Here is a 72,089-nt window from a genome sequence, read left to right on the forward strand (position 1 = left end):
AAGCTTCAGTACACTCTGTTATACAGGGATGATGGGTTTTCAGGTCTTTTTTTAATTTAATTAGCTGAAAATGGAAAAGTTAATTACATATAATTATAACTTTGCTTGAGTATAGGACTTCCATAATACTGACAGTAGATAAAAAGCGGTTCTTTTACTAATAGGTATGCTGATTTAGTCTATGACATTCCAGGAGGGGCTTTGTGGGTGATGTTTTAGATGGCATTAACCTGTCTCTATAGACTTGTCAACCAAAACATGCAAAGAGTCATAAAATATTTTTAACTTAAAATAAACAAATACATTTTCTTTCTGATTTGAGTCTCATTCTGTGAATATATCTTGATAACCCAGAGTTCCTTATATTTCATAGCTTCTATCCTTTACAAGCAAGAATTTCATAGAAACCTTCAAGAGACAATGGGATTATAGAGGAACTTTCTTACTACTGCCCATGTGATCAAGAACAAATAAGAAGCATCAAAATGAGATCAGTATTGGGCACATAGAAAGCTTGTTCCCTAAATATACAGGGTATTTCCAAAAGTTGCCCCAAAGAATTCATTAGTAAAGACAAATATGTGAAGTACAAAAGGTATTTTCCAAACTCAAACAACACAATAAATCAGGAAAGCCAATGGCTCTTTTTATCCTCACACTTCCTAAACTTTATTACATTTGACTTGATTATTACCTACTACTCTGTTTTGTTTTGTTTTGTTTTTCAATTCCCACATCACAGATACTCAAATACAGTGTCCTTTTGGATTCTCTTACTTTCTGCTTCCCTCTTTCCTTCACTGGCTCCTCTTCCCTTAACGGTGGACCATTCCCAGAGCAGTTGCCCTGTCTGCACTCTCTCACATGATTTCTCTTAGACACTTGGCCAAACTCTGTCTTGGCGTTACCTGTATGTTAGCTATTTCCACATTTTTCTTTCTTTGATCAGGCCCCTATCACATAATTCAGTCCTTTACCACCTGGCTACTCAAGTATTACCTAAAATTTTAGCCAGCCTCAAGTGACATGAGTCCAGATCTGAGCAAATCGGGAGAGAGACTTCTCGAGAGAGTAAACAAAACTGGTGTTCTGGAAGAAGAGCAAACAGTTCAGTTTGTCTGAAGTGTGGTGAGAGAGGAGAATGGACGGGTATAAGATTGGAACAGCAATACAGGGCTGCATGTGTTATTGGGCGTCTGATGGGGTATGGATTTTAGGAAGCCTTTATTCTAAATATGGTACTTTAAGAGGTTTGAGTGGCAAGTTCTGTTGACACTTTTAATAATCACTCTGATTGCTGGGTGAAAAATAGCAAGAAAGGCAAAACCAGAAGTAGGGAGGACAACTAAGTTGGACGCTATTGTACACTTCCAGGTAAAAGAAGAGCAATGAATGCATAGTAAGAGTCAAGGCTAGCAGACTAATACCTATTTAAACCATACTATGACCAGAGTTGTTGAGCTTACTGAAAAAGAAAGAACTGCTCTTTCTGTAATAGTAATGAAATAAGACAGAAAACAGTATCACTCAATAGGATTCCTTATTAAAAGCTGGCTTTATTAAAAGATTTGGAATTTAGGTAGAGATTTATAGACTGGCTATTCGGAACTTCTAAATACTTTCAAGAGCTTTCGAAGGCAAAGGGAAAAGTTCTTTGTTACAGCTATTCCTACTTTAAAACCCATGATTCTCCACTTGTAAGAGTGTGGGGTATATCCTCCATGATGAACATTACAAAGAGATTACAAAGAGAAGGGGAGAATATCAGAGAGAGAGAGAGAAAGAGAGAAAGAGGTTTTTCCTGAGGTAAAAGAGAAAGAGTTGTAATAAAGCTGAGGGGGGGATGGAATTAAAGAGGATGTTGTGTACATAACAAACACCAGCTAAAGTGGAATTCACTGAGCTAGGAAAGGTAGGAGACGGGAAAGTGGAAGACCACAACTTGGGCATGACCCATCGCAGTGGAAAGAAGGAATCAGGAATCAGCGTAAAACAAAACCAAACAAAATAAAACAAAACTTTTTAAATGCTTGGATGATGAGCACCTTGCAGTTTTAGAAATGAAAGGCAGAGACTCATGCAATGAAATATGTAAATGGTAAGTTTAGAACACAGGGTTATTCATTTAGGCAAACCTTACACTGCAAATTAATTAATTGATTATCAGGAGATTGCTCTGTTTTAGAGCTAATAAAGAGTAAAAGATCCTTTCTGAAAGTTTAGGGAACAAAAATTATAAATGTGTTCACTTAAACTTATTTCACTGGTGTCAAGGAATCTACCACTCAAGAATATATTGAGATATTAACTATATATATTCTACAAGGGATGGTTTTCTGAGATCTATTGGCAAAACACTGTCATGCTTTAATTCGTAAGCAGCATTTACTCATATGAAATAGGATGTTAGAGGGTATATAATTCTCAGTTATGTGTTCTTATAGAAGCAGGCCCCTTTATTATTTGAGAATATATTCTAAAGTTTACACCTGCCTGTACGTGTGAGTGAACGTGTGTGTATAAGCAGAAGGGTCATGCCATGTTCTTTCTGGACAATGATATCATAATTTAAACAAGCTCCTATTAATGATTTCACAGAAAATGTACTTCAGGACTCTACATATAAAACTGGGCATAAAACTTGAGCTCAAACACATTAATATAAGGCTATATGCTCTATGAAAACATCATATATATTTTAAATGTCAATTCATACTCCAGTCTACTTGATTATAAAACAGACAAAAAGGAGAAGTACATGCTAAAAGAAAAAATAGACAGATTAGCATTTGTAACAGTAAGAATATCAATCCTTTTTTTAAGAAAATACCAAAAAAATTCTCTTATATTTTTATCTTCCCTGGCCAGAGAAATTGTGTTAACAGCATGCTAGCAAGAATCATCCTAATTTTTGCAAACACGATTTTTGCTGCAGTGTAGGCAGGGCCTTAAATACATTTCTCACTACTGCATCTATTTTTAATTTCTAATTCAACATGGAATTCTTAATTCACTGCCTCTAAATTGCAGGCTATTTACAAAGGCTTAGGTGAAACACTAAGCTTTTACTGGGTATTTTATTTTTAACTTTTCTCTTCCCTAGGAATAACACAAAATGGACCTCTTTTGGAAATGTGATAAGGATATATCTGGTGCATTTTTCTTCTGCAATATTCAAAATAGATTTCCTGCCTCAGCAATGACAGAGTTCTCTCAACCAGGCAAGTATCAACCAAAGTGCGTTCTGAACATGACGTGCACAGGGTTAATCAACCTCAACATATGAAGGTTAAGCTAAGTGAAGTGGTTTCAAAACAACAACAAAGGATTCTTAACAGTGTTTAGATTTAAAAAAAAAAAAATATATATATATATATATCTTGGTGTCTGTCTGTCTGGAAAGTCGGCATGTCCGGATTTTGGATTTCTCGTTGTTAAAAAGAAATGCATGAGTACATGGTACTGTGCAGTGTACTTCTATTTTTACGCATCATGACTTTGAACAACATGATTCTATCTACTTACAAGGCTTGAGTATCATCCATGTGATAGGGTAAACTTTCTTTTGCACCATAAAAATGCGCATTTTCGTTCCTCCCTATAGACAAGTATGGACTCTTAATAGTCTCCATCGCTCTCCTTGCATCCTCAGGGATGCGAGCAGCAAAGGAAGCAGCATCCTACGAGGAGATTTCCAGGTAAACGCTCCCTCTTAAGCTTTATACTGATCACGTCCAATTCATATAAGCCATGAAACAACAAATACATTATTTACAAAGTCCTCATATTTATTTTATCTTAAAAAGTGGCCATGTAAACCTAATCGTTGGTGATAACAGCAAGAATAGTTATTACCTGGGGGCGAAGGAGGCTAGTTGTTGGCCAGAAAGGAGCCACGGGAGCTGCTTCTTGTCCTGTTCAGGGTGGTGGCTGCTTGGTGGAATCCAGATATACACTGAGGGCTAGTGCCATAAAGATACAAATATATATATATATATATATATATATATATACACTTTGTACATTTACTTGCCTGGTTGAGAGAACTCGGTCATTGCTGAGGCAGGAAATCTATTTTAAATATTGCAGAAGAAAAATGCACCAGATACATCCTTAGCACATTTCCAAAAGAGGTCCACTTTGTGTTATTCCTAGGGAAGAAAAAAGTTAAAAATAAAGTAACAGACTAGCGTTTTGCTTAAGCCTGTGTGTGTGTCTGTGTGCATGTATGCACACGCGAGCATGTGTACACGTGTGTGTGTCTGTGTGTGTGTGTGTAAACCATGATGTGTCATGGTCAAATTTAACCAAAAAACATTCAGGCTTTGGTGAGAATCAGACACAATTGTGTTACAGGGACATAATATTCTGAGTCAATCATCAATTCTTATTTAACACCAATAAATAATATTTGACAGAGAGTCTATGTCGTGTTTGGATAGAAATTTATAGTAAAGTAATGTCTGTTACAGTGAAATCAATTTTCTTTTATTTTTGTTGTTGTTGTTGTTCAACTCTCATTTGGGGAAAAATTAGGCATGAATTCTGTGCAATATCACAGCTTACATTTCTTAGCCTCTTCAACACTCATATTGTCCACACTCACTCTTAAGCAACAGAAAAGCTATTCTCTTCTCTCAGTAAAGGCACCCATTGGCCCATTCCTTTAAAAGGACAAAGCTAGAGCTGAACCACAGTGCAAAACCTCTAGGACTCTAACTCCGTACTAGGAGTACTAGGACAGTCTAGGTTGTACGTATTTTAAGTTTAGTAAATTAGTAAATCAAAAGGTTTAGGGCTTAGAAAGAACCCAGTGAGTTGTTTGTTTTATTTTTGCTTTTCTTTTTTTTTTTTTTTTCTTAAGGCAAAAGAAAGTAAACTAGGCATCAACTTGGAAAAAAATTATCACCTATGGGAAATTTTTGGAAATGTCTGGGAAAAAAATCATCATAAATCTTCTTTAAGTATTTCTGGTTGTTTAAAAAAATTCTCATAACCTTCTGTTTTGATTCATAGACCTTGTTCTTTTTTTTTTTCCACATGGATTTGGGGAATTTACAGTTTCTGAAATGTGTTGAGCATATTTTATGGATTCGATGATCTCTTACCACAAAACAAGATGAATCTTGCCATGCCAATGTCAACAATCTTCCCCGAAAGATTCTAGAACCTTGATCACAGAGACAATAAAGCCTTTTTAAAAGGTATAACAAAAAAAAAAAAAAAAAAGAGAGAGAGAGAGAGAGAGAGATTTTTTTTTTTAAATTTGTGATTCTAAGGAGAGGATAATGCTCCAAAATTTTATAAATTAGAGTATAGGAGAGAGGCAAGCACTGAGGAAAAAGCTCATGCTACTTTTTAATTAATGGCTATGCCATAGCACATTTAATTTTGCCTCTAAATGTTCTGAAGAAAGGATAGCGTTCCTTTAATCATTTCCATCAAAAATAGTAAAAAGAGTAATTTTTGCTCAGAAGTCCCTGAATGAATATGGTTACAGAAATTACTTTTAATCTCATCACTAGTATGTTCCTATTTGTCACAATTACCATGGGTGAGTTTTGAGTAAGCAGGTAACTGTCATCCTCAAGGCCACCTCAGGAAAAATTGGTGGGGCAAAAAGTAAAGGCAAACCTAAGGACATCTAGGTCCCTAGTGATTTATAGTAGTTCACACACACACACACAAACTACATTTGAAATGAATACGCCAACCTGCCATTTTAACTTCCTCAGTCCTAAAATTAATATCTGAAATATAATCTCTAAGATCAGGTAAATGGTTGAGGTAAGCATGTTTCAGTATTCTGCTGTTTCCCTGTAACAAATACCTCCAAAACTCAGCTGCTTAAAACAACAGTGAAAAACATCATTATCTCATACAGAGTCAGGAATTCAGGAATGGCTTAACTGGATGGTTCTGGCTCAGAGTCTCTCATAAGGTTGCAGCGAGCTGTTGGCTGAGGCTGTGATCATCTGAAGGTTTGCCTGGGCCTGGAGTATCTTTTTCAAAGATGGCTCAATGGCAAATTGGCAGTTGACTGTTGGTGGGAAGCCTCAGTTCGTCCCCATACGGACCTCCACATGCATAGGATGATTAAGTGTCCTCCTGACATGGCTGCTGGCTTCCTTCCAAGCAAGTAATCCAATAGAAAGCAAAGTGAAAACAACAATGACTTTCATGATCTAGTCTCGAAAACTACAGTCAACCATTTGCACAATAAGCTATTGATTTAGAGGTCAGTGTTATTCATTGTAGAAGTGAACTACAGAAGGACATGAATAACAGGAAGTGAGAATCCCTGACACAATCAACATAGAGACTGGCTACCACAGGTCTCCTTGGTCCCCAATGATTCATATTCCTCAAATAAGCAAAATACATTTTCTCCTTCCTAAAGCCCCCCAAAAATCTCATCCTAGTACCGTATTAGCTCAAAGTCCAGACTGTCATCTTCTAAGTCAAGTCCAGGTGCTGATGTAGCCTCACAGGTGAAGAGCCACTGAGTACACTTCCTCCATGATTTGAAAGCGTAGAGTCAAGCCATCTGCAGCCTCCCCCACACCTAGCAAACGATGGTGGAACAAGACAACACTCCCTTTGGAAAAGGGGGAGAGAACGAGGCACCAAAAGGGGTCACTGGTCCATCACAGTACTGAAAAGAGGCTAACACTGGAACCAGAAATGTCCATATACGTTGAATTTGAAATGTCCATATACATTGAATACTCCATAATTTCTACAATATCCTATTGGCTACAGAGGTTAGGCCTATTTGGTGTGAGATGCTGGCTACTACCTCTGCAAATGCCAAGGCGTAGGAAACTCTTGATGTTACGAGACCTTCCCATTTTCAATCCAGTGTTTTTTATTGAGGGGCTCATAGATTGTAAATAAGTAAACTAGTGTTGCTTGTGCACTACTGCATCTGTTCATGATACCTAGGCAGTAGTTTTAGAACACTAAAGGGAAGGATATCCAATGCTTAAGAAATAGAATACATCCTTTGTCCTGTATGAGTAATATACCATACATGGACTTCCTGTTCTGCTAGCTTTCTATCGACTGGCTGAGTAGTCTCTTGAGAGAAGTTCCTTTCCAATGCTTATTAGCCGCTCTGGAAGAAAAAGTTCACAAGTATAAAACAACATGGCAAGTTGGGTAAGGGCATTGGCTTTGGCATCAGAAACTTGGAATCAAGGCCCTACCAGTTACTAATAACGTGACCTTGAGGAGGTGCGTTGTTACCTGAGCCTCACACCTAACTAATGGGGACACTGAAAAAATTAAATGAGATAATGGATATAAGGCATTTAGCACATTGTCTGGTCCAGAACAAGCCCTCTAATTATTATTTGTATTACATAAAATTATGGAAATTATCTGTGTATTTCACTACTCTTTGGGTCAAGGTTTTTCCGTTTGCAAAATTAGGGGGCTAGACTCGATGTCTCGGTTTCCTTGCACCTTTACCAGCCTACAGTTTTTCCAGCTGAGTTGCCTACAGCAGCCTTTTTTTTTTTCTTTTTCATAATAATCACTTGCATTTACACAGCACTTTTAACTTCAAGATCTTTTCATATCTATTATCTCTCTTGATTTTCATCATCACCCTGTGAGGCAAGTGGGCAGGGTAGGCAATATTATCCTCATTTGACTGATGAAGGAAATGAGATACTGAGAGGTTGTAACTTGCCCAAGTTGGTCGGTTGCAAAGTCAAGACTACAGGAATCTGGCTCCTAAAGTTATCACCCCCAGGCTCTTTTCTCCAGGCAACATGGCCTATTTTAGTGTTTAATTGACTTTACTTCAGCCCAGGAAACACGCAAAGCAGTTGAAGAAGTGCCCAGAAAAGATGGTAGACATTGAGCACAAATAATATGGGTAGTTCTGATCAAACCCAATGGGAGCTAGGATGTGCCCAAAAAGGTCACCTTACTATGCACCTTGACGCTCTCAAGACACACACTGTGATGCTGCAATATGTATTGATACGGTGCTGTCATTTCCACTAGCTGTGTGTAACTCTCTAACCACAGGATATGAGTAATTACTCAGTTCATCTGCTTTCTTCCTTTTCTGTTGATTGTTTCCAGTTTCAGCCAGGGCTTTTACATTCAAGAGATTAGCTTCTTTACCATTTTAATCAGTAGTCGTATTTGAAAATCAATGACAAAAACATGTCCAGAGGAAGTAAGGGCATGTAGCTGGTAAGCCCAAATTGATAATTAAGGAGTGGAACAGAGGGAAGCCTGAAGTAGATAAAGGAAAGGAGCTGGAGGGAATGTTTTCAGCAGCCTCTCTTCTGTCACGCTCCTTTCCTGAAGTGGGACTCGTGCTAACATACTGAGGCGTTGAGCCAAAACGTTGGTCAGATGTTGACTTTTCATTGGCAAGACTATCTGGCCACACCCTGGTTCAGAGTAACAAACCACCACGGAGCACAGTACGTGAAGCCCCATTGCTCTGGGTTTAATCAATGAATGTATTATTATTATTATTATTATTTTTTATTTCCTGAACCAGAACACCATACCTGAATTTCCACAGTATTTATTTGGTATGGTCTTCAATTCCTATGAACCGACTCCTATCAGACAGATAGCTTTCTGTCTCATCTTAGAAATATGGCAAAGAAGATTCCAGCTGAAATATCCTGCTAGCTAGGAGATAGTGAGCTCAATTCCAAAGGAGAACCTAAGAAACTTTCATCAAAAGGCTTTACCAAGTCGCTTCAACCTTCTGAGTTTTCAGCTCCAGTCTCTGTGGAACGCTGGAGGCATAAGTTTTTTAAAATCACAGCTATGCCATGTATATTATATATGTTGACATGATGTATAAAGATATTTTATGTAAATATCATGCAAATGTAGTGTTTATTATGTAAATGCAACATATAAGTCATCCATAAATATAAATACGAATGTTTGTAGGAGAACAATGAGAACTTGCCAGCAACACAGCATTCTTTCAAGGATCCTGTGTCGAGAAATGAAATGTTGTTGAAAGATGGAAAGTTCTTTAACAAGTTATTGAAGCGTCTTGACTAAGAATTTGTTTGGAGGTAGTCAACTTCCTTTACAACATTTGTGTAGAGTGAAATGCCTGTTTATAAGAAGCTGTTGACTCCGTTTCATTATCCCACTGGGAAGTCTGGGGTGGAACAACTCAACCACACTCGCCTGTCCTTGAAGTCTTAAAATCAGTACCCCCAACTGAAATACGGTAGATTCACTCTGCATACCTCTAGATTCCCCCCCACCCCACCCCCGGCCTGGACTGTTTGGACACATGCAAAAATGTTGTTGTTCTGTTTAAAAAAAAAAAAAAAAAAAAAAAGAGCACTGGGAATAGCAAGGTTGGCTCTCCTCTTGTTATTTCCATGAGTGTTAGTCCCATGATTTCACAACCTTCTTTCGACACAGTTCTGTTAGTAACTTCAGTGGGAGTGTGCTGCTAAGAGGTGCACGGTGTCTTCCTCCTCTTTGTTAGGGAACAGCCTATGCACCTCAAAGTGAGTGCCCACCAGATATTTCGGAGGCTTCCCCCAAACCTCAATTACAAGGAGGTTACAAGAGGCAGGTTTCTAACTCTGCACCTGGGCTCTTTGCCTTATCTGTAAGCTTCTTATGCTTGTGGCTCAAACTGTTTTGACTTCCTTTCTAGGAGTTCCCATTCCATGGTCCTGGGGTCCTCAAAACCCCAGCCTGGTAAACGCTTGCAAAATACAGTCAGTTCCCTAAACTGATGAGAAGGGGAAGCCAGAAGAGACCCCTCACCCCAAATCACAGTCCAGAAATAAGAGAAAGCCTCTGCGCCAGACCAGCCTGTGTTTGCCCTGTGATGTCATTGGTGAATTTTAGGAGACCTAAAGCGGCCACATAGTTAAAAAGGAGCAGATCCTTTTATTTCGGTTTTACCCGAGCTCTGGTTTTTCTGTCATTAAAGACAGCACTGAAGGGTTCTCTTCCCATTTTTTCGGTCTCATATGTAATTCCTTTGCATGATCGCAAAGCTCTCTGCATTATTACACTTTAGCTGAGTTATTGATATGTACTGGAAAGAGTGTTTTATGATAACTTTTGTTTCCTCTTTACATTTGAGACGCAAGTTATAAAATATTAATGATTTTCTTTTGGCCCAGTTGTTATTAGCTTCTCATATACTTTTTCAAGAATTGTTTTTTTTTTTTTTCCCCAAAAAGAATAGCAAAGAAGACAGTTTAAATGACAAGTATCTGTTTTTCACGATTGTGGCATATGGCCTTCTCGAGAGGCCATGAAATCTGAGAGAATTATACCCTCAAATCTCTATCACCTCCTTACACATAAATGACTGCCTAGACCACGTATGGCTGAGTGTTTTCCATTTCCTGGGCATGTCAGCATATCATTCAGAAATGAATTTCCCTTTCAGCCAGTCAGCAAATGTGGAAGGGGTATCTATATATAAACTATTTCCTAGGAAGTAAATGACTAGAACACTTTTGACATTTTCTTAAAAATGCTACAGGTCAGTACTGGCCGACAGAATGAATGAAATGGGGGCCATTTTATGAGACAGAGATGGAAGAGATCTAAAATATTGTCACTGCTAATAAAAAGCATGTCTGGCAATAAAGAAAACATGTCAGCAGGAGAGAATGCAATTTTGCATTGATCTTACCACACTGAATAGATTACGATACAGGGATGTTTCAGCAGAAGGATCTTGGGCACTCTCAGCTCTCTTTCTCTCTTCTCTGTAGGTCTGATTCTGCTGGGATTTGGAATAAATGTAGATCCTTACTTTAAATCATTTCCTGAGACCTCCTATTGGAGGCTTCTTATTTTATTTTATTTTATTTTATTTTATTTTATTTTATTTTATTTTTTGCTTTGTTTTGTTGTAGGAAGTCTTGCATTATTTTTGGCACTGTATTTGTGCTCAAAATGTAATTTCTCCATTAATTCCATAAACGAAATAATTACAGAAAATTGGTCAGAAGAAATTTTAGAAAAGAAAATATTGACTGAACTCACAGTCACGTTAAAGACGCTATTTTCAAAATTCCCTTAAAACTGACATCTGGTAACCATTGCATTTTAAACACGTCGAAATGAAGTCCATCTTTACATGTTTCCAGATGCTTTTCTTTATATTCCTTTTAATGGGCAACACCAACCTACCAACTGTTGTACAGTAAGTGTTTGGAAATATGTTTAGTGTCTTTAGCAATATTGCTTTACAAAGGAAAAAGGTGAATTCAGAGAGTTGCATTTTTTAACGCCAGTTTAATTAGTTTTGTCTTTTTCTGCCCCTTGTAAGGTTAAGAGACATGACATTCCATATCATCGGCTTCCCCTCTCGATTCTTCCCAAATCCTCAGCTGGAGGATTTCTACCTGAAGCATTTAAGGTAGGAAGACTAGTAGGACAACGGAACCCTCAGGTTGGTGGGGCCCTTGGGGTTCAGGAAATATAAGTATCCCAGTTAAGCTGAATCTTTGAAGTGTGCTTCATGAAGTGAGAAACAGACTCAGAAAAAATCTGTGCATAGAGCCATTCAGACCCAAAAGAGACATATCTACTAGGAAAGTAATTTATTAAAAAAAAAAAAAAAAGAAAGAAAGAAAGTAACTTATTAGTTTAGAATAAAGGGCTAAGGGCCCCTGGGTGGCTCAGTCAGTTAAGTGACTGCCTTCGGCTCAGGTCATAATCCCAGAGTCTAGGAATCAAGCCCGGCTGGGCAGGGAGTCTGCTTCTCCCTCTGTCTCTCACCCTCTCTTGCTCTCTCTCTTCTTCTTTCTCTTATGTGTGCCCACGCCCCTGAGCATACACTCTCTCTCAAATAAATAAATAAAATCTTTAAAAAAAAGAAACAATAAAGAGGTAAAATGTTGAATGTACAATTAAAAAAAAAAGTTCTCTGAACAGAGCTCGGAGACTGCCTCTCTTTTTTCTACTTCTGGTTATCAGGGTCCCTCAGAGACCATCAATCCATCTTAGAAATTGCCTGGGACATGCTCTACAACATTATGGACCTCGGAGTGTTTTTCCAAGGTTGTAGGGCATACATTTCTCAGTTACTGGTGTCATTACTATACCAATAATTGCTCTTTCAAAAGGCTGTCACAATTGGTTAGGATTCTGTTTCAAAGCTCATTTTACATCAATTATATTCCACAATTATTTTTTTTTATTTTGATAGAGCTTTTTTATGGCAAAGCACCTGGTTTCCTATGTATAGCTTGGTGGATTTTACATATGTATATGCCCATATAACCATCATCCAGATGAAGACAAAGGACACATCCAGCCCTCAGAAAATTTCAAGCCTCTCCCAAGCAACCCCACCCCCAGAAGTGAATTTCTATCCTGAACTCTATTTCCATAACTGAGATGATCATGTTTTAGTTGGTTTGTCTTGATCTCATCTAGAAAAGTGCTTTAATCTCATTTGAATTCCAATATTATTGCAGAAAAAAATTAATTTAGGGAAATTTTCCTATAAACAAGAGCCCTGACCAGACTTTGTTGGTTCTACCAAAGTAGAAAAAAAAAAAATGAGCCTGTTTAAAAATTATCCTTCTACCTTTTTCATGGTGTATCTCTCCCTATTTTTTTTTTTTTTTTTTTTTTTTTTGCCCATTTACCTGCCTCCCCACCCCCTTACCTTATAGTTATAATAAAAATCTCAGGAGGTAAGAATTGGGCCTGGTGGGCAAATCTAGAGAGGGATGAAAATAAGAAGAGGTTAGAGAAATGGTAGGGGGGAAGCCTGCTTAGGAAAAATAAGAAGAGGTTAGAGAAATGGTAGGAGGGAAGCCAGGTTAGGAAAGTAACTGGTGATAACATGGATTAGGGAGACAGAGGAGTTGAAGATCTATTGGAGAGACAGATTAGTAAAAAGGGAACTATTGTGGGCAGAATTTAATGATTCAAGGATCCACAGGGCTCACTAGTCTCAATGAGCCAATTCATGCATTGGTCAACACTTGCTTCATAAATTTTTATTGAGTGCATCATAGGATTGGCTGAGTGGTGTAGTATTATATTAGCGTGAGGAACCATTTACCATCTTGTCTTCTCAGAACTGTCTTCCATGTTTGTTATCTAAGTAAGCTTTGCCTTTCCATCTGGAACATACTATTTGGAAGTACTACTAGAAACTGTTCTCTGGCTCACCTGCTAGCTGAAGCAGGATTGCTTAATGCCAATTGGTCTACTATGGACAAAGATATTCTAATAAGGAAAGTTTAGGGCACCGTGCTTATAAGCTAATAGGAAAATACAATGACTAGCATTTCGAAATAATGGCTTCAGTGATTTTCAAACTGAATATGCATGGGTTAGAGTATTGCAGCAGATTATAGCATCTTTGTATAAGTAGTCAAGGTAAAATAGTTTGCAAATAAAAGCACAAAGTTTTTTGTGCTTTCTGGATCAGGTTTTCCTTTGTACTGCTGCTCCTTTACAGTATTAACATTTCTCCCAAATTCGACTTTTTCAATAAAAACTTGCCCCTAAATTAAAACCAAATTAAAGCAGACTTGATTCTTTGTAATTGCTTCACATGGTAAAACTCTCTAACTTCCGAATTTATCCTTAGGATGATCTAGAAATACTACAGGTCAAACTGATGCCATAAAGTAGATGGAATATCTACATGGAGACTGTTTTAATAAGCCGTGCGTATCCCAAGCTAGTCTTAATGCAGTAAGGGTTTTCAAGTAAATCAATCTGATAATTTCCTCTTTTTAAATTAAAGCCAGGTTCAATGAGCATTTTAAATAACTAGGTTGAACTTGGTTGAACAACTAGGTTAAATTAACATCTTCAAGAACAATCCGGAAGTGAAGAAAATATCACAAAGGCTTAACATGATCATCCAGAGCCTGTACCCGTGTAAAAGGGTAAGAAATTCTTCTATTTCTTTGACTTGGTGATTAGTGTTGACAGGCTCTGCTGAACTTGTAATTCTCTTCCAGTGGTCACCTCTATATTACTGTCCGGCCTGTAAATACCTGAAGCTTATGACAAGCACCCCCTCCCCATTTGCTGTGGGATGAATCTGACCGTAGCAGTCCAACTTCCATCAATATTGTGTAAGGGATTCTCTTTTATAATCACAGAACTAACAGAAGAGTGGTGAGATCCGATACATCCTAGGTGACAAGGGAATGGAGGTCAAAGTCACAGGCGAAAGAAGAAGCACAGAAGGTGCGAAAGGGGAGAGAGAGAAAATGTAACTAAAGCTAACTCTTCTTAAAGGAAAAAAATAATCTTTTAGGGACAGATCCTAGTACAAACAGGAAGTGATTGAAGAAAGTCAGCGTTAGACACCTTTTGGAAAGAACCTCTGAGGCTCTGAAATCCAACCCCAAAAGCCAGTGGGTATGGGCATGTGAGCAGACCAGGTGATAACCAATTAAGAGCAGCCGTTGAGGGCCCTCCTCCCTTCCCTGAGCCCGGGCACCCCTAGGGCTCTCTTGAGATCCCAGAGGCAGCTTTTCCCTCGTAAGTCCTACCCTACTTTGGGGCCAAAATATTTCCCCTCCTTCCTGTGCTGATGGAGGGGCAAGTGAGGGGAGGGATGCCTACGACGTGATGTAACCTTTGGATACCAAGTCATAACTTGTGAGACTGTCGCCCCAAGGTACGGTGTATGAAGCTCATTAAAGGAAATGCCTGCAGAGAGCTCAGGTGAAACTGCCCTGCCCACTCCCTGTGACACCCGGGGTGGTGTGGGACAGAAACCCAGGACGGCCCGGGAAAGCATGAGCAAGCATTACCACAGCGGAAGCTGGCGGGGAGGAAGGCCCTCAACGTGTTCTGTCAGGGTCAGCAGTCAGTTTGCCCATAAACAAGGCCGATTCCAATGTTGTGAGGTAATCCTGGTTTGACTCAGTCCTCTATCAGAGACTCACAGGTCGTTTTCATGAATCTTCCGCCGAGCAAATAAAACAAGTTTCACCATGATGCCATAGTTCAGCGTTAGGTCTCTGCTCACCTAATCCCCTACTTCTCCTCTCTTTTATTTAGTTCTCTTGAGAGGGATCCAGCAATAATACAAGGTAACAGAAAAGAAAACAAGCAAGGGGACCGTGCAGTCCCCTCTGTTCCTGTCCCACTCATCCCTCTACCCGAGACCCCTTTCTACAGGAGCAGCCATGTCGGGACATCAGATAAGAGAGAGGAGATAAAGCATCTGAAAGCAGAAGCAACCTTCAAAATCGCTGCATTTAATCCCCTCAGTCTCTAGGCGAGAAGCTTGCAGGCCCAGCGAGGAAGGGTGACTGGCCTAAATGACGCAGGAAGTTAGGGGGAGACCCTGAACTGCAATTCCAGTCTTTTGATTTCCAGGCCCAGTCTAAACGTGTTTCAAGCTGAAAGGGGCCTCGAAAATTAGGGGGCACAAGGGTTCTCAAATTCTACTAGTGTCTTTGTTCCAAGAAAGTCTTCTCGTAGAGTGTAAGCTTGCTAATGTGGCATTGTTGCTTTCGAACTGGAGAGGAAGAAGCTGACGTCCATCCTCAATCCCAAAGCTTCTCCCTTGGCAGGAGGCCATTGGGACGCGCCTCCAAAATGATGTGAAAACCACTCATGTTTCCTGATGCTGTCATTTTGCTGAAGGATAAAGCTGAGGCCCAGTAAGGCAGAGTGATGGGCTCGGCTCACTCTACGGGATATTCAAGCGGAAAAGTCAGAGCCCAGAGAGACGGCCTCTCAAGTTTTAAACAAATTTAACAAAAAATAAATAAATAAATAAAAATAAAAATAAACAAATTTAACAATTCAGCGTTAAAGTGGAGTTTTGAATTTATCTCCTCTAGGCCAAAGAAAAAGGGGAAACATGATTCACACTGTCCACAAGGAGGAAAGGTACCGACTGCTCAAGGGGAAGTTACAGTGTACAGGGTTGCCAACCCTCTGTCCCTCCCCAAAATCAAACCCAGACTTCTCAGTACTGTACACCTCAAAAGTGTACATTTAGCTGAAGATTGAACATCTGAAGTAACGGTACTGAAGTCATTCTATCCCTGAGTACACATTCATGTCTTTCTTACGGGTTTTAGGTCATAAAATTCTAAGGCTATGGAATATATATAAACAAATCAAAGATTTTTTTTTTTTTTCTCAGTGACCCATCATTCTAAGATGACTGGCCAGATTTTCTTTTATGAAACTGGGAGAATATATTTGGGATGGTCTGGTTTCTATTATATGCATACATGAAATTCACTTTAGGGGTCCTAAGAATTATTCAAATTTATAGCCGGTCACCTTCTTGGAGAGGCCGTCCGTGAGCCTTCCTGGACTGCTTCCCCACTGAACACTAGAGATAAACATGCTCTTTGCATTAAAATGCTGCTATGCACGGACAAAACAATGCATGGTTCTATGAATATGCAGCGAAGCTCGGTAGGGGCCATAGGCGTACATTTTATTAAACCATAGACAATGAGTCACCTAACAGCACCAGGTAGGCCAGCTAATATTCCATAATTTTAAGTGAATATAAATAAATTACTTAGGTATATTAGGCTCTAGCCTTCCTTTAGCATGACCTGCTCCCCAACACAGCTCCAAACCAGAGTCCAACCAGATCTCACAGGAGCAGGATCAATTCCATATTCATGCCATTATTTAAGTGAGAGTATAACTTTTTCTCTTCATGGAATTACTTCCCGAAATAGTGAGTCCCGACTGTGATGCTGACACTATTTTATGATTCCTGAATAGCAAGGTTTCTTTGGCATCAAGGTTACTCTACTCTCTAGACTCTCCAGCTTAATAAAGGACAGGTAGTGTGCAGCTTGAGTGTGCAAAGGCATCTGAGCACACTCTCATTAGCATGTGGGACAGTCTAACCCTCACTTAAAGTTGGGAAAAAAGGGCTCTGGGAACTTAGATCTATGCTGGAAATCTCCTGAATCTTAATCCAAGTTAAAAGGCACATACCTGTACTACTGATTGCAGCTACTTTCTAAGGTTAAATTGCTAATGCTTAAGAACTCACGACCTCTGACATTGCTAGGAAACAGATGAGCTCCAAATAACAGAGAAGGTGTGGGAGTCAGGCCTCCAAGTGAGCAAAAGGGTGTATCCAGTGAAAGGTACTGGTGGTGGGAAAGGATCTTGGACACGGAAGCTGGGAGGATCTCTGCTCTTCTCCGGGAGCTCACATCTGATCCACAAGTGAAACCACAGTAGAATCACCCAAGTTCTATATGGGCCTAGTATGGGCCTAGCATGTATCATGCTCTGGAAAGCCGTCCAGAAATTAGGGAACTCAAGGTAAACCTTAATGACCATAAATAGTGCTGTTCTCGTTCTATGAGCATGCCTTTGTGTTGGTTTAAAAATATTATAAATGGCAGCTCTCCATTATAGTAAGAAATGGGTCCTGCCCTTCTGCTTCAGCTGGATAGAGCAATACGGAAAATAAGGCAAGGTGCTTCATCCTAGAGGCTGTAGTCCCCTGTATTTTTATGTCATTCAACAAATATTTATTACACTTCTCTTAGCATATCTACTTGCTTACTGAACTGGGCATAATGGAGACAGACCTTTGTCCTCATTAGGCTTATTGGTAAATGAGCACATTAATAAATAAAACATAATTACGGATTGACTAAGTACAGTGAAACAAGCTGGGTGCTGAACTAGCCTACCTCGGTAGGTGACAAACTTTTCCTGGGAAGAGCCACATAGACTGTGGGTGGGCTATAGGGTTTCTGTGGCATCTATTCTACTCCGTTCTTGCAGCCTAAACATAGCCATATACCTTATATATATGAACAACTTGGCTGTGTTCCAATAAAACTTTATTTATAGACCCCAAAATGTGGATTTCTTATAACTTTCATATATCATGAAGTAGAATTTATTTAACTATAAGGAAAAAAGGTCAGTTTGGGGAGCTATACAAAATCAAGGGGAGGGTCAGATTTGGCCTGTAGACATGCCTTGCTATGGTCTGAATGTTTGTTTCCACCCAGAAATCATGTGTTGAAATCCTAATGTCCAATGGGATGGTATTGGGAAGTAAGACCTTTAGGAGGTGCTTAGGTCATGAAGGTGGAGCCCTCATGAATGAGATTAGTCATTTTTAAAGAGACTCCCCCCACCAAGCTCCCTAGCTGATGCTGCCATATGAGGATACAGAGGGAAATCAGAAGTCTAAAGCTGGCAACCCTGATGGATTTCTAGCCTCCAGACTAGGAGAGATAAATTTCTGTTGTTTAGAAACCACTCAGTCTGTAGTACTTTGTTATAGCAGCTTAAATGGACTGACATGCCCTTTGGATTATTAACTCCTGGCTACGTGATTCGGGGAGAAGGGAACACAGTTAACTTAGGTAGAGCTTGATATGGCTTCTCTGAAAAGGTGACATCTCAGTGAATGAGAGGAAATCAATTGTGGGTAAACCTGGAAGGACAGCACCCGGGCCAGAAGAAATAGCAAATGAAAAACCCCAAGCAGTGAAAGCCCAGAAACCCCATGTTGTATATCGGGGTTTATTAAGGAATGACACATTTAAGCAAAAAAAAACCTTTAAAAATAGATGTATTATTGCATTTGTGGGTATTGATCTCCAGTCATTAGTTGATAAATGCCGTAAAAGGGATGGCATAAACATGGCATAAATAATCCTTTAATGAAATTCCACAATCTCTGTTATCATCTCTCGATTGACTAAATGACACATTGATTTTTTTTTTCTTTCTTGTGTGCTTACTTGGCAGAGTGAAAAAAGGGATCATTTAAAAATCTCTATGTCAATTAAAGTGAATTATCCTGCAGAAATGGTAGACACTTTTCATTGAATGTTTTTACAGTATGTCTATGTCGTTGAGTCCGTAACCATACGCTTGCCAGCCAAATGTTATAATCCACTTGGGTTAAGCTTTGTGCAATGAGATTATGTGCAAAGATGAATAAAATATACTTAGTTGTATATACATTTAGAAGTCTATTCATCAGTGTTTTACTTCTATATAAAAGGCTTTTATGTTACCACAGACTTGTAACCTGGCCATCTGGATAGAACATCCATAAAAGTGAATGATGAAAAGAAATGTCCAAATACCATTTTATATAGTGGTTTTTTTTTTTTTTCTGAACCCATACTTCATTTGTGATTTCAAAGCTGACATAGAAAAAAAGAAAGAAAGAAAGAATAGGAAAAATTACTTGCAGAGACACCTTATGTGGAAGAGAGATGATTATTTCTGTCTACATTTTAAATCTGTCACAGAACGCCAAATCTTACCCAGATGCTGGTAAAGGGGAACATTTTCTTCATTTTAGAAATAATACCCAGAGAACACACCCATCTGTCTGTTGTAAGAAAATGTCCAAATCACATGTTTATCAAGAGAACCCGAAGTGTTAGTGAGAGCTAAAATATGCCAGGAACAACGACAGCAACAAATATCAAAGAAAATAATGGGCAGCGGTGTTTTAAAATGTGTTTCTGGTGAAAATGATATCTAGGATGTCTGTATTATTTAAGGTACCTCACGATATTGAATTTATGAGGTTAAAACAGTATTTAAAAAAAAGATGGCTAGGAGATTCATCTCAGATGTGAAATAGAAGAATGTTCGATGATAACCATTAAACACTTGGCACCTATTTCAAATTTTCACCGGGTGAAGGAACATATCTTACTTTTCAGAAAAACCTTCACCTTTGTTAACCTGAATCACTGCAGAGTTTAAGGGTGTGGCGTTGTGGAGAAATTCAAGTGTTTTAGGTTTCCTAATGGGTTATGACAATCTTTGGATGGAATTTTAATTAAATTCAACAATCACTTACCTTATTCCTTGTAGGGTCCTAAATATGAAGGTGAGTAAGATTGAAACATTTCCCCAAGATTTCACATCCATCAGAAAAAAAAAAAAAATCTCAAAGAAGTCAAACTTGTGGCAGGGAAGTTAAATGCTATAATAGAGGGAGAAAGTGTGAAGGGAACAGAGGGAAGGAAATGGTTAATTTTGAAGGAAGAAATTGAGGATGTTTCATAGATGAGCTGGCCTGTGAGCTGGGCCTGCAACAATGAGGATACAGGGGAAAGCATCCGGCCACAGGCATTCTCATCCACGGAAAACCATCCTATAGGTTTTGGAGCAGGAAGTGCTCTGATCAGTTCCCATTTGTTTTTGTTTTTCACGGTTTTTAAAAGTTGTAAAATGGCATGAACTTACGGAGAGGTACATACTTTATAAATGTTTGTTATCTGGCTTTTTCCTCAACAAACTCCTGCAGGAGTGACTCTCCTCCTACCAAGGGAAAAACAAAATAAAGCATTAGGGCAGATCCCCAGCAGTTCCTGAGCCAGGGCTGGCGACACGGGGGTACAACAGGACTGAGCAGAGGCACTGGGCCTGGTGCCGAGCTGGGCCCCCAGCTTGTATCTAGTGCCTCTCCTGCTGCATCTTGAAATTCCTGCGAATTTTGAGCAAGGGACCCCACTTTGCATTGGGTCCCACAGATGACATAGCCTTTCCTGCCCCCAACCTTCATGCTCAAACACATTCAACCGTGCTATTTCCTCCATTAGTCTTAACCAGTATTTTTTTTTAATTTTCTTTATATAGCTTATCCCCTAATTACACAAGAACGAACAAAATAGTGTTTTGTTTTGTTTTGTTTTTATAAACATGGTGTAAATAGAATCATACAGTATGTACTCGGTCGTGTCTGGCTTTTTTCACTCAACATGTCGAGGTGAAGAATCATCATGATTCATTCATTTCCTCAGTGACATTGGTGATGGGCTCTATCTACCAGATTATACAGGATGGATTGGTACGAAGGGAAGAGCAAGACTGGGAGCAAGGAGACCAGCAAATGAGAGGCTGGGCTTGTTGATAATTACAATGTGAGAGCCTGGGACCTATAAATACTATCACAGGAAAAGCTCTGCTCTTTAGAAACCAGTATTTCTGAGCCCTCAGACTTTCAGAACTACTGCAGGGCGGAGCAAAGCTACTCCGAGACAACGGCAACGACAACACAACCCTGCTTTGGGGGCAAAGAAGCAGGCCCTGAGCAACTAGCAACAGATGACAGTCAAGTTAGTTCAACAAACCAAAATTTATCCCCAGTGTGCCATATGGGCCAAGAGGAAAAAGCAGGCTAATTGTAGACACACACACACACTTATAGGTATGTGCACGTGTGTGTGATGTATACATTTTTACATTGCTCACAGACACGTCTTATGGTGCAAATGAACGAACGTATCGAAGTAGCAGAGACAAGAAACAAGAATATCATTTTTTCAAAGGGAAAGGAAAAACAGTGGAGGTGACCTGAAGCCGTGCAGCACAGTCCTGTGCGGCAGGTGCACTAAGATCCTGGCACCTGGGATTCGAAATGGATGGGGCCGCACAACGGGGCTGGACTGGAGACAAAGCGAGGAAGGGCTGGACGACTCTGATGAGTGTGTGTGTGTATAGGAGGGGCAGTCGCCTTCACCACATCCTCCTTTTACCCATGATTGGGGTGCATTTCCTGCGAGGGATATTAAAGCCACCAGCAGCGGGCAGTGCCTGGGTGGCTCAGTCTGTTAAGCGACACCCCCCTTGATGTCAGCTCAGGCCTTGATCTCACAGTGGTCGGATCCAGGTTGTGAGGCCTTGTGTTGGGCTCCGCGCTCGGCCAGGCGTCTGCTTGGGAGTCTCTCCCTCTCTGTCCGCTCCCTCCATCCCCGCTCGCACACACGCACCTGTGCCTTCTCAATAAATAAATAAATAGATAAATAGATAAATAGATAAAAAGATAAATAAATAAATAAAATCTTGAAAAAAATAAAATCCAATCACCGGAAGTCTTCCAGGAGAAGACAGTATCCATTTACAGCAGTAGCCCACCGAGGATACTCAATGTTAGCATTCTGGGAGGCATATTCATTATTAAGCACACGTGACTTTTTTTGTTTTTTTAACACAAGCGACCCCAACTAACAAAACCATCGCCAGTGCAGTGGAGCGCTAAGGCCACGCCACCCAGCCAGCTGTGTTCCGCAACATGTTCCACGCCAGCACTAGGGAAAAGCAAAAAGCGGAAGCATTCCTTCGAGCTGCGCTCATCTAAAATAGAAAGGAGCCCTGAAAACGGCAAACATGTGAAAACGATCACAACCAAATAATATCTGTTCAATTGATTTTTTTTTCTCTACGTCCTTATTATGTTGCAGGAACCTCATGGGGCAGTTTCACGCATGGTTATCGTACTATCCTCGTAACAATCATTTACATTCCCAGTTTACAGATGATGACGCTGCCCTCTAAAGAAGTTATATTAGTTACCTTTCGCTGTACAACAGATTACCCCCCCCCCCCCCCAGGTATGGACACTTAAAAGAAGGGACTTTTATTATCTTCCAGTTTCTGAAGGTCAGGAGTCTGGGAGCAGCTTTAGCGGAATGGTTTGGGCTCAGGGTTCCTTCATGAGGCTGCAGCCAAGCTGTTGCTGGGGAAGCAGCCATCTCAACGCCGGACGGTGTTGACTTCCAAGTGCACTTTCTGGGCTACTGGCAGGCCTCAGTTACTCATCGCAGTTGAAGTAAGGACCCCAGGTCCTAGCCACATGGGCCTCGCCACACGGTTGCCTGGACGTCCTGAACATGTGGCAGCTGACTTCTTCTAGATTGAGAAATTCAGAAGACAGAGCCCAAGGCAGAGAAGCTACAATCTTTTATAATTTACTCTTAGAAGCGATACACCCCACTTCTATCATGGTCCATTGGTCATACAGGTCAACACTGAAACACCGTGTGATGGGACTATGTAGGGTATGAATGCCAGGAGGTGGACGCCGTGGGAGCCAGCCGGGAGACTGGCTGCCCCAGAGATGAAATAAGTCATCCGGTTTTACATCTAGGAAGTGACTGAGCCAAAATTGGAAAGTACGTCTGTCAGACTGAAGTTCCAATGGGGGTTTCTGGACATCAAGAATCTGAATTTGTTTTTCAAAAAGTTATTTATTTATTTTTTTTTTTTTGCAGGTTTCTGTGTAAACCAAAGTTGGGTTGACCAAGATGTTGTATCGCATGCACAACCCGACTTGAAAACAAATAGGGATTTTTAAATGTGGTTTTTCGATGAAAAGATAAGAGATGGTACTTTATCTTTCATCCAATGTTTAATGAACAGGCCTGAAAAAAAAAAAATGATGTGCAAATCGAATTGCCCGAAAAAATCCCGAGTTCTGGAAGAGTGGTTTGATGTTTGGGGTAAACACCGTGGGCTCACTTACCCAACACCATTCTTTAGGTATTTCTCTCTTGTCTTCCTTCACTGTACAAGGTGGAAAAGTTAAATGGGAATGTTCCCAGGCTCCCTCACAGATAGAAGAGCATTCAGCACTGGCCAAGGAAATTTAACTGCAAGCCTCTTGGTGCTTTTGTTTCTTTTTTCTTTTTCTTTTTTTTTTTAGATTCTATTTATTTATTCATGAGAGAGGCAGAGAGAGAGGCAGAGGGAGAAGCAGGCTCCATGCAGGGAGTCCAGCATGGGACTCGATCCCGGGACTCCAGGATCATGTCCTGGGCCAAAGGCAGACACTCAACTGCTGAGCCACCCGGGTGCTTCTGTTTCTTGATAAAACAGAAGGTCCTCTTGGTGCATCCCCCGCCCCCCCCCCCCCCCCCCCCAACCTTCTCCCTGCTGCAAAGGCAGACTCTGATCTCTGGGTCTCATGTCTCTTCACTGTTGAACCACATCCAGAAGAACTCCAATTCCAGACTTCTTGTTATGTGAGAAATAAACTTTTATTTGTTTAGCCCCCCCATCCCTTAGTTGGGTTTCCAGTTAAGTGCAGCCATGAGTATTTCTAATTCTTTCAGTGTGAGGCAACTTTAGAAGATGTTAAAAATAAGATCAGCAAATCCTAAGGGAAGGAGGGGGTGTTAGAAAAGTTTTGTGGCTTGTTAAGAAAACTTATTTCTAAACAATTTGCCATGTAACCTAAATTCCTACATTATGCCGGCCGAGGGGTAAGACAACCACAGTGATGTATCTCATAATTATTATTTTTCCTTAGATTCTAACAACAGCGTGGGAAGTTAATTTTTTGCAAACAGTGCTGGAAACTTCTACGGGGTGTCTCTCCTGCCTTTTCCCTGACCAGCCTCCCCGACTGCTCTATGGGTTGGACCATTCCCTTTGATCCTGTGTCAGCTCATTGTATCGAGGTCTTGGCTGTAGCTACCAATGCCCAAAGTGACTCTTTTTCTGCTGCTACCCACTGAAGAGGTAGGCCCTGCTGCAGAGGCCCACCCTGGAACCCTCTGTAGCGGCTGCAGCTGCCCAAAACTGCAGGCCCCAGCATCAGATGTTGGGGAGTTGTGGGCCAAATGCTGCTGGCGCCTCACCGTCTCAGTGGTCTAGAGACTTCGCTGCTACTGCACTTGCTTTCCACTCGGGAGTCTCATGGGGCAATCCCAAAGGGTAACCTGAGAGGTGGGCACCACATTGGACAGACTTCTCTTTGGTGATTTCTACTGTCCTCGAATCACATTTATGAGCCTCAACCACCTCTTCTCCTACTTCTCAAGTCCCTTACAGAAGAGTGCAGGCAAGTCACTGTCCTGGACCTTCCTCCCTTGGCGTGCCCACATCGTAGAATGAAACCACCTTAGGCTCCAGCTGTAATTCTTGAAACATAAAAGTCATATAAAGTTGGCCTAATTGCACTTGTAGCTTTATACACTAATAAAAGTATATCTGAATCAAACAGAATAAAAATAGGCTGTTTAATATTTGGGAAATTACATGGCATGGTCCCAAAGCATCCTGGAGGTTACCTGTCGCTTACAGAGCACAAATAATGCTTGGAGAGTCAAAGACTGTGTCACTGGCCCAACCCAACCTCCTCCCACCATTTTAATTTACGTTTAATGAAGGATCTTTTCAGAACTACGGGCTTTCCTAGGATAACAAAACTATTCTGTTTTTACAGAATTATTCAGCTTGGCCAGAGGAAATACGGTGGTATCTGTGAATGTTATTTCTCTCTTCCAGCCACCAAATATTAACTTCCTGGGTCACCCTATAGAAAACATGTTATTCAAGATAGGAAATTTCACTGCATATGAGGTTCGATGAGAAAGTAGATTTATCAGACATGTAATTTTCAGAAATTTCCTTTCCATTATTACAATGAATATACAATTTTAAATGTTGCTTATGCCTGGTATTCTATTCACATCAGACACCGAGAACAGTTGAGAGCAAATTTCAGCCTAAAACCATGTCAGCAAAAGTAGCTTTTTTCTTCTTCTTTTGCCTGATAAAGAATGTGCAGCCTTGAGAATAATTCAGTTCCCAAACTCAGTCGGATACACGGAAGGAGTGAGGGGGGCAGATCTCCTATAAGCCCCGGGGAAAACTGAGGGCAAAAGAGATGGGAGGACGCCTGGGTGCAAAGCAACAGAGAAAGCACAAATGTGTTAATGATGCAGAAGTCACAGCGAGGCTTTGAATGGTGCTGACACATCAACGGGGACCGTTTGCCACAAAGAGGAAGATCATTTCTGGAGAGGGACAAAACCATTTGGGAGACTGCAGCTGAAGCCCTCGATTCACTGGCTAATTGTGCAGACAGGCCGCTGTGTTCTGACGCCCGGAGGTCATGACCCTGGACATGCTTCATCCCACCTTCTGGCCAAACACCCCCCAAACCAGGCTGTCCTCGGGGACTTTGCCAAGAAAGGAACTTCCCGGGCAATGTTAGCCTATGAGACACAAATAGCCCCATCGAAAACCCATTAAATACAAGAGGAAAATTCTTTGATAAAGGAGTACTTAAGATATTTGTCTTATTTGACTTTTAATTTCTTGGCTATAGAATAACTGAACCCTACCTTGAGCTGGAAACTCAAATAGCCACGAGAACACTAGAGATGGTTTTCTACCTTTTAAATAATTCTATAATAAAAGACAAGAAAAGTATATAAAAAAAGGTCAGGGTTTTTATTTGGGGGGGAGAGGGTGGTAATTTGTTAGTTTTACTTTATTCTTTCTGCTTTTTTTTTTAAACATCCCAAATTCCTTACCGTAAACATATGCTACTTATCTAATGAAAATGACATAACTATTTTCCTATTGTGACAGAAAATCCTACACAAGTACAACATTTTCTAGACAAATATCCTAGTACTCAAAGTGACTCCTTCCCTGAGCTTAGGTACTCAAGGTCTTATTTTAATTTAGCATGCAACAGAAAGAAAAACCCAAGAGACCGCATAGGTAAGACAGTTTTATTGAGTTCATTTAATTTCCCCTTAGTAATGAAACTTTTAATCACATAAGTCAGTGGTTTGTGTGTGTATCTTCACTAAGGTTGACACGTGAGAGATACATAGTTACTTTTATAATTATTTGTTTGTATGTGTTGATACAAAACCCTCAGGGATTTTAACAGAAACCCACCAGACTTAAAAGGAATTATCAAGATCCTTCTTTAAAAAAAAAAAAAAAAGAAAAAAGAAAGTCGAATTGGCATCTTCACAAATTCACGTAAACCAAATTTAGCAGGTTAGCAACATCATACTGCGTACTGCACAGTCACTGTTAAAAAGTTTCATTTCTACTCATTCCCAAGCCCACACCTGCCCTCCCTTCTTACAGCAGGTGCCTTGCCATTTTTTATTTATGAAGAGAAGGTTGCTTGTGGCTTGAACTTCCTCAACTTCTCACCCTCTCAAGCTCCGCTTCAGGTCTCTTGGCTTTTTCTTGACTGTTGGAGAGAAAGTACGTATCTTCAGCCTTCCCGCTAGAGTCCTCAGACTCCTCCTTGGTCCTCTCCCCAGAAACTCCCATTCTGCAGACGTCCTATTGCTTAGATCTCAATAGCTCCATCTTTACTGATGCTCTTCTTTCAAATGAAAAGCAAAGTGGGGCCATAAAAAAAAAAAAAAGCCAAAAAAAAAAAAAAAAAAGAAAAAGAAACCATAAAATTGCTTGAAGAAAACAAGAAGTGGCATCAGCTAAAGCTACCAGCGTGATGAAATAAAGCTCTGCTTTCTGTAAACGTGGAGGCAGGTAGGTGGCTTATGTTCTTGAGGACTTAGAAGACCTGGATTCCAACAAACCATCTCATTGTCCGAAGGCCCAATCTCAGTGTCACAGAAGCTCAGCAGTCCCCGCTGTGGGAGCAAAAGTCAAGGGAGGAGGGTACCCTGGTTTGTGCGACATACATTGTCAACACACATTGTCAGTGCTTAAGCAGTCCTTACCTGGTAACTTTTACATTAGGTTGTTTCCTAGAAATACCTTTTCAGGTTACGTGCAAAAGAGAAAGGGTTTATCCACTGGACGCTCGGTATCTTTCTCCAAGACAGCACCGATTTAGTGCTTCCACCCAAATAAGGATAGACTCTGCTCATCCTAAAAGTCATTTTTATGACTCAGGGAGACTGTAACATCGGTATACATTTTTCTAAGGATCCAGGAAGTGTTATGTCTCACCATGGATTAATATAATCTTCTACTACAAGTGGAATTTGGAAAAGGAATAAAATGTACTTCCTAGGGATCCCTGGGTGGCGCAGCAGTTTAGCGCCTGCCTTTGGCCCAGGGCGTGATCCTGGAAACCCGGGATTGAATCCCACGTCGGGCTCCCAGTGCATGGAGCCTGTTTCTCCCTGTCTGTGTCTCTGCCTCTCTCTCTCTCTCTCTGTGTGTGACTATCATAAATGAATAATAAAAAAAAAATTAAAATGTACTTCCTAGTTTCATCAATAGATATTTATGGAGGGCCTCCCGCGGAGGCACTGTACTAGGTGTTATGAGGGTCAGGGATGGCTCCAAAGATAAGCCAGATATGGCCTCTGCCCTCAAGGCATTCCCAAGGTGCTGGGTGACAAGACACAGACGTGTCAATAATTACGGTAGAGGACAGACAATGATTCATGCCCTAAGTGAGGTAAAGACACCTAACAGATTTCACAGGAGGAAGTGACCAATCCTAAAAATATATGTGTCATCAGTTTCTTTACTTCATTTTGAATCCCAAAGTCCTAGTGCAAATCTGTCTGTGAGAGAGCACCTGAACGTAATAAACACTACTACCGAGGAATCCCTAACAGACAGTATTCACACTGTGGCATCTTTCTGGTACTGGTACCAAGATTCAGTAATACCGATCCACGTGACGACCTGAGGTCCTGAGGAGGGAATCTTCTAGACCAGGCTGTGAGGCTACCTGGGTCAGAGTAGTAACTGCCATGCATTCATGGGGCTCTGCAGCTTTAAAAGCGTGTTTCCATCCATTATCTGTCAATTATTTTCCCTGAGGACAGGCTGGCACCATGTAAAGTGCAGCCAGGACACCAGGGTTCTAATTTTGCTCCCTTCTCTCTGATGCAAAATGAGGGGTTTGGCCACTAGAACCTCTCCAAGGTTCCTCACGTAGCTAGGTACATAGGGCAAATTTTATTATCACCATTTTATAGACGGGGAAACTAGGGTCAAGAGAGCTCAAGGGACTCGCCCAAGGTCTCAGATAATAACTGATACCCAGTTCTTGAGACGAGACACCAGATCTGTAAGGACAAAGTATTTTCTATTATGCCAGACTCAGGACCCTTCCTAGTATTTGTGGGCAAGAGGACAAAGAAAGGCCCACATAGCATTACTCTAAATACTTAAGTCATAAATCAAGATAGCAAACTGTTAACAAAATAGGATCCATGTATCCTCTCACCCTGACAAATACCTCCTTACATGCATGGTGTGAATCAGGAATTCGGGACTCTTCCAAGGAGGAGGCTGGAAAGGGGAGGGGAGGCAAAGCTGACTCCATGGAGGACACTTCCTGCACCCACTGGGAGCCCACAGCACACCTCAGCCCAACAAACAGCCATCCCTGGACACAGGACTGAGTTCAAAAGTCCAAGGCAAGTCCTGGAGGAGGAGGATCTGGGTACTATTTGGGCAGAGGATTCCAGAATTCTGACTCCCTGGAGCCTGGCCTAGAAGCGAGTTCAGCTTCCTTGACCCTGCGGGAGGGTGCATCACCAGGGGAGAGCCCCGGGGCGGTGGGCAGAGGTCCCTCTCGCTTGGGGTGGAGACAGTCTGACCTCAGGCCCCCAAGGCTGACCCTAAGCAAGAGTACAACCTGGGGACTTCCCTGAGAGGAGGCAGTAGGGCCCGAGAGGCACACGCCAGCTTCTGCAGCCCAACACGGAGGCCGGGGTCCTAGCCCGGCCACTCACCCGCTGGGAAACCGCAGCCAAGTCACCCAACGTCCCAGGGCCTCAGTTTCTTCCTCTTTAAAACAGGTGTAGCAAGGCCTGTGTGTGGGCCTGTGTCTTCTGCAGACATTCAGCGCCGGTCAGTGCTGCGGGGGTTCTCCTCGGCTGCAGGAGGTGGGTGTGCCTCTGACAGGTGGGGTGCTTTTTTCTTTTTCTTTTTTTTCTATTTTTTTTTTCCTGGAGAATTACATAAGCACAGAGTTCGAGGCGGGCTCTCTGATAGTCAAGGTTAAAACACATTCTCTGCGCTCCACCGTGAGGGCGGGGCGGGCACCCCCCAGCACCCCCCTCCCCTCCAGTCCCCTCCCCACCCCCCAGGCGGCGGCTGCACCCACGTCCCGCCGGGGCGGGTGGGGACTCGGGGCTGCGCCTCCGCGGCTCGGGGCAGGTCAGCCCGCGAACGTGGCCGGACCCGGGGCCCAAACCCAGCGCTCGCCGCGCAGCCGGGCGCGTCTCGTCCGATGCGCACGCCGAGCGCGAGTGGCCTCGGTTTGCAAAATCAAGAAAAAAAGTGCAGACTCGGAGCTGGGGGTTGACGCAGCTCGTGCCCCCCTACCCACCCCCCCACCCCCGGCTCCGGGGCTCGTGCACACGCCGGCCCCCCGACAGGTCCCGGGACCGGGCCCCGGGCGAGGAGGCAGGGAGGCTGGGGCAGGTCGAGGCAGCGCCCCCGCCCCTCCCGCGGCCGCGAGCCCAGCCCGACGTGCAGGCGGCCCGCCCCCGACCCAGACGCCTGCAGAAGGACAAGCCTGGGCATCCCCGCCCCCGCCCCCGCCCCGGGACCGGGCGGCGCACGCACCCCGGGTGGCCCCTTGCAGCCCCCGCCCCCCCCCCCCCCGCCCAGCCGCACACTTTGCAAACCCCGCAGGGCGCCCGCGGCCTCGGGGCGCCGCGCAGCCAGGCTCGCCCGCGGCACCAGCCCGCACTATATTTAGCGCCGAGCTCCCCGCCTCAATCCCTCTCCTGCTTTTGCACCCCGGGCTCCCTCAACGGCTAGGTCGGGGGGGCGGGAGGAGGGGGCGGGGAGCAGCGGGGAAGGAACAGCTGCGCCTCGCCCCCCCCCCCGCCCCGAGCTCCGCAGGCGCCAATCGCGAGCCGAGGCTACTTTTCCGCCAATGAAGCCGCCGCAAGTGCGGGAGCCTCGGCGGCAGCCAATGGGGCCCCGGCCGGGGCGGAGACACGGGCGCGGCGGGGCCAATGGGGCCCGAGGCCGGGAGAGGTAATGTGAGCCGCGCGGGGCCCCAGCTTCCTATTTCTAAGCCCGAAAACCTGTTCCGCCCACTGAGCATGCCCGGGCTCGCTGCCGGCGCCGCCGCGGCCGTGCGGCTGGGGGTCGGCCCGGCCTCCGCGCTTCCGGGGGGCTCCCCTCTGCCGGCCGCAGCCCCCGCCTGGCTCCTTTGTGCGGGACGGGCGGGGGGGCGGGGAGCGTGTCAGGGGCTGCGCTGTGGGAGGGGGCACAGGTGCCCCGCGCGCCGCTCCAGCGCCCTCGGGGTCTCCCGGCGCCCAGGACAACGGGAGCGGCCGAGCGCGCAGCCCACGCCGCGGCGCCACCGCCCCGCTGCACCAAGCCGCCCCCGTGCACACCCACGCGCGCGCTGCTCACCCCGCGCCCGGCCCCAGGCCCCTCGCAGGACCCGGGAGGCCCCGCCCCTGGACACGCCCCCTCGCGGCCCCGCCCCCTCGCCCCTCGCCGTCCGCTCCCGGGGAGGCCCCGGCCCCGCCCCCCGCGCGAGGCCCCGCCCCCCAGCCCAGCGCCGAGCCCCTCGCAGGCCGCTCCCGGGGAGGCCCCGCCCTCGCCCCGCCCCCGCGCGGCCCAAGCCCCGCCCCCGCGTGAGGCCCCGCCTCCCACGCCCAGCCCCCAGCCCCTCGCAGGCCGCTCCCGGGGAGGCCCCGCCCTCGCCCCGCCCCAGCGCGGCCCAAGCCCCGCCCCCGCATGAGGCCCCGCCTCCCACGCCCAGCCCCGAGCCCCTCGCAGGCCGCTCCCGGGGAGGCTCCGCCCTCGCCCCTCCCCAGCGCGGCCAAGCCCCGCCCCCGCATGAGGCCTCGCCCCCGTGCCGACCCCGAGCCTCTCACAGGCCGGTCTTGGGGAGGCCCCGCCCCAGGCCCCGCCCCCCCGTGCCGGATCCGGAGCCCCTCGCAGGCCGCTCCCGGGAGGCCCCGCCCCTCCCCGCGCGGCCCCGCCCCCCTGCCCGGCCCCCCGGAAAACCCGGCGCGGCGGCTGGCGCGGGCGCGGCCGTCGGCGCACTGGGCATGCTCGCCGGGGCGGGGAGGGCCGGGCTGCGCGCGGCGAGTAGGAAGCCGTCGCCCCGCGGAGGCTGCGGGGAGAGCGCGCTGGGCCGCGGCGGTGGGCGCACGCTCTGCGGGGCCCCATGCCACGCGCGGCCCGGGCCGGCGCGCACGTAGCAGCAGCCCCCCCGGCAGCCCGCCGCCGCCGCCGCCGCCGCCGCCTCCCGCCGCACGGGCCGCCGGCATTGTCCTCCCGCGCCGCCGCCGCCGCCGCGCCGCCGCCGCCGCCAGGCTGAGCCCGGGGGCAGGTCGAGCAGCCGACGAGCCCGGGCTCCCCGCGGCGCGCACCCCCGACGGGGCCGCGGCGGGCGCGGCGAGGGCGCCGGCGGAGCCATGAGAGAGTACAAGGTGGTGGTGCTGGGCTCGGGCGGCGTGGGCAAGTCGGCGCTCACCGTGCAGTTCGTGACCGGCTCCTTCATCGAGAAGTACGACCCCACCATCGAGGACTTCTACCGCAAGGAGATCGAGGTGGACTCGTCGCCGTCGGTGCTGGAGATCCTGGACACGGCGGGCACCGAGCAGTTCGCGTCCATGCGGGACCTGTACATCAAGAACGGCCAGGGCTTCATCCTCGTGTACAGCCTGGTCAACCAGCAGAGCTTCCAGGACATCAAGCCCATGCGGGACCAGATCATCCGCGTCAAGCGGTACGAGCGCGTGCCCATGATCCTGGTGGGCAACAAGGTGGACCTGGAGGGCGAGCGCGAGGTGTCGTACGGCGAGGGCAAGGCCCTGGCCGAGGAGTGGAGCTGCCCCTTCATGGAGACGTCGGCCAAAAACAAAGCCTCGGTGGACGAGCTGTTCGCGGAGATCGTGCGGCAGATGAACTACGCGGCGCAGCCCAACGGCGACGAGGGCTGCTGCTCGGCCTGCGTGATCCTCTGAGCCGCCCGCGCCCGCGCCCCCGGCGCCCCCGCCCCCGCCCCCGGCGCCCGCGCCCCCGGCGCCCCCGCCCCCAGCGCCCCCGCGCGGGGGATGCGCTGCGCTCGCGCGGACCTCGCGGGCCGCTGTGCCTCGGCCCCGGGGCGGGGGCGGGGGCGCTGGGGGCCCGGCTGGGCTGCACCGCCCGGCTCCCGACCCCCGCCGACCTCCGCTGACCTCCGCCGACCTCCGCCGACCTCCGCCGACCTCCGCCGACCTCCCCCCTCCGAGCCCCGGTGCAGCCCCGGTGCAGCCCCGGTGCAGCCCCGGTGCAGCGCGGCTCCTGCTGCATGCGCGCTGCTCGTGGACCCCGGGAGACGCGGATTTTTCCACCCCACACTCCCCGTGTAAGGAGCCGTTAGGGCGCTGTGTGGGCAGCTCGACACGGGCCAAAGTTTCAGCCTGCAAAAAAAAAAGAAAACGAAAATACATAAAAAATAAATCAATCAATGGGGTGGGGAGGTAGAAAGGGAGGGGGCGACTTTTTTTTTTTTTTTTTTTTTTTTCCCTTTTGCCTCCAACCACCCCTTTTTGTAGTTCCACATGGAAGGAAGTCCGGGAGAACCAAATGAAGGAGCAGGACAGGAGGAAGGGAAGAAACTTTTGTGTTGGCTTTTTTTTTTTTTTTTTTTTCCTTTCCTTTTTTTTTTTTTTTTTTTTTTTTTCCAGGAGGAGCTGGAAATTAAAGATCGGGTTCCTTTTCTGCCAGCTTGGAAGGGCAACCCTGTGACTGATTGTGATTCTAAGGATGTCTATGCAAAGTTGGATTCTTGTTACAGTGTATCCAATCTGAAGTATGCACATCTGAACTGGGACTGTAAACACTGATGCCAATGCAGTGTGGGGTGCCAGAAAGTGTCTGCTGATATTTGTGGAAAAAAAAAAATCTATTTTGTTTACCTACTGTATCAAAGGGGAGTCTGGGGGAGAACGGTAGTATTTTTTTTTTTTTTATCAGCTGTGAAAAAAAAATGTTACAGATCTGCACATTTTTGTGTGTACTGTTGTGTGTGTGTGTGTGTGTGTTTCTTTGGGTTTCTTTTTTGTTTTTTGTTTTTTTTTTAAGTTTAGCTTTTCTTTTTGGTTGGCAGTGACAGGTTTTGATGACTAGCTCTTTAAAATACAGTACAAAGACTTCAAAAATGTGATTCAGGGCCCCAGCACCCCTGTGTCTGCAGAGTGCCTTCAAAACTCAGCTGTTCCAGCCGGTGCCAACCTGTGAACTTCCCACCATAACCCAGAATCTGCTATTCCCCAAACCACTTCCTAGTTTCCTTTCTGTAATCTTCCTGAAGGAGCCAGGACAATAGGGCCTGTTGTTTGGTGAATTTCTTTATTATTTCCAGCCTTTAAAATGTAATTTCCATGTCTTGCAATGGTTTTGGTTGGTTTTTTTGTTTGTTTGTTTTTGATTTTTTTTTTTTTGGTTTTTTTTTTTCCCCTTTCTTTTTTATCTGGCTTCATTTTGTTCAAATGTTCAGGTATTTAGCTCCCCTTTGTATTATTTTTAAATTTTTTTTTGGTTATCTGTTCTAGGGTGTTCCTCCAGAAGCAAAGAACAAAATTTTCCTGTTGTGATGTACCAAGAGAATTCTCACTAATTGTAATTTTTAATTCCAGACACGCGTTTAATCATTGTCTCTCCATTTTAAGACTTTTAATACAGATGTCATTTTTAAAGAAACAAATCCAAAACTATTGTTTGTGTTTCTGTGTTTCATATTCAGTGAATTTAATACAGTATCGAGGCTGAGGTGGATAGGGGCAGCAGGTGCATGATGCCCCCAGCAGAAATACCTCAGTGACAAGTTGGGTGACATTACTTCCAACTCCCGTAAATATGGAAAAAATCTTAAAGGTCTAGGAAGCCCTGAGGGTATGGCCATTACCATTTGACTACAAGATAAGCAGGATTTTGAATCTGTTCTGCTGACAGGGAGCAGTTGACATCACTGTGGGTAGGGAAGGGGAGAAACCAACTCCTAATACTGCCTTAGATTTGGTAAAGTCACCAGTCACCCGACCAGGCAGGGTAGTGCTTTTAACCTTTCTTTTTCTTTCTTGCTTTCGGTCTTTCTTTCTTCTTCCTCTTTTTTTTTTTTTTTTCAATGTTTTTGTTTAATTACATCACATACAAAGTCAAAAACATGTTTGAGGAACATGATTTCCAATTCTGAAGTCGTTCCTACTAGGGTTTTCTGCAGTGCATTTGTGTGGGTTGCAGACCGTGTCTTAATACTTGAGGTTTTGGTTTGAAAATAGGTCATTATATCTAAAAAAAAGGAGAGAAAGGAAAAAAATAAGATAGACCCCTTACTCTCATTAAACTGCAATTTGTGGACCATTTTGACCTCATGAAATTTTCCTTCTAACAGTAGGAGGCAGTGTGAGCTTCGTATTGTATTTTATTTTACTTAAGGGCCACTTTACTAATATAACCTCTGTGTAGAATAAAAGAAAGTATATGACTGTATATCAAGAGCACACGATACACCTTAGCTGTGTGAAGTGTAGGTGAAGTCATCTGTGGGGGAAGCCAAAAGAAGTTACAGGCCACAGGCGTCTTTAAAGCTGTATTAACATCTTGCCTTAAAAATGTGTCCTTGGCCCATGTGACCTGTCACTCAATATTCCAGCATGGTGGAGAAAGAGAGAATTTGCCTGTGATGGTCCTATGGCTTTTTTTTTTTTTTTTTTTCCCATTCTTGATCTTACATAAGGTTAGAATCACTCGGTTGGAAGGCAGTATGTACGTGATAAATAGAGAAATTAAGAAACAACTCAAATTTATGTCTTTGCAAATATTGCCTTGCATTTGAATGAATTCAGTTCTTTGGTAGATTCAAAGTGTTGAAGATTCTGAAGACCTCTACCAGGTTCTATGTGAAGGACTTTTTTTTTTTTTTTTTTAAAGGCATTTGGTGACTGTTGAGTTATGGCTTTGTTGGTTTTTTTTTTTTTAAGCCTTTTGACATAAAGTGCTGCCAAAATATCTAACTAACCTAAGACATGTATATACTCCTGAAACGGAGAATTTGAAAACGGCAAATTGGACATGGACTAGGTTGCTGGGTGCATTAATCATCTTCACACAGCATTTAGTCACTTGCATGACTAATACTTTATAGGTGTGAGATGCCAGGGCAGACTTTAATATGCTTTCACTGAGTACTGTAAGATAAATGCTTCCTGGATTCTCCATGAAAAGCAATTTTGTGTGCGTGCCTGGAGCAGAGACGTAGTAGTTCTGGGTTTTGTAGCTTTCTCCATTATTTTCTTGACAAAATTGACAGATATTGGGGGCATTGTTCTTAAAGACTACTCAGTTTATTGGGCTAGTAGGAGCCCCCTGGAGTATGGAGTCTGGTGTGAAAAGACAGAAGCATTTGTTTCCATGAAAAAAGCTGGGTTGACCTGAGAGTGTCCAAGGAAGCCAGGGAGTGGGCTGTAAGGCAGGCCTCACCTGCCCCCATGGAAACTGGGTGGGAAAGGAGCCTTGAGCTGGGAGATCAAAAGCTAACTTTTTAAACTTGACCCCTGCTGTTCCTTTTGGTCCCTGTTATCCAAGCTTTAGGTCTATTCAAAGGATGATTTTTGTCCTCCTTTGGTAAGACCCTCAGAAAAATGGAAGGTGTCATTGTTGGAAGTCTTAACCATTGTCATGTTTGGGAGTTGGGGTTCTTAAGCAAGAACACTTTCTAGGTCGTTAACTGGAGAAATAGACCTCCCTGAATCCCGTTTTAGGATCAGATCCGTTTTGGGGTTAGAGTTCTTTAGAAGTCTAGAGGCTTCGCTCTTCCCGATTGGTTAACCTTTTCTGCTGGAGGCGGTCCTAAAATGCTTCGTTTCTTTGGCCTGTTCTGGTAGTTTCATGAATGGAAGTTTCACCAGCATGTAATTGCATCTCTCGAGCCAAAGTCCAGTATTTCTCACAGGTAGGGTGGGAAAGTGAAAGAACCCTGCTCGCAGCAGCCGGCCTTGAGAAATAGATGCAAAATGTCACAAAAAGTACATATTTACTTTCCACGATCGCTGGAATAAGCTGCCTTCTTACAAAGGAAACAAAGATTTAATTTGGAGATCACCACTGTTAGTCAAAATGATATCAAACACTTGTCACACCGTCCGCTTAATTGGGAAAAGCTTGCTATATACATAAAATGTTGTCCTTGTGAAAATGTACCTAATTCCTAAGTACTAACAATGTGGTATTTCTTACTGTGATCTCTTACTCAGACTACTAGGGATCATTAAGTGCATTTGACTGAACATGGTGCTAGTTCCAGGAGGCATATTTGACTTCGTAACAATGGATTTTGACGGTTTGAGAAGAAGCCTTTAGGATTATCCTAGCCAGAGGTTTTTAAACTTGACTACCTGTCAAAATCACCTGGAGGTTAAAACAGGTATTGCTGGGCCTTTCTTCTAGTTTCTTATTTAGTGTGTCTCGGCAGGCGTGAGCTCCTATTTTCCTTTCCAGCCAAGTTTCCAGATGAGGTTGATCCTGCTGATGCAGGGATCATCACACTTGGAAAGCCAATAAACTAGTCCAAACTCCGATCGATCGAGAACTAACTGTATCAGGAGCCACCTAGATAGGGAGGGAGGGACTCGGCCCACGGCTCACATTTCAGAGCGCTGCCTACCCCAAAGTCATAAAAGAATCTTGATTGAAATTTATAGCTCGAGAGGGCAGAGACCATGTACAATCAGACTGTTCAAAACTGGCACGTGGCCCACTACAGACACACGGCAGGTAGAGCGTTTGAGCATTTTCAGTTAATTTATGTGAACAGTTTGGCTGTGGTTTTCGGTGTTAACTTCAGAAGTTGACTACGATGGGAAGACCAGGGGCACAGCCTAAGTAATCAGGAGTAACTTTCCTTCCCCTCAAAAATTGTGAAAAAGAACATCTTGATGCTTGTCTTCTCTTTGCTTCAAGGTTAAGAAGCAAGGACCTTAACATATCCCAGCAAGGATTCTAAAAAAGAAAAAAAAAACCCACAAAAACTAGAGAATTTAAGTCTGCAGGTCGTGGTAAGCACATGTATGTCCCATGTAGGTATGTGGATACATACGCTCAAGGCTCTTAGCTGGACTTTCCAGGCATCCGTTCAGTGTCCTGGGGGTACACTGTTGTGCATTCTGAGACCACGCGCACGATAAACCTCCCACCGCGCACCTTGTTCCCTTCTGCACCCGAATCCTTTGGAAGGAGTGTTCATCTGCTTTGTAAATTGGAGGGCACAGCAATTTCGTAGCCTTCCTTTGGTTTTAAACAGAAAACTCTGAGGAGATGTTTTCTTAGAAGAGGAAATTATGTGCTTTTTTGATCCACCTGACTAAAACAACATTTTTTTTTTTTAAATGAATTGTCTGACAAAATTATGTGTGGCTAAGTTTATCGGAGATTGGAATATGTTTGGTTGGTTGGTTTACCTGTGGTAACTCTGCAAGTGTAACAAACACACTTTTTTTTTTTTTTTTAATAGAGAAGAGAAGGATTACTGATGCCTTCAGCATACAGGTGGCCCAAAATGGCCCTAGATGATTTCTTGGTCAAGAAGATGTTTGCAGTGGAAGTTCGTAGCTGCAACTGATTTATTCCTTATTCAGTAAGCATTTGTTGAGCACCTACTATTGGCTGTGGTGTAAGGACTAAAGCTCAAGTAGGAGGAAGCCAGGCAAAGGAGCAACAGTATTGTCCTTTCATCGCTGTAAACTGTGCAAAAATAGTATATATTAAACGAAAGGAATATATGGAAATGGTCAGCTACATGTGCCATCAATTTTAACATGATACTGCAGGTCTGCCTGGCAGGCAGATAGAGAAGGTAAACTTGCTGAGAATTGGAACTTCACTTTGAACGGTATGTGGATATTGCAAATAAAAATGGATCCCATGAGGTTTGAGTAACTAATAGTTGTTCTGTTGCATGTGAAACTCCGAAATTTTGTGCGTTTCCAACTTCCTTTTGGAGGTTAGCTAAAAGGGAACATTGAGAAATAGGAGACCAGGTTGCTTCCATACTTTCATGTCAAGGGGAAGAGGGGAAAATGGAGGGAAAGACAGGAGATCTGCAGCCACTGTTTAAAAAAACAACAACAAAGAACTTTAAATGAGGAAACGAAAAGGGAAAATACAATTTAGATTCTTTCCAAAAAGAAGCAGTTGTTGGCAAACAATCTTTTTTTGGGGGGGGGGTTCTTCACGTGAAGAAGATGCAGGGTAAGATGTCTCTTTTGTGGGAGATGATCTTCTAAAAAATGAGTGTGCCAAAGAATTAAGCTGACACTTTAAGTTTGTGCAGCTTACAGCAATTTCTACAAAAGCTCCGGTTCTCACGCCTTTCGTACTTATTGGAGGGAGGCTCTGAGAAGGAGGTGTTGGGCAACAAGCTGTACGAGGTAACAATAACAGCGGTTATTGTAAAACCATGGAAACTGAAGGGAGATGTCACTATTAGCCTCCTGCAGTTTGCAAGATGATTTCCAGTGACTGTTCTATGTAGACTATCTCCCGAATTACCAACGTACTTTTTGAACGTGGACAGTACGAGAACTACAGAGATAGCTGAATAGTTCATCTGAAGGTACTTCGCCACCTATTTTTTTAATCTGACGATAGAACCATTTATGAGATGCAAATTTGTTACTTATAGTTTTATAGCTAAAGCAAAGGTCTTAATATTTTACATCTATCTGACCGTTTATAAAAAGCGTTCAAAATTTGGTTTTAGTCATGAATTCAGAATATTTTCATGTTATTTAATGTCATGCATATTGATATCAATCTAATAGTTTTAAACATTCTCTTTAAAGACTAACATTATGTCTCATTCAAGGAAAGAGCCTCTGTGGAGATCTGTACTAGCCCAATTCTATATGAACGTATATGCCAACAAAATATATTTTAAAATCTATTTTAGATAGTTTTGCATTCTGCATTGCAAGTGGGTAAGAGGATTGCGAAAGCATATTCTTGAGTTTGATCTCAACGTCATTCATTTATCGTCTAGTAGAGAAAAGGCTTGGGTTTGGAGTTCTTTACTCTGAGTTTGGTTAATTAGCTTTATTTCGTCATAGTACTTGTTAGTTTTCTTTTTGTGCATCATTTCATTCATCCACATGTGGTTTACGCAAATGGTTTTCTCTGTTACAAATGTAATCTGTATTAATTGATAAAAAAAAAATCTAAGAACTGATTACCTAATGACTATATAAATGTGTTTTCTGTGTAATAGTGTAAAGAGAGAAGTGTCTTCCGGGCTATGTCTGAATTCCAGACTGAAACAGATCCAACTAGCTAGAGAGAGCTGCCCACTAAACAGGCATTGTCTTCAGGGTCGCGCATAGTCTCTGTGCTTTATTTTAAAAACTAATGAAGGATGTTTTTTTTAAAAAAAAATGAGTTCGATCATAGGAATATTCATTTTAAGATATTTAGGGCTGCCTAAAAATATCTCCAGGCCCTCCCTTCTTCCTCACTACTCTTCAGCAGAGGTCCCCAAATGAGAAATAGCCCACGTGCAATCTCTTTTCTGAAGCGAATCATCTACCTTGAAAGGCAGGGACAACAAACAGAAACCTACTGCAAAGAACAAAACTGTTTTTTCCTGCATTTTTGTACAAACCAGGACTATTTTGTTATCAAGGAGGCATAAAGAGTGGGAAGGGCAATAAAATATTTTCCTGAGTCATCCAGGTAGCGTTCGGCGGGCTGTTGGGTACCCCGGTTGCTCAGGCAGGAGAGGGCGATGGAGCTGGAGGGGCCCGGAGGGCAGGGCGCCAGGTGGATGGGTCCCTCAGCCCACACCCCTACTCCTCCTGCCTTCCTCCAGCCCGCAGCATTTCCTTGCGTGCAGATCCGTGATTCACTGTGACTCAGGATTAATTGAGGCTTATTTCTGCCACCAGCCAAGGGTGAGGAAGCCTATGGGATGGCGGGATCATGCTACTGTCACAGAGTTGACTCTAACTCAGGGTTCCTCAGCCTCAGGACTATTAACATTCTGGGCTCGATGATAGCTGTTTGTGGGGGGCTGCTGTCCTGTGCATCGGGGAAGGTTTAGCGGCATCCCTGGCCTCTACCCACTAGATGCCAGTCGAAGAAGCCCCTCAACCCAGACAATCAAAAAGATCTGCAGACGTTGCCAAATCATTCCCTGGGCCAGGGGCCCAACAGCCCCCGGTTGGGAACCATCGCTCTGCACCGGACCACGTAGAGAAGGAGGAGGCAGGCTTAAACCCAGAGGAGAGAGAGGCTGAACCGATAGTAAACCTGGGACTTTCCTTACTCCAAGAGACTCCTGTAAGGTCCAACATTTAAACAAACAGATTCCCTTATTCCAGAGCATTACAGCGAATGCTCTTCTGTTGCAATAGCCGTGTTCTCTGCCGTGCTTGGGATGAGGCACTTTGATCAGCTCATCAAATCCACACGTAAGAGAAAAGCGCAATATTCAGGGATTGAGATTTATTGGGGATTTCAGTGACCTTGGAAGGAGGACTATGATTTCAAAGGAAGGTGTGCTCTGGTCGGGGTGGGGAACTTGGCTAGTCATTCGGGCGCGCTGGTGACTAAGTAGAGGGACCTAGATGTGTGGGAGGGATCCTGAAAGGGAAGTGAAGGGCAACGGTGCTTTAGTTCTGTTTGGGGTCCCTCGAGCCTCCACTGGGAGACATCTGGGAGGTTTTCAGCCTTACTCAGCTTCCTCCACTTCACCTCACAATCTCTTCCCTGTTTATCCAGGCCCCTGTTCGACATCTGGACTCCTCACTTTGGGGGAGAAAGGATGTGTTTTATGCATCCTGTCCCTCTTTATTTTTTGCCTTTTTACAATTCCTCCCTCCCTCCCTCCCTCCCTCCCTTTCCTTCCTTCCTTTTTCTTAGCTACCTTCAGAACAAACGGACTGAGTTTGTCCAAGGGGGACTCCTGCTGGTTAACTGCACACACCTGCCTGTGCCCAGACCCCTTAGCCAGGCTGGCAAGAAGGGGACAGCAGAGGCGGTGGTGAGGGCTTTGTAATGAAGTGCCTCTGGAATCTGGTGTCTCAAGCCAGCACAGATGCTGGCTGCCAACCCCTGAAACACAGCATTAAGTGTCTTGTCAGCAAGTTCATTAATGTGGAATTAACTCAGTGACCATGGATATTTGATTTTTTTTTTTTTTCTGAACCAGACATGGTTGTTTTCGTTCTTAAGTTTTAGATGGAATAGATATTTTAAAACCTGTGCAATTCAGTCCCTAAAAACTTTAAGCAACTAGACAATTAGACACCCGAGGGGTGGGACCATGGTGATTCTACATTTCATAGCCGGGCACATTTGGAAATCTAACATTCCTAGTGAAGTGGGAGATATAGCAGTTTTGTAACTGAGCGAGAACAATCTCCAAGCCCATCAAAAGGCTCTAATCAGCCAGAAGAGGCTCTCTAAGAAAGGTAGGCGGTAAATGAAATAATTCTGCACAATAAAAAGTACTGTTTGGTGAGAGTGGATGAGTGATTTGGGTGCTTCTTGAACTGGCTTCTCAAATTTGAGAATAATCTTGTGTTAACAGTGAACGGTGTTAATAGAAATATTTCATTCTCTGTAGTATCTTTGTATTAAATCGAGAATGGTAACATCCCATTTAATTGGCGACGTGGTCATAATTAAGATAGAGAAAACATTTGGTTTATCTAAATTTCCTGTTTTTCTTATATTCGTTTTCCTCTTTTATGATCTGTGCTGTTCTGCAACATTTTTTTTTTTAATCTTATCTCTAGCGTTGACTGGCTTTGGGGAGCGTTATGTTTTCTTTCTAATTAAAAAGTTTAGAATGAGAGGAATATTCAGTTATGAATCACTGTAGCCAGTAGCCAAGAAAATATATGTGTTCATAAATTTAAACACATAAATTAATTGTGTAGGATGTTTTTGCAATGTCATTATTTGTGTTTACTTTTCATAGCTGAGAATGATTTTCCAATGCAACGTTTTCCATGGAAATGAAATTCTCCCTTTTCTTTGATTAATTACCATTTGACTGATATTTGAAAAAAGAAACAGGTGGTAATTATTTTCTTAAAGTGCTATCTATCACGAAGGCTCTCTATTTTACATTTTGTAGCAGATTACTAACAATTGTTCTTTTTAACCTTTTCCTCAGAGGAATAGCGTTTATGAATAGAAAAAAAGCATGTATGTGAGTTATCCAAAAGTCATACGGTAGTTGTTTGGATTTATCATGGTGCTGGTGATTTTGGCAAAATATCTGCCCTCTTAATTACAAGTACTAAAATTGATTTGTACTAGCCTATAGGGAAGCATCAAAAACGCATGCACAGTGGGGCTATCGTGCCATTTTGCTGTTAACCATTTTGGATACTGTATAGAGTAATAACACACTAGAAATAAATAAACGAAATGTTGGCCTCCTAGAAAGTTATTTCTGTTTAGTCATTTTAGCATGCAATTTAGAAAAAAAAAAAAAACAACTCTATGATGAAAATGTATCAGCATGGTAACACAGTGCCATACGGGGAGAATCGCCAATCGTCACATTACAAAAATTTTCTGACCATCTAAATTCTTTCTTTGTCCCCTTACTTCCCAAATTGGGCCCATTTCGACTATTAAAAAAACTCAGTCTTTCATTTGCCAGGGAATACGAAGAGACTTGGCTGTCTGCAATTAATTCCAAATATTTTTTAAAGTGTCACGGATCAGAACCTCAGGAGACGACAGGAAACTGATTTTTACGTGTCTACTATGAGAATACAAACTTTGCGTAGAGTCTGGTGTCACTAAGCAGTAGGAGACCAGGAATACGGTAGAGAAAGTGAGGAATTTTATGATTGTTGTCAATATCAGTGCCACCGAAATTTCATTTCCTTATTCAATTTGTGAAACAAGTATTTTCTTGGCTATTCTTTATATGCATTTTAGAGCAAAAATAAAATCTCTCTAAGTTTGTTATTTTTAAAAATTGAGCTTTCAGAGTAGTTTCCTCTTGGTATTATTCTTTAAAATAGTTGACCTGAATAGAGTTAAAGCTTTTGCCCAAAATACTAAATTATGGTTCCTATAGCAACCATAATTTACTCTCTTATATAACTCCCTGCTTCATGCCATGGTTAATATATGCAATATAACTCTAATTAACTTTCATCTTTCTTTAGATTAAGTGTGTGGTTTCCGGGAATAGAAAGTGGAGGAAGGTGGAGATTGATGCTGTGTTTGTAGAATCTGCAGATTGGGAACAGGAGGATTGCTAAGTAATAGAAGAAGGATTTACTTAGGATTTCAATCATAATATTTTATATTTTGAATCAGGAAAAAATAATTATATCAAAATGCACATTTAAATTCATAATGTAGGGATCCCTGGGTGGCACAGCGGTTTGGCGCCTGCCTTTGGCCCAGGGCGCGATCCTGGACACCCGGGATCGAATCCCACGTCAGGCTCTCGGTGCATGGAGCCTGCTTCTCCCTCTGCCTATGTCTCTGCCTCTCTCTCTCTCTCTCTGTGACTATCATAAATAAATAAAAATTTTAATAAATAAATAAATAAATAAATAAATAAATAAATAAATAAATAAATTCATACTATATAAAACGCACAGATGAAGTTTCTTAAACTGGTATTACAGATCTTGAATTTGGAGTCTCGAAAAATAATTATCAGACAATGTAGTTGGAAGACTGCATTATAGAAGATGGTGAGGTCAAATATATATTTAATTTGTTATCCTTGTTTTATTTTAGCTATCCGTAAACCATGAAGGATGCGTTCATCATTAACTATTGAGCACCAAGGAAGCATTGTACCAAGAATAAGAATCCAGCTGTGCCTTTAATGTATGTAATAGGTTTATACATTGAATTTTATTACTAGTTCTCTCTATGAGAAGTTAAGTCTATAAGGGCAAGACTCATCCTTTATCCCCACCACCTAGAAGAGAGGCTGGCATGAATCAACACTCCGTTGAATGAATGAGCGAACAAATAAATGAATGAACACCTAGTCACAAGGGGAAAGAAAGCAAGTTTGATGAGAACCCTAAAAATAGGTTACAATTACCAGAAGGGTTAGAATATTCCAAAGTTCTGCATCAACTGTAGGCAAACATTATAGAATGAAACCTGTGGCCCGTTCTTTAATCATTTAATCATAAAAAATTATAGTTTGGAATAGCAATGCTATTATAGTGTTAATGGGACTTAAATTTTCTGAAAAGTTGTCAGGAACAAAATCAAAAGACTTCCAGACAGAACTTTCGGGAAATTGGCTTTTTTTTTTTTTTTTTTTTTTTTTTTTTTTTTTTTTTATAAACTTGTCCCTGCTTTGCATTGGTTTTCCAAATGCGGGTTATGCTTTGGTTGAGGCAATGGGTATAATTATGAAAAAAACTACATAAAATGTACTCATGTTTTTTTTTTAAGATTTATTTATTTATCTGAGAGACAGGGAGGGAGAGGGACAAGCAGACTCTGCGCTGAGCACAGAGCCCTACAGGCAGTTTAATCTCACATCCTTGGGACCATGACCTGAGCTGGAACAGAGTCAGATGCTGGGCAGACCCAACCAGGTGCCGCAGATTTAATTACATTTAGAGTAAAATTAAGAAACTCACTTTTTAATGGCCCCGTCTCAGAATCATCTGAAAACATAAATTATTCTGTAATACAAATAACCAGTAGCTAACAATTAGAATTTCTGTTATCACACACTGGATTTTTCTCACCTTAGACATTTGTTTCTTAAATTACTGTATGTTTTTTAATTTGAACACCTGGAATTCTGTTTTTCAGAATGGCAGACTCTTATTAAACTTAATAGTATTGGGGCACCTGGGTGGCACAGGTGGCTAAGTGCCAGACTCTTGATTCTGGCTCAGGTCATTGTCTCTGAGACCAGGCCCCACATTGGGTTCCATGCTCAGCGGGGAGTTTGCTTGAGATCCTCTCTTTCTCTCTCTCTCCCCACCCCCCCTTTCTCTCAAATAAATAAATCTTTTTTTTTTTTTTTAAAGCAACACTTAGTACCCCAGTCACATTTGCCTGGATTGTTCCTAATCTATGACTCGACTTCTCATATCTCTGTCTTCCTAAGCCTATGTGTTGAATGAAACTCAGATCTCTTTGGATTTAGGGTATTTTTCAATAACCGGTACTGAATAGAACTGCTCTCTAAACCATTGTTTCAGAACTTTTTAAGAAACCTGTAAAGCGATTCACTTGAGAGAGAACCTAGAAATATGTAAACTAGCAGAAAACAAATTGAATTTTCATATTACAACGTGTTAAAAAAATCTCATTTATTACCCTTCAGATTTTCACCATGTTTCTTTGTTTTGGGGTGTCTGTGAAGCTGGGGAGATCTCAGCCCGGTGGAGGACTTCAAATCTCATTGTTCTCCCAGCCCTTTGACCCTCCTCTGAAGCCCCAAAACAGTTTACCCCAGCAAAAAAAAAAAAAGTTTCTTTGTGGAGAGAAATACACCACTTAGGAAAAGAATAATAAAAAAGGATACACTATGTTGTGTCTATCAAAGATGTGGTCGTAAATGCTCCTATTTTAAAAAATAGCTCACGTGTAACTATTATACGTATTATAAACATGTAGGTCTATCAACTCTGTACTTGTCTTAGGCCTCTTGTGAAATTTTTAAAAAGGTTCAAACTTAACAGATTTAATTCCTCGCTTTCAGCAAACACTGTAAGCTTTCTGCTGGCCCCACAAGAGGTCATCCACGTGCCCAATGAGGTTCACTCTGAGACAGTGTTTCTCAAAGTGAGATCCCTAGAGCAGCAGCATCAGCATTACCTTCTTAAAAATGCAGGTCCCACCTCAGACCTGCTCTATCTGAAACTCTAAGGTTGGGTCTCTCTAATCCGTGTTTTCATGCACCTCCATATGCTTTTATTCATGGTAAAGTTTGAGAACCACTGCTCTGTGGGAGGGAAAACCTGCTATGCATGGTGCCTGCTTTATAGAAAAGGTAAGACGTACACACAAGTGAAAGTAGTAATAGGGCAGCAATAATAAAAGGATAACTTTCACCATAAAATAGTCATAGGTAAAGTGTAATTGGGATTTTGGGGGAGAGAAGACTGCTTTACTATGGAGATAATATCCTCATTCATTCATTCATTCATTCATTCATTCATTCATTCATTCGTTTATGGAGGCATTCTAGGTTCCAGGGCTAAGAAAGACCCAATCTTTGACCTGACTCATGAAGTCTTTGATGTAAGCTCATAAATAGGTCATTCTACTCACTAATTACCTCACAGCTAGAAAAATTTTTGAAATCACATGATCTAACAGTCTTCAGATTTGAGTATACCAGAGTCCTTTGGCTGGCTTGTTAAAACACATATCGCTGAAGCCCACACCCAGACATGCTAATGTAGTCAGGATAGAAGGCCTGGGAAGTAGCCTTTCTAACAAATTCCCAGGCGATTCTGATACTGTTTGTCCAGGTTCTCAACTTGAGAATCACTGTTATAACCAATCACTTTAAGTTAAAGGTGGTGATACTCATGCCCAAAAATGCGATGTGACCAACAAAGTTAGCTAATGGCTAACACGAAAATAAAACCCGGTTGTCACCTGCCAATAATTCGACATAACCTCCACTGCAGACTGCTTCCGGGACAGCCTGAAAAGAGGATGCCTGTGTGACCTCACAGTGATTCTAAGACAAACTTCAGGAGTGAAGGATGGGTAACTTGGAGCTATTTCATCCAGCTCTTGTTTATATTGTATTTTAATTTCTTTTTTTTTTAATAATAAATTTATTTTTTATTGGTGCTCAATTTGCCAACATACAGAATAACACCCAGTGCTCATCCCGTCAAGCGCCCCCCTGAGTGCCCACCACCCAGTCACTCCCACCCCCTGCCCTCCTCCCCTTCCACCACCCCTAGTTCGTTTCCCAGAGTTAGGAGTCTTTATGTTCTGTCTCCCTTTCTGATATTTCCTACCCATTTCTTCTCCCTTCCCCTCTATTCCCTTTCACTATTATTTATATTCCCCAAATGAATGAGAACATATAATGTTTGTCCTTCTCCAATTGACTTACTTCACTCAGCATAATACCCCCCAGTTCCATCCATGTCGAAGCAAATGGTGGGTATTTGTCATTTCTAATGGCTGAGTTTAATTTCTTATCCCAAATCCGGCATTATCTTTACACTTACAGTCCAAATTTTGACACACCAACCATTCTGTTTTGTGTATAAAGATCTGATCCGCATACAGGAGCAACATTTCAGTCACAGTGTCATTTTAAAAAAAAGCAATTCTAAATAAATAAAAATAAAAAAATAAATAAATAAATAAATAAATAAATAAATAAATAAAGCAATTCTAAAACGTGCTAATATTATCTTCCTAATGATAGGTTCTCAGAGCAAAGATCTTCTATTACAAAAGCACTTTTTTATCGAGTCTTGTATCAGGCTCCCTGCATGGAGCTTGCTTCTCCCTCTGCCTGTGTCTCTGCCTCTCTTTGTGTGTCTATCATGAATAAATAAATAAAATCTTAAAACACACAGACACACACACACACACACACACACTTTCCCTGTTAGTACCTCTTTGACAGATGACCAGTTGTGGCGCTGACAAAACTTACCACGTTGGCTGAGAGCGAAGAATTAAAATCTGTACTGGGAGGCAATTAATGGAGATCACAGGCTGCGAGTTCTTGGACTGCTGATAATTCACTTCTGTTTCAGAAGTGTGAGTGCTTTATCCATAAATCCGTGATTAAGTTCTCTAATTCTGTATATTAGAGAAAATATATTAATCTCCTTTTGAATGGTGATAAGGATAGATTCCCCCAAATTTAATTAATCTACTTTGCATTCTTGAATGATTACATGAAAAACTCAGACCCCTCAGCACAAATCATGTAATTGCATTGTAAGTGATAATGTGGAAAAAGTGAATGTGGATGAAGAGAGCATATTTTGAATTGTAATATAACTTCCTCCGAAAATTTCCAAAATCTATTTTTAATTGCCTGCATTTTAAATGAAGTGTTGGAGCAAAACTGTTTTGAGTACCTGGAGGTGAGCACTGAGGAAGGACTAGAAATGAGGAAGAGGAATAGCAGCCAGATGGTATTTTAGACTCAGTGGATGAATCCTTCGTGGCTATTAGAGGGATGATGTGCTTAATCCCATTGTGATTAATGGCCTATCAACAGATGACAGCATATTTTAGACACTCGTTTCACACACACATATACATGCACACACACTAATTTCCTACCACTGAATCGATAGCATCACATAAAGGACACAGGAAATATCTCTGTCTCCATGTCTCTTCTTCCCCGTAGTTAATCTCTCCTATTTTGTCAAATAGGGTATAAAAAATGTTCAGACTCCAACGCAGTTAAATCTTAGACACTTTCACTTGTCACAGTCATCATCCAGTCTCCCAAATTAAAGAACAGCTGTTCAGATTCTCTTGGGTAGGACATGATGAGCCTTATTTCCTACTTCCTGTGGAGCTCAGTTTGAACTATTTCTGATTCTCTAGAACTTCAAGTAATCATCCACTCTTTAAAAGAAGACAAAAATTCAGTATTACTTTTCGTGAGTAATTTGGATGACCATTTATTGCTTTCATGCTGAGAAGAACAACTGGTTTATTTTGTCCCTAAATATAGCATTCTTAGAATCACATGAAAAAGTTTCCTTAGTGTACCTATAGTGTGTGGTTAGAAATAGCGCAAAGTTGTTTCTCCCTCTGTGAAATAAAGCCAAATTATTGTGTGATCTCTTTCTTAAAATAGAGTTTTAATGCCTTCCCTAAGCCTGGTCCGTAGAAAGCTAGCTGTTTTCTAGTGCAATTGACTCGGTTTCCTGAAATTGGTTTCTTGGCCTCCAGAAGAAAAGGAAAGGAAAAGAAAGGAACAGAATGGGACGGTAGATTTGAGAGAGAAGAGGTAGTTTAAACTAAGGATGTAACAGGTCTCTAATTTTTGTTTTGTTTTATTTTTCTCCTACCTGTTTCTCCTAAGGGTGGAGGTTTAGGGGAAATTACAGTTTTAAAGTACCTTTCAGTTCCGATTTCCTAGCACTTAACTATATAAAGTAACTTCATCACTAGATCAACGTAATCTCATTATTGATGAGCCTAAGAATCAGATGTTTCTAATATCAGTGGGCCAAACTGTTTTAACCACTGTGGCTCAAAGTTTCATACGCATGCAGATCACTCCTCCCGCCATCGGATTTTATGAACAAGCAGAATCTAATTGAGTAGGTCTGAGATTCTGTGATTCTGACAAATTCCGTGATGATGCTTATGCTCCTGGCATGAACCTCACTGAGCATCTGGAGTGTGTACAGTGCGGTGTACAAGTGAGTTTTAGAACTAGGTATCTTATTTCCCATCTCTTTTGATTCACATACAGACAATTTCTCAAGATAAAATAATGTCTCTGGAGGTCAAGGGTTTCTCTGTAGTGAAACAGATAATGAGAAAAAGCATTAAAGAGAATTGTTTTTCAGAGTAAAGAATTTGGACTTAGAAGGACATATATACGTTTTTTTCAATAATGGGAACAAGATACTGAAATTGAAAACCTGGCATCTCTTTTAAATTAAGAAGTTTGAAAATGTGTCTAATTCCTAATGATTCATTTTGACTATCCTGAATTCTTCAGTTCTCATTTAGAAATGAATGTCAGTACTTAGAAATTTAGTGTCACTCAAAATCAGGTTCCATTTTATGAATATTAGCAAGTGATTTTCAGGCTAAATTTAATTTTAGAATGTTGTGTTTTAAGTGTCTGGATATCAACTAAATACACCATGATTCAATGCCAGTTGAATTGTTACAATATTCTTTTTTTCCCTTAATAAAATATACATTTGAAGAAATATTAGCAGCTTAGGAAATTTGGCACACCAGTGAAGGAATGGTATATTATCTATCCGGTTTAATAATTAAATTCTTGGCCCAAAACCTTATAGATGAGATTAAGTCATTTAGGTTATACTCTTCATATATTATGGTGATTTACACAAAGATAATAAGCACCAATGAAATGTTATAGTTCTTTTAAAATTGCAGATAGAATTTTGATCATTACTAATATAATTTAAGCCAGTAGAGCTATGGTGGTTTTCATTAATAATTTACATAAACTTCAAATTTAGAGTCTAAGTTTGAAATGCTATGTAATTAAGGAAGTTATATTAAGAAATAACTATTTTCCATAACAGTTTAATCTTGCATAGTAATATGTAAGTAACACACTGCTCATTATATTCCCATGGAAAGAGGTTTCCTTTTTGGTACAATACTAAAAAAAAAAAAAAAAAAAATCTCATTAGTGTATAACATAGGTTTTGCATTCAAATGGAAGATACATATTAAAAGCTTTTGATTGTTTCATTATTTAGAGTCTAATTACTTGAATGTTTATGGTTGAATTAAACCTCTCCTAACATAGGTATATGTATATTTAAATGTTATGTAAATCTATTTCATTTCTCCTGATATACATAATTCTCAGCTTTTTATTGAGTGGAAAGTTATTTTGCAGGCTATTTACATTTTGAGCAGCCCCTGTGCTGCCTTTCCTAACATCTAGGTCATGTCCTGTTGGATTTCTGGCTGGTTTACAGACATGTTTATTTCTCAACTGCAATGATCAGCTGCAATGGTTTATTTAGCACCCACTATGTGCCAGGCATTTTACATATATAATCCCCTGTAAACCTCAGAATAATCCTACTTGTGGATAACATTCTTCTTTTTCAAACCCAGAGAAGTTAAGTAACTTATGAGGCTGTCGGGGTAAAAAGACACCGAGCTGGTTTTCTAAGTATCTGCTCTCTGTCTTCAAAGATTATGTTCTTAATCTCTTGTGCCTCCCATACTGCTGCCCCTGAAACGCCAACTCATTTTAAATATTTACCTACAAAGAATACAAATGTGATTCTTATTATTACTTCTGCAGGAAAAAAAAATAGGTTCTATTACATTCTAATATCAGATTGTTGGTATGTTAGGATTATTGTACTTTTGAATTTACCATATGTTGTTTTATTCCGTTAATTAAGGATATTTCCTTTCCCCTCCCCCTATCATAAGATCATCCTACTAACTGTTTTAAAACTTCTATTCCCCTCCCCAGAAAATTCTAATCCCGTGTTGGTAGTTCATTTGCGGCAACATGAGTACTGCCTCTGAGTTTCTGCCCTGGATATAATTACTAACATTTCTTCATGATTTTTGTTATAAGAGTAATGAATGTTCAGTGTAAAAATAATTCCAACTGTAATTTATAAGTAAATAGATCCATTGGAAGTCTAATTTCTCCAATGAAACTATTAGGTTACAACTAACCTTTTTCTTTTCTTTTCTTTTCTTTTCTTTTCTTTTTTCTTTTCTTTTCTTTTCTTTCTTTTCTTTTCTTTTCTTTTCTTTTCTTTTCTTTTCTTTTCTTTTCTTTTCTTTTCTTTCTTTTCTTTCTTTTCTTTTCTTTTTTTTTAACAACTAAACTTTTCATATTTGTTCCCATAGCTTCCTCTTCAATACCTTCTAAGGAGAAGTGCATTGTCTTGTTCATTTATATAAAACCAAGTGTGGGCACAGAGTGGCAAGGAGAAACGATACGGATTTTATCTGATTTTATATAATATTTTCCTGTTGATTCTTCCATTCTGTTCATCTCCATTTAAAATCTAACTCTAACTTGTCACACAATACCCCAGTGAACAAAGCCTTTTGTAAAACCCTCCCATCATGTTTGGGTAATAGTCGAAAAATGGTGAATCAATTAATTTACTTATAAGTGAATCTACAAATAAATTATTTTTAAGTAAATTTCTAAATAAATTAGTTTTAATTGTAACACAGATTTTGAAGCAAACAAATCACTTGTCCAGGAAGGCATTTCTCTAATTTTTTTTTTCCCCCAAGAAACTTTTCCCCACACTCCAGAAACTCTTATTCAAGTAATTGTGGCTAACAGTGAGGCTAGAATATTTCCCTGGAAGTTCTGTCTGCTTTGCAGAAATAAAACAACCACTTATCCTCGTGTGGCCGTGAAGGAGAAAAAGGGGAATGCAATCTAGTAAACCGTGTTCAGCCAATTACATTTGTTTACTCACTATCAAACACGTTACTCTGATATGCTTTTGTTCTTTATTCCCCTACTAGTTTCTTAAACAATTGGTGTCATCATCCTCATTGAAGGAAAATAGTGTTTGTCCTACGTTCACTTAGGCAAGATGCCCAAATTCTGGCTCTTTGTTTAAGGTCGCTTCACTCCTTAGGGATTTCTTTTGCATTTATTAGAAGGATTTTTAGTTTTAAGAACTTTTTGACCCGTATGATCAATGGAGTCACTGTTAGTTTGCAACAATTATTTCAGGGCGACAGAAGTATCCAATTGTAAAGGCTTCAAGCACAAACTTTTTTCAAGAATGAGATTTTGGGTGCCTCTCTGTCGTTAACAAGAGTACTTCTTTGGCCAGAGTCAAAAGGTAAAAGTCCAATTTTTTTTTTTTAATTAAATATCCTGGGTGGCTGTTTGTAAATGTGATTGGGACTCTTAATTTTATTAAAGGAAGCTTTTCGCTTATTCTTCTGTTGAATCAAACTGTAATGTGTGTATTTTAATTAGTGCATAGCATCAGTTTATGCTTTAGGTTTAAAAGAGTAGCAGGAAGTGGCTTATAAAATATTGATGCTAAGAACTCAATCCACTCAATCTCAATTTCAGATTTTTAAATAATTGCTGCCAAAGTCAGATAATTTTTAAAGATTGCTGTGCAAATGGTAGACAGAATCTGAAACAGGACGATGAGATGAGATGTATGTCGCAATCCCAAATACTGGGAAGCACAACTGAATGTATTTTCTTAGTTTGCATGAAAACATTGTTTTTAACAGCTTTCAACTACAAGTCTGAAGTGCAGGTGTATTTAACACCAATAGTGGGGTCTAGCGTTTAGAACTGAATAATCACAGGAAAATCTTATTTCACAAAATCTAAACTACGATTCTCCACTGAAGTGTTCTAATACATGAATGTATCCTACGTAATTATTTACCATTAGTAATTGCATTATGAAAGTTTGAGGAATGGTTAACCTTGTTTTCCTTACAAAGCTGGTAATATTCAAAGCTCGCCATTCTTATTCTCATTCACATGCTATTCTGATGGACTCTCTTGGGAGGAACAAATAGGAATGGAGTTAGAAGGAGCATTCCAGAAACTGAACTTGGGGGAGTGTGTCAGCTGGGGGAGCCTCATCACTCCGCAGAGTTTCTGCAGAAAAAGGGCAGAGGACTAAGACCACAGTGAAAGTTGCTTTTTAATTCAAAATATCCTATTGTGCAGAAAACAATGGGAAATGGGATAAATCTTACACAGCGAAAAGAAATGCTTACCTTTCCTTTTAATTTCATTACCAAAAATAGACTTGAGCCATCTGTATGTGGCTCAGATGAATAAAGGATTGACCTTGAATAAAAAGAAAAGCCTCAATTTTTTATATATTTTAGGCAAAAATCAACAAAATTTCAGAAGGATGAAGGTGATTTTCAGATGTGCTTGAAGCGTGCTGCTAAAGATAACAAGAAATAGTATCCTTAAGCTCTGAATTCCTTCCTTTCAAATATATTTTAGAATTTGAAAATTTGGGGGGAATTGCATTACAGAAATAGAAAAAAAATGGTCTGGAGCAAAAGACACAGAAATGGGGCTTTTTATTGTGTGCTTGTGAGGATATGTGTCCATGAACCCACAAGTACAGCAACTGAGTTAGATTTCTGGAAAAATGGAATGTGTGGTAAGGTGTTAAAATAGTATAGTGACATGACCTGTTGCTTTCTTTTGTGAGAAATGAAATGTAATTCCAGGCTAATTGAGGGGGTTTAGAGCATTATCTTGAACTGTTTTACTGCTGGAGTCTTTATTAGCTTCTCCTCCTTTTGTTTCTCAAATACTCAGATTCAGCAAGTGCCAAAGGGCACAGCACCTCACTTTGACTCCACAGGGAGCGCCCCAGCAGATAGATGTCAAATGGGGAAAACACAAACCCGATCCTAACAACTGGTAGTAGGGTTTTCAGAAAAGAAGCACGCGTTATTTAATTACAGAAGATGATTTATTCATAAGCATTAGGAATATGAAATAAATTCAATTTATGAAGATTGGTTTCTTTCTCTGTGCTGTTATGTGCAATAAGATATAAGGTTAAGTGGCTTATCCTCAGTGACTTGACCTTTCTCTTTATTTTCATTATCTTAACGATTTGATTTCATTAAAGAAACATTAAACAAGGCATTTTATGGTGAATAACTCAGGCCTGGCACTTCAGAATTCATCTCTGTGGCTATTAGTTGCAAATATATTAAGCTGTACGTCAATAACTCCTACAGCATTTAAAATTTTCGTTCAAAAATTCTTAAAGGATTGCTTCCTAGCAGAGTCATTTGTGCTTTACAAATTATGGAATTTTATCAATACGTTTTATTTTTGTAGTGCCAGAGGGTAAAGGGTTTAGGAAATCTGATTTATTATCTATATCTTGTATTAATCTCTAAGAGCAAGAAAACTCATAACAGATGATCTTTGTCTTCCAATGCTATGAAACAAAAGATGTATTAGGAGAGCAGGTGGCATTACAGTCTGTTTTTGTTTTAAAATGATTTCCTACCTAATAATTTCTTTGAGCCTCGCTCCTAAGGAAATTTATTTAACCTGGATATACGCTAAAGTTTATAATACCCGCTTTGATTCATTTTTTTTTCTCTGAATATTTCCTTTTAAAAAAATTTACATATTAAAAGAATAAAATCTGGCTAGAATCTAGGACTGAAATATATAACCCTTAACATTTTATTAATTACTTATGTTGTATTACTTCCCAGGTTTGCATAGATTCAGGGACCAATCCATCTGCAAATTGGCAGATGATAGTAGCAAGAAGAAAAGGTTGATTTGGAACTTACAAAGCTGTGATGTTAATTAAAAAAAAAACTAAAATATTAATGAAACTAATCTAATTTTAAAAATTGAATCAGTGTCTGTAGTACCATCAAGTTTATGTATCGCATTTTCAAGTTTCATTAATTTTTAAGCCCCTGCTATTTAAATTAGCCTTGAAAAAATAATTTGACTGCATAATTTTTGTTTATTTACTTGTTTGGCCTTGGCCATATCTTCACTGACAGTTTGCAAATGACCTCTCTTTCTAAAATACGTAATTTTACTAACATGGAATAAGGAAACAATTACAGAGGATTCACTTATCTATACTATTTAAACGTTCTACTATAACATCTCAGCTGTGAATTGATGATGTTCTGTTGTATTTAATTTGAAGAGGAACTTTTTCCACATGGATTTAAGATTTAATAGTTGTGTTTTTCCAAAATTTTTCATTCATTGGACTATGACTCATGATCATGAAAGAGTTCATATATTTAAGTATCAATACTTTATGTCAGCTCTGCAGAAAAGAAATTAGGAATTAGGTTTGTTCTGAGCTGAACTGTATCCCCTAAAATTCATATGTTGAAGCTCTAATTCCCAGTACCTCCAAATATGACTGTATTTGGAGATAAAGCCTCGAGAAGGGTAATTTAGTTAAAATGAGGTCATTAGGATGGGCCTTAACATAACTTGACTGGTGTTCTTAGGAAAAGAGGAAATGAGGACCCAGGGACTCATAGAGGGAAGAGCCTGTGAAGACAGAGAGATGACTAACTACATGCCAAAGAGAGAGGTCTCCAAGAAACCAATGCTGCTGACACCTTGATCTGGGACTTCTAGCCTCCAGAAATGGGAGAAAATAAATCTCTGTTATTTAAGCCACCTCCGCCCCTCCAACCCAGTCCATGGTATTTTGTTGTGGCAGCCCAAAGAAACTCATGCAGAATTTTAAGACCATCTTTAAGAATCCGCCCCCCCCCCCCCGCCCCGCCGCAAAAAAAATCTGAGTCGCAATTAGAGCTGGAGTTACCAAGTTTAAACCATATAATTTCCATGTGTGGCTTTCACCTACACAACCGTCCAATATGAAAGTACAAGAATTTGAAACTCAGATTTAGGTAAGAAGCATCGAGGAGGAATGTGAACTTACAGAAAACGTATCTAGTGCAACCGAGTCACAACACATATATAAATTGAAAGCTGAGACTGGTGTGATAATAATAAAATAATCACCAATGCATATAGCCTTTGCCATATGCCAGGTACTCCTCTGAACAGTTCACCTTTATCAAGTCTTGAACCATCACAAGTCTATGAGACTTGATATGATAATGATCCTCGTTTTACAGATGAAGGAGCCGAAGCCAAACAAAGAATTTAAATGACTTGCCAAGGCCATTTAAATAGTAAAGAGCAAACAGGATTTATCCCCAATATGCTAGTTCTAGGGTCTGTGTCTTAGGTTTCTGTTAGCTGCTCTTATAATGACCTCTGGGAGCTGCAATGAGGTGCCGTGACCCAGACCAAGTGACTTGCAAAGAGGGACACGTGCACCTTAGCTGTGTGTGCACTTGTGTCAGAGAAGTTCTCAGCAGGCCTGTGTCTCCAAGGAAAAGCGTGAGCAATGGGTGCGGCAAGTGACAAGTGTCCGGTGCTACGGGGCACTTGGGAAAGATTTCATTTATGAGTAATACAGCCCCCATTTACTTCTTAGCGTGGAGGGGGAGTTCGAGTGGGTCACGCTAGAGGTAGGGAGATGAATTACAAGTCGCTGAAGGTGGCCTGAACTGGTGATTGAGTCACCAAAAATAGAAGCAATGATGCTGAGAATTGCTGAGGATGGCTCTCAAGCTGGCCAGAGAAAAAGCATTGACTGAATCCTTCCCAGTCCCACTACGACATGTGCAAAACCAAGAGTGATCCCTCATGTAAATTAGGGACTTTGGATGCTAATGATGGGTCCATGTACATTCATAGGTTGCAGCAAATGTACCACTTTGGGCCCAGATGTTCACAGTGGGGGAGGCAGCCTATGTAGCCTCCGGCAGGGCAGGGGATACATATGGGAACCCCCTGCACCTGCTGCTCAGTTTTGCTATAAACCTAAAACCTCCCTAAACATTTTTTATATATCACCAAATCATTGTTTTCTTATTGATTCACTGATTCAGTGGTTCCACAGATATTTAATGACTGCCTACTACGTGCCAGGCACTGTTCTAAAGCTGGAAGATAAAGCAGGGAATAAAACCCATCCAGTCCCCATCTGCAGGGAGATTATAAGGAGAGCAGACTCCAGCAGATGCATATGTGGCGTCCACAGCACTAAGTACCATGAAGAAAAATTAAGCATCTTTAAGGGATGGAAAGTGATGTGGGTGGTGAGGAATGTTTTAGAGGATTTTCAGGTATCTCGTCCTTTAGAAATCTTTAATAAAACAGGTTTCCAGGGAAGGCCTCTCTGAGGAGGTGAACTTTGACAGACACTGGGGAGAAAAGTATGAGAGGCCGAGCCACGCAGAGATCTGAGGACAGAGAGATTTAGGCAGGAGAGCAAAGGCCCTGAGGCAAGGACAGGCTTGCTGCCCCTGAAGAACAGCAGGGAGGCTCATGAGCCTGCAGCTCTGTGAGTCACCGGAGAGCATGGCCAGGAGAGGAAGTCCAGAGCACATGGACCCTGGTCAGAGGGATGAAGATACTGATTTTATTTTGATTGTGATAGGAAACCACTGGATTATGAGTGGTTATGAGCTCAGAAGAAAAAAAAAAAAAGATGTGACCTCATTTAGACAACAGGGGACAAGAATAAAAGCAGGCTGGCTCTTGGATCCTGATGACTTGGAATAAATTGAAGGCGATGGGAAGTGAGTTGAGCCCAAGATGTACCTTTAAGGTAGAGCCAAACGGATTTGCTGATGAAATGGATAAGGGACAATAAAGTCTGGGTGCAAAACTTTGGAGTTTGGTTCTAACTAAGGTCAAGATGCTTATTTAGACGTTCAAATGGAGATGGAGATGTTGAGGAGGCAGTTGGCTATCTGGAGTTCAGGAAAAAAGAGGTCAGGCCTGGACACAGAGAGTTGAGAGTCACATTTGCATCGATCACCCAGGCTGGGTATGTGTGTGAAGAGCTGAGGCCTGAACTCTGGGTGTCTCCAACATTTAGGGGAGGACATGCCCAACAAAAGAGGCTCAGATGGAGGCAACAGGAGGTAAGAGGAAACCCACGTTATGTACACAAATCATATAGCAGGTCACCTACTAATATATATATATATATATATATATATATATATATATATACACATATATATATATATTAAAATTATTAAAACAAGAGACGGGGATATGGCAGGTTTTGGTGTATCAGGGAATTAATTTATACCTGAAAATATGCTCCCAAACCTTCCTTCTCTACCTTGTTCTATTCTAGGGTTTATTTAAATTGCCATTTTTTGTTTTTTTTTTTTTGTTTTTTCTCTGCTACCAGAGAAACTATCAAAACCTGAACTGTTTGGGGGCACCTAGGTGGCTCTGTTGGTTAAGCGTCTGCCTTCGGCTCAGGTCATGATCTCAGGGTCCTGGGATGAAGCCCTGCATGGCCCCCAACCCCGCTCAAAAGGGAGCCTGATTCTCTCTCTTCCCCACTCCTCCTTCTGCCCCTTCTCCCCACTGCTCGTGCTCTCTCTCACTCTCTCTCTCCCAAATAAATACAATCTTAAATAAAATAATAAAATAAAATAAAATAAAATAAAATAAAATAAAATAAAATAAAATAAAATAAAAAAATAAATAAAATAAAATAAAATAAAATAAAATAAAATAAAATAAAATAATAAACCACCTTTAAAAAAAAAAGACAAAAACAAAAAGCTGAACTGTGTGGAAGTTTAACCATGGGTGAGAAATGCCAACCCAAAGAATTTATGCCTATGTGAATATGCCAAGTTGTGAATAAGTAATTGTATAAAAACGAAATGTGTCTTGACTCATTGGGTGCGGCTTACCATTCATTTTTTTTTCCTATTCTGAAACTTTTATGAATGGTTGCACATCAGAATCACTTAGAGAGCTTCAGAAAAATACCAGTGACCACCCCAAACCAATTAAATCCGAATTTCTGAAGCACCAACATTTTCTACATTTTTATCAAACTCCCCCAGGAGATTCTCATCTGCAACAAGGATTGAGAATCGCTCGTCTCCATCTATGTATATTTTATATAGCTGTCATTATTATAATAAGTACAATGCTTTCTGATCCTTTTTGCCTAATAAAATATCACAAATATTTCGTGTTTCCATAATCTTTAAATTTAAGACTTGTATAATATAATATTGATATACTATTATATACTTATTCATTGTCCTATGGTTAAGACTTAGGGTGTTGCGTTTAATATTTTGAGGCCATATATAAGATTGTAATTTACAATTATTTACCGGCCATATTGTATTCTTAAGCAAAATACTAGGACATAGTATGAAGGTCCTTATATACATATTGCTTTACAAACCTTTAAAATAATTTACAATCCCCTGAAGTATTTGGGGAATCAGGTTCATCACAATCTCATCTATATTGAGTATAAAGCTTTTTTTCTCTAAGTTGCTAGAGTAAGGGACAGTGTTAATGCGGGTGCCCTTCCTTGCAAGCACAAGAAGCCAACTTGAAGCTCCTTAAAACAAAAAAGAGAATTGTTTTCTTGCGTGACCAAGCAAGTTCAGAGGTCACTTGAATTTGAGCAGGTCCTCAAATCATGGCACAGGATTCAATTTCTCCTTCTCCAGAGAATCATCATTGTGTGCTTATCGATTGGCTTAACTCTTGGGCAGGGTCATATATCCCGCTACTATATAGATGTGTTCATAATTCCAGCCAGTGATTGGGATTCCTTCTGATAGGCTCAGTCTGAACGAATCATTATGGCTACTGCTACTAGAATTTGGAATCCTCACATGCCTCTCTGGGATTCAGCTTTGAGGTTACCACACCAGAAGGACATGGGAGGACAAGCTGCAGGGAAGAGGAGCTCTAGAGAGACGCCAGGCGATCAACAAACATGTCTGCAACATAGATTCAATACGATGTTTAACTTTTCTTTTAATGTGCACTCGTGTTGATGGTCATACCCTCTTTTAACACAACGTTTAGGACGTTGATACAGCAATACCTACATCATTATTTTTAAATATTCATTTATGTAAATAGAGTGCTATGGAGTATTTATTAAAAAGAAGTGATTTGAAGAATAAGATCTTTGATTTTTAAGAAATTTATATGTATTTCTTAATATATATATATACATGTATATATATATATTCCTTTGCTTGACATCTGTAGGTCAGGGCTTGGCTCAAATGCTTATTTGTGAAATTCCAAGTGGGAGACTATCCTCCTATTGTTGTATGTGACAGTTATTCAGAACATATTGTGCTTCCACTAGTCATGTCTCTGTTGAGTTTTGGGAGGGGGGAATATTCAGCAGCTCCCCAGAATGCTCCTTTTTAATTTTTTGGTGGTTTATTACAAAGATAAGCCATAACTTTTAACAGCTTACCACCATATTTGTAAAGTTTGCAAACCAAGCCTGCAGTCATATATAACTGAAGTTTGCCTTAGGATTGCTAAGAGTTATTAATCATTTACTCAAAGTGATAGAGTATAACACTCAGGCCTAAAATATTCTCATCTGAAGGAAGAATGAGAAAGCAATATAACAATTTCCCTCCAGAACCCGCTTATCACTTATATGATTTAAGGTAGAGAAGCAAAAAAAGATGGAGTTTATATTCATTTCTGAAAGCAGCACTGATATATTAGAATCCAAAACGTGATAAGGCAAAGATTATGTCAAATTTTATCCATCGCGATATTGAAACATTTGGCTATGTTAAAAAACATTGTATACTGTTTTATATTTGCTTCTTTTTGTTTTCATCTATTAAAATTAATGTGATCTCTAATAGCAGCATGCCACATTCCTATGATACATAAGGTGCATTTTAATGTGCTATATTAACAAGAATACTGCCTAGGAAAGGTTTTTTGGCTTTTTTTGACGTTTTTCTTTAGTGTTGACAAATTGAAGTCACTGGATAAGAGAAATGGTGGAAACATAGCAAGGTAGAAAACATTTAGAATTATGACAATGTATGATATTTTGGGATAATGAATCTATATTAATTTTTTATATAGGCTAAAAGAAACTGATAAAATGTATCTGCGACAGATAAACATACAACAAAATAAAATGTATAGATTTATATTATTAAAAATAGGTGTCTGCCACTTGGTTGGCTCAATCGGAAGAGCGCATAACTCTTGATCTCAGGGTTGTGAGTTCAAGCCCCACCATAGGTGTAGAGATTACTAAAAAATAAACTTAAAAAAATAGATGTTCCTAGTAATTTGGAGATAATTTTATTCTGACTCATAAAGTTTACTTTTAATTCATTATATATTAAAAGTAGCACAGAGACTAAAAGAAATATTAATTTACCTAAGAATGAAGACATTCTTCACACTTAGAATTTGGAAAAATGTTTTTGCAACAATCAATAGTTGTATTGATTAGACACAAACTTCTCATTACATGTCAATTTCTGGAACTTCAAATCATTAAGCCCTTTCACACAACTCATCCTTGCAAATGTCCCAACAGTAGATGATTTCTACATTTCTATAATTTTTTTCTTTGATTTTATTTTTAAGTAAAATCTACACCCAACCTGGGGCTCAAACTCACAACCCTGAGATCAAGAGTCACATGCTCCATCAACTGAGCCCGCCAGGCAACCCTACGTTTCCATAATTCTAATATGGGTTCATTCTTGCAAGTTGAATTTTTCTTAATTTATTCCTAAAATAAGAGCTAATACTATTTCTATATGCCACTATTCTTCTAAACAATTTGGCACTGTATTATATTACAGATAAGGAAACCAGGTCAAGGGATGTTAAATGTCTTGCCTACAAACACACGGGTAGTAAAGGAAGGCATTCGGGCTCGGGGTGCAACATTACACAGCTTCTCATGATGCCTCACATACCCTGAAGAGCAGAACTTCTCTCTCCTTTGAAAGAGTTAACGTGTCCACCTACAGTGATATCACAGAAGTAAAAGAGCTATAGGGGTAGATGAAGCTTTTTTCTAGGACATGAAACAAAGAACTTAGAAGGAGATGCTAGGAACCAGTGAAATTTTGGCTGAATTTTCCCATAAAACAGGACAAACCTTAGAGATTTGTCAATGACTGTGTCTTTCAGAAAGTCAACATTAAAATTAATTTTGGTTATTTTTTTAGTGACTCAATGGTGGGAAACCTTACAAAAGACTTCAAAAACTTCTCCTATAATGGCTCTTACTGTGTTGAAGAATCTCATGGATGTTATCAAATTAAAAATTGATATTCTCTCTCTTTCTGTCTCTCTCTGGTGGTCTGAAGTACAATGACTTACCAATAAGCCAATCTGGTATCATTGCTTTGATTTGTGCTAAGGCATGAAATTTTTCCCAATTTTTTTTTCATCTTCAGTTTAAATGTTGACATAATGAAAAGACATATAATGTTTTAGTATTATTATGAAAATAGTTTTGGGGGGGGTGCGGTCCATTGAACGTCCACTCTTGATTTCAGCTCAGGTCATGATCTTGCAAAGGTGAAATTGGGCCCCACACTGGGCTCTATGTGCTCAGCACAGAGTCTGCTTCTCTCCCTCTCTCTTTTTCTGCCCCTCCTCCCTCAACCTCTCTCAAATAAGTCAATTAACCCTTTTTTTTTTTTTTTTAAGATTTACTTTTGGCTTCATGGCGGCCCTGAAAGGGTCTCAGAGACCTCCAAGGCTTTGCAGATTCACTTTGAGAACCACTGACCTAAGGGAATATTGTTTATATAGTATACATCACAGACATTTAATATTAATCATTTTAAGACAACATTATAATGTGCCTACTTTTGCTCACCGCCATAGAGGTCACTATCTATGTTCAAAACCATATGCATCTCCAGAAAAAGCACTTCAAATCACTATCCAGTTATGCATCAGAAGTCTTTTCTTAATATGAAGTAAAGTTTTAAAAAATATTCATTATCTGTGTGATCTTGGGCCAGTTGACCATCACTCTGTGGTTTAGTGAGGCAGTTGGCTTAAGTTAGTGATTGGCCATCAGGGCAACACTGCCTCCCAAGGGGCTGTGGAAACCTGGATGGTGGTGTTCCGTTCTGCTGCATCTGTTGTTGCAGTTGGGAAGGGGCTTCACTGGCATCCGGGACACCCGGCAGGGTCAGGGTTGCTAAATGACATCCCAGCCAGTAAGTCCTACTCCAAATGCCAATAACGATAGTACCATCTTTGTAGTTTTCTATACTCAGATGACAAATGCCATCTTCCTCCAGAAAGGAGTACATGTCAAGGAACAGTAAGCGCCCTGTTAAAGGAGAAGGGAAAGAAAACATAGTGCTAGAGGGGTATTGGCTGGAGGGCCCAGGAGGTCTGTCCTTGACTGTAGAAGAGTTAAGAATGGAGGGAGGAGAGACCGACAGCATCTGTGAGAACACCAGGTCTTCCCTGTCACTCACCTTCTCTATCTCCTAACCCAAGCTCTGGTTAGTATATCATTACGACAAAATCCGTTTTTAAATTTTTATTTATAATGTGACATTATAACTGTATAAGATACTGTACTTATCCTTTTTTTTTTAAGATTTTTTTTATCCATTCATGAGAGATACATACACAGAGAGGCAGACACACAGGCAGAGGGAGAAGGAGGCTCCCTGTGGGGAGCAGATGTGGGATTCGATCCCGGGACCCCGGGGTCACGCCCTGAGCCCAAGGCAGAGACACTCAACCGCTGAGCCACCCAGGGGCCCTGTACTTATATTTCTTTATCATGCAATAGGACGCAGTGTGAACAAAGTTCTGAAACAGATAAAATTTTTTGTTTTTTCCATATACTGAGACAGCAAATCAGAATGAGTGAGAGAGATTTCCTGTTTTCAGATTTATTGAATATTAAGCTACCTAATCCTGATTGTTTTAAAATAGGAAACTGATACTCCAAAAACGGGAATAGATTTAGTCACAGTCACATACTTAGTGGCCAAATGAAAGGAGATAACTGGAGTTTAAAGGAGTATGGCTGGACCAGGTAGTTGGAATTTATTTGCATTTTAGAATTTGAGTCACATAATAGTTTTTAATTATTGCAAACTTGTATAAGTGAAGCTCATGTTTTGTTGCTGTTGTTTTTTAGTTTCAGTATCTTATAAAGCCCAGGTTTTTAAGCCGAAGTGACTATCAGAAGGAATTACTAAGTAAAACAAGAGGTGTTAATATTTTTTGCAGTTTTATCATATAACTCTTAGATCTTTTTCTTCCTTCCTTCCTTCCTTCCTTCCTTCCTTCCTTCCTTCCTTCCTTCCTTCCTTCCTTCCTTCCTTTCTCTTTCTTTCTTTTTCCTTTCTTCTCTCTCTTTCATGAGTTAGTTGGGAGCATAAACTCCTGCCTCTTTCCTGCTCCAATATTTTGTGTTTCGAGACTCCTAAGACACTACCTACCATACTAATTACCCACTTTATTTCTATTTCTTGGGCACCTGAGGGGCTCAGTGACTGAGTATCTGCCTTTGGCTCAGGGCATGATCCCAGGGTCCTGGGATGAAGCCCTACATCAGGCTCCCTGCATGGAGCCTGCTTCTCCCTCTGCTTGTGTCTCTGCCTCTCTCTCTGTGTCTCTCATGAATAAATAAATAAAATCTTTAAAAAAAAATTCTATTTCTTTGGTTGCCTTAGTAAAATAAGTGATTGAGGAAAAAGAGTATTCAAGAAGAAACTTTTGCCTAATTATCATTTCTATGTATCTAGTATTTGCTACTTTAGATCATGCCCCTTTTACTCCTCACTTTATTAGTTATGAGAAATTGATAAATTCAGTTTGTTTTTGAAATCAGAACAAGTAGATTCTAATCCTAGCTCTGCTTTCACCAGGTGGGTGACATGGGCAACTGTCTTAAGCTCCCTAGGACTCTGTTTTTTCATTTGCAAGATAAGGAATGATGTGTATTAGACAATTATTGTGAGGGTTAAGTTATTTTCAACTTGTAAATTGCAATGCTTAATGACTGGCAGAAAGTGGACACTTAATACAAATTGTTCTCCTTTCTTTAGCTCTTCTTTAAAAAAAATAAAACTAATGAAGAAATACAACACTAATGAAGAGAGATCCCAGAGTTGAAAGAAAGAAAGAAAGAAAAAGAAAGAAGAAAGAAAGAAAGAAAGAAAGAAAGAAAGAAAGAAAGAAAGAAAGGAAGAAGAAAGACAACACTTATGGGATATGTAAGTATTTATTTTAGATTCTTTTTACTTTGCTTCACCCTAGTTCTGATTCAGGGTTCAAGTCCTGGTGAGGTCTTATTTTAAGTTTTGGTATAGGCCCTCATAGACTTGAAGTCTGGGTCTGGGTAATAATTAACGATGTTGTTCCTCTTCTGAAGGGGAAAAACTGCGGATAAAGAGTTTTATTGAAAGAGGAGATGGAGTTAAGGAAGCTCCGTAACTATCTGGGACTTAACACAGCATCTGACAGATAGTCCCAAGAGCAGGACTCTTGGGAAATACACCTGCTGAACGGTGTGTGTGTTCCGTCTCTGCCGTTCATTGCACAGGCCCCTCTGGCTGTGTTCAGGGGCAGGTGAGAGCCTCTTTTTAGGGTTTGGCTCAGCACTGGACATTTATTAATGTATTTTCATGTGACTATAAAAATTATAAACATTGTATGACGATTAGAACACACAAGCAAGCGAGAACAAATAAGAGTTAAAAAAATAATCCACAGTCACAGTTCTCAGCATTATAACTGCTTTAGCATAGGCATGTTTTATAAATAAAAATAGGACCTGAAGTTTAACATCATGTCCCTACCTGACTACTTTGAGGACAAATATATGAGAGTTGGCTACATTAAATCAACACTTTGAAAACCAGGTTTTAGCATTAGTGAGGCAAAATGAAGTTTTTGTTGCTGTTGTTTTTAAAGATTTTATTTATTCATGAGAGACACAGAGAGAGGCAGAGACACAGGCAGAGGGAGAAGCGGGGTCCCCACAAGGAGCCCAATGTGGGACTCGATCCTGGGACCCCGGGATCACGCCCCGAGCCAAAGGCAGATGCTCAACCACTGAGCCACCCAGGCGTCCCTAAAATTAAGTTTAACAAAAAATTGAAAATGAAAACTTGAGGCAGTTTTAAGGCATATAGAATTCTTAAGAGTCCTAAGTTTTCAAAGGATTTCCTATTGTTTATAATAAATGGTAACATCTAGGGACACCCGGGTGGCTTAGCGGTTGAACATCTGCTCAGGGTGTGACCCTGGAGTCCCAGGATCGAGTCCTGCATCGGGCTCCCCACAAGGAGCCTGCTTCTCCCTCTGCCTGTGTCTCTCTGCCTCTCTCTGTGTGTCTCTCATGAATAAATAAAGTCTTAAAAAAAAAAACCCATAACATCTAACAGTATCTTACTTAAAATTTCTTCAAATCCATATTAATACTTTCTACTAAACTATTATCATCATGAATTATGAAGCTGCTAATATTTCAGGCCTATTTATCTGGAGGTTTCAGCTTTCCATCATTTCAAAGCGTGAATTGAAGGCTAGAATTCCTCCACCATGGAAAGGAAACAAAAGGCAACAGAAGGGACAGCGGGCCTTCCCGTGCTTGGCTCCCAGCTTTTAGCACAAACCTGCTGTCTACACAAGTGGCGTCAACTCCTCCTTTCACCTGCTTGCAAATGTGGAGACAGGCAGGACCACAACAGGTGGACCTGGTGTTGACTCCAGGCATCTCACTTCAAAGGTGATTGGGATTCACCAGCTGTCTCAGGGGTGTGTGAAGCCTTGGCTTTGCTCAAGAACCCTGTGGCCCACAATAGGTTGAATGTGGGAGCACTGATTTGAAAGGTGGTGAACTTTTCCCAGGGCAGTGAGAGTTTGAGCTCGGAATCCAGCTCCTCTCAACCTGCCTCTGTAGCCATCCTTTTAAACCCTATTGTCAAGTTTTCAGTATCGCATAGAGGTTTTCTAACAATAGTTAATTAAGAGAAGGAAAATTCTTAGCTCTGACCTTTGAGCAACGAGCATTTATTTACCTTTAAAATGTGGTTCTGCTGTGGTAAAGTCCATCTGGTTGAATCAACTAAATACTTGCACCTGTTCACAGATGACTTCTGGAACAGGTTGGACGTTTGTTGGCGTTCGGTGCCTATAGACACGCAAGGTTCAAAGAAGAGGGAGAAGCTGAGTTAGCCCTTATTGCACCAATTTGGTGATTTAAAATTCGCTTGGAGGGTCTCTAAAAATTTCCATGCAGTTCGGTAGCTCAGTCTATCTAAGACTCTAACTCAGCACGAACCTTCACATTAAATTTTCGTTTTTTTTTTTTTTTCCTGACACCAATGTTTATGATCTTTATAATTAAATCCAGCTTTCATTTACCATCTAAACCAGGCAATCGAGCCAGGCAACATTAGGAACCTTTCTCTTCCCTTATTCTGAAAAGCGTCTATGGTGACTCCTCACTTTACTCCATCTGTTCAAACGCCACGACTGACTCATCCTGTCCCTTATCCCACGAGAATGTATCCAAAGTGATTAACGGCAGAAGGAATTGAGGTTCACGATGAGAGAGGGGATTGACCCTTGGAATAGCACTTTTTAAAAATGATCATTTTTTTTTAGGTTTCTTTTTAAAATTAAAGACTCAAGTAAAGCATGAGAATTCTGGCCTTGCTTTTTGGTTCATCTGCACAAAGACGTTGCGAAGAGCTGTTGTGCGCTCATCCTGTGTGTGAAACAGGCCTCCCAAAGGAACTCCAGACTATTATTGTTCTCCCCTGTTTCTCCAGTAATTGATTCAGGAAGCTTTCTCGAAGAATGGGGGTTTCCACTTTATTATCACTGCTGCCGACTGTGTTACACATGGATTGTCAAAAATTTGAATGCAATAAAATGAATAGTGATACATCTACAATGAATATAATTTAGTCCTTCACGATGTAGGATTTACAGTCGTGCAGACCTCCATTAGGAACGTCAGTGATAATTAGGTTGTAGCTATAAAAAACATAGGAAATGGACTGAAACAGCCTTCGTTTTTTTTTTTCCAAAAAAAGATTGTATTTATTTATTTGAGATAGAGTGTGGGAGAGAGAGCATGATCAGGGGTCTCTGGGATCCCAGGACTCTGGGATCATGATCTGGGCCACCCAGGCACCCCCAGCCTTCACCCTTTAATAATCTGCAAGTGGTTTGAAAAAAGGAACGCTTCTATTGCTTGTTTACTTGCCCCTTATATAAGGGAAGGCGGTAAGGAAGTGGGGAGTTGGGAGACGTGATTTGAGAGCAATGGGTGAGGGGGTGTAGCTTTTTCTTTTGTGAACGTATTATGAATATATAGGAAACAGTGATACGAGCCAGCCTCCACAAGGCCCCACTATAGATGCGATCAAAGGCAGGGCCAGAGAGCAGGACACCGAGTCATGTTATAGGGTCTCAGAGGTGAGACAGTGCCAATTTGTTTTCTCCTCTCCTAGGGACCTTAGGTCCAACGTGAGTGGGAGATTCTCAATCTTTGTCACCAGGTCATGACATGACCAGTCAACTTGATCTCTCTGGTCACTTCCTTCCACCCCACAGGGATTCCCTGCATCCCTTGGAATGCTGTGCCTGCGAGACTATGGAAAGACAGACACATTGCAGGGCTACGGTGTGCAGGGCCCCATGTCTTCTTGAGTCACCCCAACTTCCCTCTCTTTCGCTCTCCTCTTGGCAATGTCGTGGCTGGCAGTGAGCCCGCGGGGTAGGGTTCTCTTCTCCAGACCACCGGGCATAGAGGGCAGGTTGCGGGGAGCCAACCTTGTAGCTTCTGGGCCTGCTTTCCTCTGGTTTAATTCCTCCTCATTTCGGTTTCAAAATGCAGTTGGGGTGTATCCACTGTGTTCCCAGAGTCACCAATTTTTCTTTTTCTGAGCAGGTAAATCAGGTAATTCTCTTCAGGAGCTGCAGCTCCCCACCAATCTATCCTCCTGGAAGGCTCCATTTCCTCCCGAAAGCCCAATGAAAGGTGTTGCTCACAGTGAGTCCGGTTAATAAATAGCTCCTCCAGCTGAGACCATTTGTCTGAGGGCTAGTTCCATCCATTACAATTGGATTCTGAAATATTTTCCTGCAATCTCCTTGAGCACTGGGAGAAAAAAAAAAAAAAAAAAGCTCTGTAGTTTCACCAAGAGGAGGAAGCCTCCCTCCAAATGAGCAAGACTCAGCAGGTCTGGCACAGCTAACCTTGATCCGTCCTAGCTGGTGTCTTGTTGCTGCTTCTTGCCCAGCCTCCTTTCTGTTTTTTAACCTGGTCTCCTCTTTTATGTTCACTTATTTCGTTACTTGAAAGAAAATAGCAGGACCTGGAAACTCCAGTCCAGTCATGCTCTTGGACTCCTGTCTTGCCCTGCGGTCTCTTTTGATCTAAATTTCCTTCTCACTATTACAAATGTGGTATCTGAGAAGCCTGGGGACTCTGAAATAAGCCCGGGACTGTAGGAAGAGGTGTTCGTAAGTGTGTGAAGCCAGGTAGGCCTCCCCTATCGCAGGTTGGCCACAACTGCAGATGTCGCAGCCTCTGTCCCCAAAGAGAGGTGTTAGGGCCACGCAGAAAAGTGCGAGTTTCTACATTTCATTGCCACATATGGTGACTTACAACATGCTCAGCGCTGATTTCACGCTTGCGAAGCAGTTGAAGGATTGTCCATTCTTGGATATTTAATTGCCTCGCGGCTGGAGAAGAGGGATTGCCACAAGCTGGTGTCACAACGAAAAGGCCACTGCCGGGATGCTCTGGGTTCGCTGGCTTGCTTTTCCTGGGCAAAGACAACACGCCGTCGGGCCTGCCTCTGTAACACTATGTTTGGCAGACTGCTCTTCCAGCTGTACTTTTTGCTTTCCCCACTGGCTCTTAAAACAAAAAACCCTCAAATATTAAAAGAGATGGTACTTACATTGTCAACTGACCACACAGTGTTCAGGTAAGGAGGGCACATGTAGCATTCTACTTCATACACTTACGCAATTTTATACGTTTCATAGGTGTGCTGTTAGTTGAACTTTTATAAGAATGGGGGGCTATCTTTTCCTTAAATCTCTTTAATTCATTCAGTAAAAACATTAGCACCTGTAATACTATGCCAGACGCTAGAGTTTTCAATTTCATATCTTATTTTTTCATATTGTTGATTTCATCCTGCGTATTTCAAATCATTTTGAGTTTGTGTTTAAATATTATTTTCAAGCTAGACCAAGTTTGACTTTCTTGAAGAATTCCAAAATAGAATTTATATTCTTTATTTGCAGTGTTCCGTGGAATCATGATTTTCAGCCCACTTAAAATACTGTTTCTAATCAAATTGATTTGTTTTGCAGAATTTGATGTGGCAATTAAAACGTTTCTTTGATACAAACTTCAGTACATTTTGTTGCTATGGATTCATTTCTCACATTTACTTCCTAAGCCTAAAAAAAAAAAAAGAAATCAAGCCGAGAGTATTTCCACACTAATGCCTTTCAAGTTCAGATTCTTTTTCCTACTTAAACCAGGAGATGAGTTGTAAAAGGACATGATTGACCTCTATGATGTCAACTTCAAAAATCAGTCAGGTCAGACACTTCCCCACTAAAAGGAACAAGGACTTCTTGAGAATGGCTTATTTCTGGACTGCAGCAGTAAAAGTACATGATGAGCAGGAGGTTTTTTTTTTTTTTTTTTTATTGACAGAAATAGAGAATTTCTTGAAAAAAATGATGAGGACACGTCAAAAGTACACAAAGGCAGTTTGAATGAGTTCCCACAGGCCACATCTAGGACAATCTGGACATGAAAAAGAGAGAAAGGAAGAGGTGCATTAAGGGAATATAATTGAATAAAATGAGAATTCATGGGTCCAAACTGATAATAAGTAAATAAGGAATTTTTAAAAAGCTGTTCCTTATTACCTGATAAACAGAGACTAATAGATAAAATGTAGTTTAGGAAGCCCTGGGTGGCTCAGTGGTTTGGTGCCGGCCTTCAGCTCAGGGCATGACCCTGGGGTCCCGGGATCGAATCTCACATCGGGCTCCCTGCATGGAGCCTGCTTCTCCCTCTGCCTGTGTCTCTGCCTCTCTCTGTGTCTCTCATGAATAAATAAATAAAATCTCTAAAAATAAAAACATAGTTTAAGAACTGACATTTTGCAACCATCCCAGTAAAATTGACTCAAGCTAAGATGATAAATGGGTTATGTCTAGGGGAAGGAAGTTTGATGAGGAACAACACATTTACATAGTCTCAAAATATCTCTTCACAAGTTACTTAATAATTAAAAAAGAAAAAATAGTGTAGAGTGGAGAAACAGGATAATAATCTTAAGCTGATTGACATTCACATGACCGATAGGAGGCAAAGTTATATCCAGCACCTCCAAAATGAAACCATGAGAAAGACACATAACTCTTGTGCCAGTCCAACCAAAAATGGCTAGTCTGACTCAATCATGAGGAAGCCAAATCTTAATCACATATTCAATGACAGAGCTGGCCTGTGTTCATCAGAAATGCCAATGGCATGAAAGAC

The 72,089-nt window shown here is 41.3% G+C and overlaps 1 protein-coding gene and 1 long non-coding RNA gene across 2 annotated transcripts; one reads left to right on the forward strand and one right to left on the reverse strand.

Moving 5' to 3' along the window:
* Positions 1-26,244: 26,244 nt before the first annotated feature.
* LOC112932800 (uncharacterized) lies at positions 26,245-29,936 on the reverse strand. Its single transcript, XR_003237561.2, has 2 exons — positions 29,217-29,936; positions 26,245-29,000 (listed from the first exon to the last, which is right to left on the reverse strand). It is a non-coding gene; the product is annotated as an uncharacterized lncRNA (long non-coding RNA).
* Positions 29,937-31,518: 1,582 nt separating this feature from the next.
* Positions 31,519-42,891, forward strand: RAP2B (RAP2B, member of RAS oncogene family). The gene has a single exon (XM_025989551.2). The coding sequence runs from the start codon at positions 31,875-31,877 to the stop codon at positions 32,424-32,426; it is 552 nt and encodes a 183-aa protein (XP_025845336.2). The 5' UTR covers positions 31,519-31,874; the 3' UTR covers positions 32,427-42,891.
* Positions 42,892-72,089: the final 29,198 nt, after the last annotated feature.

This window comes from Vulpes vulpes, chromosome 11, assembly GCF_048418805.1.
Source record: "Vulpes vulpes isolate BD-2025 chromosome 11, VulVul3, whole genome shotgun sequence".
NCBI lineage: Eukaryota > Metazoa > Chordata > Mammalia > Carnivora > Canidae > Vulpes > Vulpes vulpes.

What these genes read in the sequence shown, in the direction of transcription:
- RAP2B (XM_025989551.2), top strand. Translation starts at nt 31,875, where the DNA reads ATGAGAGAGTACAAGGTGGTGGTGCTGGGCTCGGGCGGCGTGGGCAAG.